This window comes from Carya illinoinensis, chromosome 14 (genome assembly GCF_018687715.1).
Source record: "Carya illinoinensis cultivar Pawnee chromosome 14, C.illinoinensisPawnee_v1, whole genome shotgun sequence".
Classification (NCBI taxonomy): Eukaryota; Viridiplantae; Streptophyta; class Magnoliopsida; order Fagales; family Juglandaceae; genus Carya; species Carya illinoinensis.
The window spans coordinates 30,257,428-30,329,516 of record NC_056765.1 but is presented as its reverse complement, the minus strand read 5'-3'; the positions used below and the strand labels follow the sequence as shown (position 1 = coordinate 30,329,516).

Genomic DNA, 72,089 nt, shown 5'->3' with positions numbered 1-72,089 from the left:
TAGTCAATTATGTTATTGATGGAGTGTAACACCCCAATGGAAGACCCAAAACATATGACATATACTTCAAAAGGACTTGTCAATGATACAATTGGAGCCCTATTGGAACCTTATAAAGGGTAAGAACTTCTCTTTCTCAAGTAATGTGGGATCTCATACACCACCTACTCTTCTTATCATATGGGCTATAACAATCTCTCCCTCTTAAATTCCCGACATCCTCGTCGGGCCAATCCATTGTAAGTTGCATGACTCAAGTCCCACATTTTTGGTTGGGATAGGCTCTGATATAATTTGTAACGCCCCAATGGAAGACCCAATCCACATGGTCTATACTCCAAATGGATTAGGCAATGATACAATTGGAGTCTCATTGGAACCTTATAAAGAGCAAGAGCTTCTCCTTCCCAAGCACTGTGGGATTCCGTACACCACCTACCATTATCCTTATCATATGGGATATCACATGGAGCCCTCAAAGAATCATTATATCTTATTTCTAGGTACCGTATAAAGTTTATTGTAATGTATCTTTGAATAGGTCTTCATACAAGTTCATCTAAGTTACCAGAAAAGCAACTACCATGTGGAAAGTTACTTTTTTGACAAACTAAAAGGCATACATCAGCCTGGAATCAGACCCCAACTATATTGTGATAGGGCGGCATTCCATGACTAGATCCCTAACTTTGATAATGCATCAAGCGCCATTTCATGTGTTGTGATGAAAATGGGGTTTTTTAGGTGATTAGTGGGATAGTTAAGGATAAAGATCCTGATCCAAATGGATTTTCAATAGCCTTTTTCCAAGCTTGCTAGGAGATTGTGAAAGATGATGTGATGTTTTTTAGGAGTTCTTTTCTTTTAAAAAGTTTGAAAAATCATTCAGTGCTACTTTCATTGCTGTCATTCCTAAGAAACCCGAGGCTTCAGAGTTGAGAATTTTTGACCTATTAGGCACCGTTTGGTTACACGAATGAGATGAAATGAGATGAGATGTTTTAAATAGTAATGAATAAAATATTGGTATAATATAATTTTGTAATATTAATTTTGTATTGGGATTTAAAAAAGTAAAATTGTTTATTATATTTTGTATAGAGATTTGAAAAAGTTGTAATGATGAGTTGAGATGAGATGAGATGAGTTTTTTGGTTTTGTGTAACCAATTCGGGCCTAAGTCTTGTGAGTGGGGTTTACAAGATAATTTCGAAGGTACTTGCAAATTGTATGAGCAAGGTGTTCGAGCAAATTATCTCTAAGCCACAAAATGCCTTTGTTCAGGGGGAGAAAAATCCTTGATTTGGTGCTTATTGGTAACGAATGTTTATATAGTCGTATGAGGGAGGGTGTTCCTAGTGTTTTTTGTAAGCTTGATACGGAAAAGGCATATGATCATATGAATTGGCATTTCCTTTTTTACATGCTTGGGAGATCCAGTTCTGGAGAAAGGTGGTGTTTGTGGATTATGCATTGTGTTTCTACTGTCTGGTTTTCAGTGTTGGTTAATGATAACCCTACTGGCTTTTTCCATATTTCTTGTGGTTTGAGATTGGGGGATCCCTTGTCCCATTTCGTTTTTGTCGTTATCATGGAGTCGGGTGGTGGAGGCTGCTATTGGCAGAGGAGAGAAGAGGGGGGGGGGGGGGGGGGGGATTTCTTTTCAGGCTTCTCGGTTGGTAATGCTAATAATGGGTCTATTTTACTTTCTCATTTTTTGGCATATGACACTATTATTTTTTGTGATGCAGACCATGATCAGGTTCAAGCCTTAAGGGCTGTGTTACTATGTTCTGAAGCTGTCTCAGGCCTTAAAGTGAATCTCAGGAAGTCGTAGATGGTTCTGTTGGGGGTGGTGTGCAATATTAATAGTTTGGAAAGTTTGTTGGGTTGTACAGTTGCTTCTTTACCTTTGAAATATTTAGGCCTTCCATTGGGTGGCGCCTTTTAAGGCTAATGCTATATGGGATGGGGCTGAGAAAGTTTAGAAGAGGTTGGCTGGTTGGAAGCAGATATATTTATCTAAAGGGGGCAGAACTACTTTAATTAAGAGTACCCTTTCCAATCTCTGCACTTACTTTCTATCATCGTTTCCAGTACTTGCAAGGGTGGCTAATCGGATCAAGAAGTTATTACGTGCTTTCTTGTTGGATGGAATGGGAGAGGAAACTAAATTCCATCTTTTTAGCTGGAATAAAGTTTTTTCTCCTATTTCAGTTGGAGGTTTGGGGGTTTGTAACTTGAGGATCTTTAACAAAGCTTTATTTGGGAAGTGATTATAGAAATATCAATCAGAAGTGGAGTTGCTTTGGAGGGAGGTTGTTTACCAGAAATATGGTAGTGCTTGGGGGGTTAGTGTTCTAATGAAGTACAAGGGGTTTATGGTGTAGGTCTTTGGAAGTTCATTAGAAAGGATTGGGAGAGTTTTGTTAGCCATGCTAGTTATGCTGTTGGAGAGGGATTTAGGATCCCTTTTTGGTTTGACATTTGTTGACTTTGCATAATAGTCCTCCTTTTCCTTGGATGTGTATTTGGAGGTCTCACGTGTGTTCCAAAGTGAGACCTCCTTTATATACATATTATATATATATATGGATGGCTTCTCTTGGGAAAATTTTGACATTGAACAATTTAAGGAAGTGTGGTATCATGGTTATGGTTTGGTGTTTCATGTGCAAGAAGCATGGGAATCCGTGTATCATTTACTTTCGCATTGTGTTATGGTTCGGGCTTTGTGGGATGCCAATTTTCATAGAATGGGGTTGGCTTGGGCGATGCCTTTGAGAGTGGTTAATCTTCTTGCATGTTGGAACAGGCTTCATGGTTGTTCTCAAGTGGATGTGGCTTGGAAGATGGTTCATTTGTGTCTTATGTGGTGCATTTGGATGGAAAGGAATAAGCGATGTTTTAATGATAAGGAGCGTATTTTGGAGCAACTCTGGAACTTTTTTGTGCACTCTTTATTTCTTTGGTTTTCTGTTTTAGAGATTAACAGAGCTTCGGCTCATGATTTTCTGTCGTCGCTTTCTGTTTTGTATACTTCTTGAGTATGTGGGCTTTGCTTGTACATTCGATTCTAATAAAATTACTTTTTACTTATTACAAAAACTGATATTGTGCACGCCATGTGCATATCAGGTAGCAGATGTAATTTTGTAGAGATATAATGATCTGCCAATGAAATTGTGTTTGATGATAATTTTCTGGGTGAAGTATCCCGACATGGTTATTACAACTTTAGATACAACGCTTACAAATAAATGATTTGGTACCATTCATACAATATATGCTCTAGGATGTGTTAAGCAAAACTTAATGTATTTTTATCTATTGCTTATTTTAAATGTAAACAAAAATCATATGTTGGTCATATAATGACAAATCTGTTCCCTACAATTTGCAGGCATAAGCTTGCATAATTTTCCTGAAGGAATGGCAGTGTTCCTCGGGTCAATTAAGGTATTGCAAGCATGTTTTTTTTGTGGGGTGTTGAGCTAAATTTTATGGTATAATTACTGGTTTATTTAGCCTAGTGTAAATTACTTGTGTGACAAAAAATTATCTCTCACTTTTCATTATACTTTTGATACTGATCTACCTTCTTGAGGCAGTCCAATGCTTTTAACGTCAACTCTTCCTGCCGGTTTTGCCCTGATCTACCTTCTCGAGGTAGTCCAATGCTTTTAACGTTGTCTCCGTCAGCCGATCATCATCGGGCCCAAACTCCCCTGCATCATGAGCTAAATTTTATGATATAATTTATGTCCATCATCATAAGCGTGCTCCTTTAACTGAACTAGATTTCTGGTTTATTTAGCCTAGTGTGAATTACTTATGTGACAAAAAATGATCTTTCACTTATCATTATACTTTTGAGATTCACGGTGGAGTATATGAATCCGATTTTCCCTTTGTCTTATTATTCATGCAGGGGGAAGAGGGAGATGGGGAGGGGGGAGTTGGGGAGAGAAAGAGAGAACTAGTTATCCTTTTGCAAAACTGATTATTAAGTCTATTATTATTGGTTAACATATGGTACAGCAGCTGTTTAAGGTTTTGTCATTCTAGGTTTTATTCTGCACGACCTGAATGGTCAGGTTGTTGTCTTAAGATCTACCATCTAGTTGGTTGTGATAATTCTTTGAGGTTGTCCTTGCATTACATTTATAGAAGTCAGGGCCTTTCTTTTAGACTTTAGGTCTCCAACTAAATTGAATCTATGAGCATTTTTTAGTTGATGAAAATCTGACTGCGGTGGCAATATTTCCATTCGTTCTTGATTCTCAGTCTTTTGATATTTCAGATTAGTTGACTTTTATAAAAACTAGGGTAATTTGTGGTTCTTAAAATAGGTTGAATTAATTGGATGCCGTACAACCTGTTTTGTGTGTAACCTGAGACTGCTAATGTGTGCTCATGAATTCATTGAGTTAAAATACTGTATCGTTTCACAAGAATTTGGTGTTTATGAACATAGTCATGCTTCTTTTACAGGGTCTTCGTGTTGGTGTCAATTTGGCCTTGGCCATTGCCCTGCACAACATTCCAGAGGTATGTGTTCTCGGATTCTCCAGTTCTTTAGTATATCTGTTTTGTGTGGAGTGCAATTGTTTCTTTTGGATGCTTGCACTCTGCCATGATAAAAGTAATTTATAACTTTCAGTTGCTAACAAATTCTGGATTACCATATTTACTTCTAATACCTTAACAGACCAGTCCTTTACTTCCCTTTTGATGAAATAGCATAAGATTGATCCTATATTCTGGTTTCATTGGTAGCTAAATTTGACCTGAAGATTGCCGTAGCTTAGCGTATGATTATGGACACACACATGCATTATGCTGGCAGTATTTAGATGTATTGAGTGTGTACTTGTTACCAATGATCATAATTGATTTCATGCGCTACTAGGCAACTTTGTTCACGTCTTTTGATGCATGTAATATAATAATTTCCAGGGATAAGATGTCGTGTGTCCCTGGTAATGGGTCACCACTCAAAATCTACAACACATTTGGTGTTTTTTAATAAATGTAGTAAATTCTTTTGAGTTTCAGAAGAAAGATTTACTATTTGAGTTGTTAGGTGCGTAGAATGACTTCAAGCTTTGTATTTCTTAGGCTAGATCTGGAGTTTTTTAAAATCAGGAATTCTGGAGAGTTTTGGCAAGGACAAATTTTGAACATGGATATGATTTTTAAAATTATCTCTGCCTTAATCAGTATTGCATGGTTTTTCATCTAGATATCCGAAGATGGGGAAGGCCATTAAGAATGAATATAGGGTAGCATAAACCTGGACTCCTGGAAAATGCTTCCTAGACTATAATGAAGAGCCTTTAGATGAAACTGTTACACAATCAAGCACGGAAAATTTTATTTCTACCTTGTTAGGTAAATTGGTTGGCCGTACAACTAATTGTATAAAGCTTTTACGTTTTCAAAGCAGCTTCAAATGAAACTTTGATCCATGTAAGGAATTACCACTTTCTTAAGGTTTTTTTGCTCTTTTCTTTTTCCCATATTTCTAATTACTATTCTCACAGAAGACCTCCATAAAAACCATGTTATTATTTGTGTATGTTCTGTTGGTGCTATATTAGAAAAAATTGAACTGAAATTAGATAGGTCCATGAAATTAAGATTGTAAGTTTGCTCTGGTACCTTCTTTTCAGCTTGTTTTTTTAAATGGTTTTGAAAGCTTGGGGGAGCATCCTAATTTTACTCATAAGATTCAATCCATTGGTCATTGTTGTAATTTCTTCCTATCTTTACTAATTCAAAGCTTAATTGAATGATTAGTAGTAATAGTAATACGATGATAACAATAATTTATTAACACTTATGTGGCACTGAGCTAAAATACATTGAATATCTTGTTCCTTTATCTTTACAAACTCAAGCACTCTTCTATTTGATAAAGGACCATTTATATGGTGAGGCATTTCATTTTTCCCTTTCTTTTTCACAGGGTGTTGCTGTTGCACTTCCTGTTTATTTTGCAACACAGAGGTGAGAATCCTTAGAAGGCACCAATTAGTTCAGCTTTCTGAAATTATATATAACTATTCGAAATGCATAAACTGAAAGCATTTTGCTTCTTTTTCAAATATTTATTTATTTTCATTTTGTTACAATCGTAAGCTGACTATAGCTGGTCAGTTTATGCAAGTATTGCCGGAATCGTGTGTGAAAAATTGTTAGGTTGGTTATGGAGAGAGCAGTTGTAAAGGGGTGATCATATTGTTGGCTGTTATGGTGGTGTCCGGTAGTTCTAATGTGATGAAGGTAGTGCTGCTTGTGTTGGAGGAGATGATCTCTATGGTTGTGTACCTTTCAGCAAGCAAAGCCTTGGAGTTTCCAACAGTAATTTTCAGGTAGTAATGGTATTTACAAGCAGTAACCCTTCAAAGGCCAGAGGTTGCTTCTCTTTTCCCCATTACTGAAAAATGTGGATCTGAAGTTTTAGTCCCCTTCTGAACATGAGTTCTTTGTTTTGTCCCCTTCCCAAATAGAAAGGTTTGGATTGAGAGAGCCATATTAAAAAATAATATTCTAACAATATTTTATTCAACTTTCATCCCAACTCATCTCATTTTAACTTACTATCCAAACCTCCCTCGCTTCAGGCCACCTTAAGTATGCTAATATATCCAAGAGTTCCATCTGCCCCCAATGGGATTGTATTTAGTGCAGAATTTGACTTTGTAATGCGATATAGGAATTCGCCCTTGAGCATATTATGCTGAAAATTAGCTGCCATGGGACGGTATACACTATAGTGATTGATGTAATATGTATTGGTAGGATATTTTATGAAGCTACAATGAAAAAAATATAAATCACCTATGTGGTTTAATTGTAAAATAGTTGATTCTTCTACAAATCACAGCAAATGGCAGGCATTCAAATTGGCTACACTTTCTGGTTTTGCTGAGCCCCTGGGTGTTGTAATTGTAGGTATGTCAACTGCTTTTTCTACTGCATAAATTCCAAATCAGCTGTGTTTTTCTTATAGAATAGAACAATTAAATTTGAGAGAGAGCCTTTGATGTTTATGAGGTTCCTTGGAGAAATGAATTATTTGACATCTTATTTTCAGCTTATCTATTCCCAAGCAGCTTGAGTCCTGAAATTCTTGAGGGCCTACTTGCATCTGGTTAGCATTATGATCATTTCTTCATCATTCCAGTTGATCACAGAATGATAATGGGTTCTTGTAGTAATTCGTTCTTTGTTTTCAGTTGGTGGAGTGATGGCTTTTCTCACCCTGCATGAAATGCTGCCACTGGCGTTTGATTATGCTGGGCAGAAGCTGGCTGTCAAGGCCGTGTTCTTTGGAATGGCTTCCATGTCTGCAAGGTAATTGTTAGTCTTGACTAAATCCTGAAATCCACGCCTTCCAATTGGTGATTTAACATGGAATTGGAGCAATGATCTTGATTTCGATTCCTAACTTTGAACTATACCTCTCATTTCAATTTAATATACGACTAAATTCATCTGTGCTCATGTTTAAGTTTTTTGGATCAATTGATGATTTACTATTAATTCCAGATCAAAGGCCAATGGAAAGCCTCTGGTTTTTTTTATTCAAATGGAAATTGTAAAAATAGTATACTCTTTGAGAAAAACTACAAAAGAAAAGGAGAAATCTAGTGGCAGATCTACAGTTGGGAATGCTGCTTTCCTTCTGTGAAATTATGCCATTTATACCTGTCAAATAAAAGAAATCATGCCATTTATAAGACCTCACGCCCATCCTTTGTAAATATCAAGTGGAAAGTGTTAACTGTTGGATCCAACATTTTAATGTGACTGCCGCGACCACTGCATAAAATTTTATATGCAGGTTTGATAGGACATACTTTTTCATGGAAAATTGTAATTGCTTGCCTGAGAGTGGGAAAATATATATATATGTTAACAGCTGGAAGATGTCATGGCTTTGTTGATCAGATCACATTCACTTGCTTATTATTTCCGGTATAAAATTCTACCTCATCGGCAAAATAAGGGATCAAGAGAAGAGATGCAAAATATCAATATGCCACCTTAGATTGTCTTTGGCATGTATGCTACCCTTAGCAAGAGCAAGGAATTTTCAAGGGTAGAAGAAAATGCAAGTACCTAGAGTAAAAACAAAAATACAAATAGAAAAATGTAGCTTTTTCTTAAGTTGTTTGCTTACAGTTCTGTACAAGGCAACTCTTGAACTGGTAGAGCATCAAAATTACATGTCAAGCTAAGAAGTTAATATCAAGGAGTTTCTATAAGTTTGCATCCAGCTTCTTTCTCCTCATTTTAATTATTTCTGAGGCGCATCTCTTTGATTTTTTGCAGCCTATATTTTCTTGAAATCAGCTTACCCGAGGAGATGAGCTTGTAGTCATGTATCGGCCTTTTGGTGTTCCACTGCTGTACTGCCACGACGGGGTTTTCAAATAATGCCTGCTTTTGTCTACTGGCATTGAAGACCTGTACTAATGGCTGGCTTCATTTGAGCTCTGACAGAGATGGTAGAAAAGTTATCCCTGTTCTTGTACTTCTTGCTGTTCGTATCACTAAATCACAGATATGTACTTCACAGTTAGTGCTTTATTGGAGAGAGAAAAAAATGAAAAGGAAATTCAAGACTCCATGGAAGTTTTCTTTATTATGCATCTTGTTCTTGTTTGCATATGTATACAAAATGTCAGGTCACTCGTAGGCTTTTTTGATGCCTTGCATCTTTTTCCCCCCTATTGAAGATTAACTTATTTGCCACCTGTAGATTACTATTGACTGTTAGCTATAGGTAGCTAGCTCTAGTAGGATACTTAAAAAACAAAAAAAAAAAATGGAGCCTTGGGTGTAACACCCTGCACCCCACGGTTAAGAACGACGTCAATATTAGAATTTCTTAATAGCTGGAGTGCTATTACTAACTTTGACTTAAAAAAAATATATTTTTCTTTTATTCTAATGGAAACGTTTGGTACAAAGATGCATTAGAAAACAATCATTCAATATTAAAAATACTAAAATCATAAGGGAGAGTGAATAGAAATATTTATTAAAATTTTTTGTAGACTGTGATATAAAAGTCATAACTTAAAAATTTTTGTATATGATTTAGGTTACTGTCATGCCTCTCTGACTATCTCGTCTTGTAACTTTACTTTCGTAAATATTCTAATCCAGGGTGATTTAAAAATATAAAGCAAACTAAAATTAGTTGAAAACTCAATAAGAATTCATAATGTAAATATATTTAACATAAGGGTTTTTATAAAATATTTCATATTGGAAATTTAAAACCATGCATGATTGTTCATAAATATTCTAATGATATGCATGACTTATCTAAATTAACTGACTTGTATGGTTGATCTGAATTATTCAACTGTTCTAACTAGCCAACACACCTAAGTCTATGTGCAAGGTTATGCACCGGTCTCACATCTTGTGGCTATAAGAGAAATCATTGATCTGATTTTATAAAATACTATGGTAGACCACACTTGAGTTCGTGGCTTGCACATCTACCTTGATTGCATTGGTACCATGCGTCTAAATGATCACTGATTAATCTAATTTTTATCTTACACTTAATTTTTTGAAAGCTTATGTATCTTATGCAACATGAAATGCATAAGATGCATAATATATACATAACTATAATATGCAGAAGGAAACATGATCATGAATTATAATGAATGGCATGCTTGCATATAACATGACATGCGTGGTATATAAACATTGACTTCCAAAGAACTGGTTAAAGAATAATAATAATATAACTAGCTAACGTATGTTAATTTTAATTTATAATCAAGCTACTTACTTTTTTGTTTTGTTTATTTTGACACAAAATCGATCATGGTGCGATTGAGGGACAACAATGGTTGTGAGTAGGAGGGAGGAAGAGACGATGGTGGTCTTGCCGTGTTTCATGGTGAGGGAGATGAGGCTACGGCATGCTAAAGGTAAAAAGAGAGCTAAAAAAACCTTAAGCATGAAGAGGTAGGTGCACATATAGTGCATGAGACTGTTTATAGGTTTTATACTATGCAAGTGATGGTATGTGTTAAGTTTATGAATTTTAAGGTAAAGAAGATTCTAGAATTGTAATCCTAAACATACTCTAGTAGTTCAATTAATATAAGATTGGGAGTGATTGAGATTGTGTAAGAAACTTCAATTAGTGATAATTTTAAATTGAAATAAATTTCTAATAGCCGATCTTTAGATTCTAAAAAGAAGTCTTAACTCATTTAATAAAGAATAAATGAGATTTAACTTAGTTATTGAGTCTAATTAAAAATTCCTAATCAATCTCAAAACACTTATAACTCGTGAACTTATCCAATATGACCCATTAAATAAAATTTAAGCTCAATAACTATTCTAACCTTAGAATTATTGAGCTGAGTCGTTACATCAGAATTACAACATTACACCACTTCTATGAATTTGATGTTCAACTCCAACCTTACGGTAGATGGTTCCCTTTTGCTAGCTCTATAGCCTCTATTTATGTATCATTATTCAATGATTTAAAACCAACCCTATGCATAATATCAAAGAAATTTGTACTCCAAAAGCCTATAAATAGTATCATGACATTGTAATCTATCCAGAAGATCGGTTATTTCATTACCCGAACTCGTGACATTATCTTTTATCCCAAACTAATTGTCAAAGGATTGACCAATATTGATTCGTAAGAGCTAGAACTACTTGATGTTTATAGTTTAATTAAAATTTCAACGTTTAGGATCATAACAATAATGAGGATAAGCACTGCATGCCATGAGTTAATTCACCATAATTAATAACAATGGTTCTTGTTTTTAGACAAATTTCTACTTCCAGATACTGTGGTATGCACGATCAAATCTAGATATTCAATCCAATATCTGGTACCCAAACATGCTTAAAGGTCAAAAAAAAAAAAAATTATGAATCGCCATGGACAAAAAAGAGAGAGGAAGCATTAATGTTATTAAAAGTGGTGAAAATGAGAGAGAAAAAAAGGTGGGTCGGGGGGGGGGGGGGGGGGGGGGGATAATTCTACCACATGGATTTTATACAACATTTATAGGCACTCTTTTCTGGATCTCAGAGAAATTCATTGACCCGTCTATAAATTTTTTTAAATCTCAGATCGAAGTTATTAGAGGGACAAAAATCTTATCAAAGAGATTCATGACTCTAAAGCTGTCTAGTCCTAATATCTTTCCTTCAAACAGAAAAAGTGAGATTTTGATTGGATTCATGAAAGCTGAATGAGAGAGATCAATGGGATATATGGAGAGGAGAAAAGGAAAAAAGAAACTTGAACACTCAAAGCAAAAAAGAGATCAAGAAAGGTGTTTCATCAGCCAAAGACCAAAAAAGGAGGAAAAAGAAAGCCAAGTTTTCTCTTTTTCTCTTTTCTTTTTTAAAATTTTACCCTAATATATACTTTATTGGGAGAGGAGCAACTTCCTGTAAACCCACCCTAATCATAGTCATGATCATGGACGGATTACACATTCATTTTTTTCAACTTTTGAATGTACAAAAATATAGTTGTAGATCGGTGTGTTGATGCAATTTATTTTTTTCTCCTTTTCTTTTCTTAAATATCAACTACATATAGTTATGTCAGGCCGGCCAGTTCTTGGGATGGTGCTAATGTCATTGATCTCCAAGCAAACAAAATGGATCTTTTACCTAGGCAATTAGGAAGGACCCAAATGGTGGGTTGATTTCGATTTGATTGAAAATTGTCCCACCACACTTTGAACCACGACCCCTCTTCCTCAAACTTGTGGTTCATTTCAAATTGCCAGCTGAAAAAAATCTTAGATTCGCCACTAGTTACTGCATATAGTATGGTCTAAATTTCATGAGCCTTTCTACTCATTATCCTTATACCACATACCACATTTGATTTTTTTTTCATGCTAAACTAAATAAATTCTTTTACTCATGATTCATATATCACATATTTGGTAAAGGAAAAAAAAAAATCTTGTGTTGCTCACGTAGAGATGATGAGTAGAATTTTTCAAATTTCATATCAAGATTTTGTATAAAACTCTACAACTTAGAGGGGGAGAGAGAGACACACACACACAAAGAATAATCTTATGACATTTATAAAGCATTAGTATTATTCGAAAAACTCACACACTAGTAATAAATAATATTATAAAGTCATATTTCATATGTCTGTCTATCTTTTCTCTCATAATTAAGTCTTATATATATATATATCTTTTCTTATTATAAAAATATCAAAAAAAAAAAAAAACTACACACTTGACCAGTACTGATGATCATTCCATGAACAATTAATCATTTTAAAAAATAAAAAATAGTATATTGCAAACAATTAATATGTAGTATTACCATCATAACGTACCTAGCATTTCACTACCTCTATTTTATTATAGAAAATATTTTAATATCAAAGACTTGCTTTTTCCTTTTCGAAAGGTGATTTATTACGACATCTGTAATCATATAAATTCGTTTTTTTCCTTTTGATTTTTCTTTATGGGGTTCCGCCAAACCAAAGCTACTTTTATGCCAACAACGAGGTTTCAGTCCAACATGCACCAATTTTTAGGCCGAACACACATGAGGGACGGTTTACTCTTTATTTTTAGGCAAAACACAGAGAAAAAAGTTGGATTAATTTTTACCTAAGGGAGATCAGTATTACTTTGGATATATATTTATAAATAATTAGAAAAAAAAATATTTATATATACAACTCTTTTACATAAAATTGTGCCTACAATTAACTCATTGATCATATATATGATGTCATGTCATGTATGTGAATAAAGTTGGAATTTAGAGAAACAAAATCAACCACTCAATGATATCTATCTAATGTTGGCTTTGGTTTGATAAATATTAATATTATAACTATAGTAGTACATATACAATCGAAGTAATTAATTGCACACATTACAAAAAGAATGATCATTTGTGAATGATTATATACGATGAGAATAACTATTTGCAATCAAAACAGACTCATTTTAATAGAAAATAATCATTTAAAAAAAATAACTAGTCACGACTGATGAGTTTTTTTGTAGTGACATTTTATGTTAATTTGCATATACTACTCAAATTATGGCAGTTTATGATGAATCTATATATATATATATATATTTCATTACAAATTCATATGATTAATAGTTAATGGGTTTTCACTCAGAAAACGATTCCAGTAATGATACACTTGTAACTTTTGTACCACTATATTTTGAATTGTGAATAATGATGTAAAATTTAAATATTTTTAATGAAGTGCATTACACCTTAGTTAGCATAAGAAAAATGTTAATTACCGTACTGATCTTATTCATCAACCTCTCATCCTTCTCTTATATTATGTCGATTTAAAATATAAGTAAAAGTTGATAAATAGTTTTATAATTACTTAATATCGCATTAAGAAATCATATTAAAATGACAATCAATACTATTATTCTTGATAAAAAATAAGAATTATTAGAAGATAGAAGAACATTAATCCATTAGTTTTATAATCCATGTATATATAGTATTGTCTCTTGTATGTTTGGCGAAGACAATAGTAGCCTCATTAGAGCTCCATCATGGTTTTTTATGTACCATAGATTGATCATTTACTTCATTAGAGCTCCATCATCGCCTTTTATGTATCGTAGACTCATTTACTGCTCATTACAGGTTTGACAGAAGAGACGGCAAAGCAAGTAAAGATGGATAGAAAAGGCATAATCAATTCTCGTATTCCTCAACATGCAGAGATCATTTCACTCTTCTCTGTTAAATCTGTATACAGGCAATGATACTCCAATAACTGTCAAAGACTGCCATATGAGTTCCCTCATCAAAAAGTCAAAAGACACAGACAAAGAGAGAGGGAGAGATAGGCCGAGAAGCTCTGTAGTTGCATTGGTTGGGTTAAACTATACCCCTACTGAAGCGATCCCACTGTACATACCCTGACTACGTACTGTGTCATACTTGGAAATGACATTTCAAGTCATTAACCCCTTTGACTACTGCATCTGATCTATCTCTCAACCTCACAAAGCTGCCATCAAGATCCCATTCTATCCCTTCCTGCACATGCCTAAAAAATAAAATAACAAGAAATAAATATGGTCTTCTTTAAAGAATAACTTTAGAGTTTATATTTATAATAGTTTTTATATAATTAGCATTAAAAATAAATAAAATTTTCACTTTAATTTAAATATTTTTTAACAATCAATAGTTCAAAATGTTGAAAGATTATTTTTTCAATGATGATTTTTCTATAAGTTGTAACTCTATCATGATTTTTGTTCTTTAAAGCACACGGTACTCTCTCTCTCTCTCTCTCTCTCTCTCTCTCTCTCTCTCACTAATTTTATATTTATTGGTGGACTTGCATATAGTTGTTAGTGTATATAAAATATAGATTTCGTGAACATAAATAAATTAGCATGTAAAATCCTATTCATATAGAAAAAACTCGAACTATGATATAGAGATATGCATGGGCATATTTTACGTACGGAGGGAGGACATGATCATGAACAATGACTCAATCTTCCCTTTCCATGTCCTTAGTCTATAAGCTCATGATATGCTCGTGTCAAAAGCATTAATTTTTAAGAGAATTTTATCTGCAAACCTGTTTATTAATACCAACATACTACTGATATGAAATTCTGCTGCATCAACTAATATTAAAAATTATTGGTGTGTGGAAACTTTTTTAATAATTCGAATGGATCTCATACTACTTATGTAGTTGCAAGAGGTGATTAAAGGGATCGACTCTTTCACTCTATTGCTTGGATTCGTATCCTTTCTCTCCTTAGGGCCGGGATAAGTGGCTAGCGACTCAAGGCGGTCGCTCAGAATACTGTGTATCAACAATTGTAAAAATTTCTTAAAACTTAAGTTCGTGTACGTTTTATATCATTGCCACACTCATAATTGGTATATATAAAAAGGCAGCCGACTAAATTCAAATCTGTTAGGAGGTACGAGTTTAAGCCACACAGCATCTCCATTTACAGCACGGTCAAATGTTGCTACTCTCTACTTACTTTTAACTATCAATTTTTTTTTTGGATAGCTACTGGTGATCTTAAACTTGATTTGCAAAGACTAATAATTTCAGAAAGGGGAGAGAGAGTCAAAATGGTTAATGGAACTCGGCCTAACATCTTGTCTATATATAAGGAGTCTACAATAATGCCAAGCAAGTTCTAGGAATGAAAATAAGTTAAATAGAAAAGGACTATGATAAGAGATGATGGAATAAAGGAAGATCAAGACGGCTCTACATGTAAGCCAATTAAGTGGTGTTAATCAACAGCTCAAAAGGTTAAATCTTTTGGAAATCTATATAGCTTGAGATCCAGCCTTCGATCCCATCTGTCTCACTGGGAGGATTCATTATCTTGCTCAATTTCAGAAGCTACTTCATCTTCCAGCTCTTCGAAATGATCAATTCCATAAGCAGCATGGCCATGTCCAAATGCCTTGATATGATCTTTGAGTGACCTTTTGTGTTTGAAATCAGATCCACAAGTGCAATACCAAAGCTTCCCACAATTCTTCTCATGTGTTCGCCAATCACCTCTCACAGCAAAGGCCTTGCCGCATTTTCTACACATGAAAGGCTTGATCCCATGCTTTCTCTTGTAATGGGTTTGGAGGGTCCTGAAGTCTTTTAGTGGTTTTGATCTTGGGTGATCAATGTTATTCCTGCACCCTGGTGCACAACAATAGCATGGAAGCCTGAGCATGGCCGTTGGTTGTGTGCCCCTTAGAGACTCGGGGCCCTTTCTGTATTGAGATCCATGCCCCCACATATGCATCTGTACGATATAAGCAACATTCAAGTATAAGTGATTGAAGAAAAATGTCTAACTCAAGGTTTACGATAATGTCTATTAAGAGGATCTAATGTAATATTTCGAGTAGTAACGTAATGGATGGAGTGCTACTGGCTTATGTCCGAGAAAAAAAAAAATCCTGGGAAAAAAATCGGAATTTAAAAAAGAAAAAAGGAGTGGAAGCATCCCCTTGAATCGAGTAAGAATTATGCCACAAGATTCGGGTGCCTTCCCTCTGAGTCAAATTTTAAGGTCTCATCAAAAAAACTTTTGCATATTCTAGCTCTCAAGGTTTGTCAGGTTTTTTTTCTTTTATTTTTATTTTTTTATGGGGTGTATATATGGTGCTTCAATTCTCCAACGGAGTTTGAATCGCTATTTCCAACAGGTTCTTAATTTGCAAATTGTCTACAATAAAGTAAAAAGAATAAAAATGGAGCATGTTTAAAGGAGAAGATACTTTGTTTTTTTGTTTTATTGCTGATGAAGCAAATCTATGCTTGGGTTTCCATGTATTGATGGTGTATGCAGTTGTGGTTTAACTTGCTCTACGGGGATGAGTTTTAGATTGAGATTATTGTTTTGGGTGAAGATGATCATCTAAGCCCTTGAAAAGGTGGGATATCTTCAGTTTTACACACCTGCGCGCCAATGTGCAAAATACAAACTTCAAGGTGCAAAAAGCAGAAGGCTGTGTGCAATCACATAAAGGGCGATACTGATCTTATTCTCGGTTGGACCACGTAGATTTATGCTTATTTTTTAAATTCCAAAACGCAAATATCATGCAAAAGGATGAACAGAGGGTGATAGACAAAACCTTAGAAGAGAAGAATATCCAATCTTCAAACCAAGTGTGTACACACGTGTGTGCGCGCGCGTGTGTATATATATATATATATATTTATATATATAAAGCAGCAAGAAGGGAAAGAAAACCCTAAGGACCCATATACTATTTTCTGATCCCATCAGTCCGCTTAAAATAAAGGTAAGAGGTTGGAACCAATCGAGAAAAATATAAGTGTGCGAACAAAGATAGGAATGGATTCTCTTTTTCACGAGCAATGATCGAAAGGAAAATCAGAAAGAGATGGGAGAGGAAGGAAAAGGGAAAATGAGACATTTTTCCTCGTATTACTATTTTTATTTTTTCAAGTATTAGGTATTCATATCATGATTAGAATACTTGACAAACCTGCATGTTGTTGTATCTGTTGAAGGTCTTGAAGCAAAGGGGGCATGAGAACTGTGTTGGACCAATCAGAATCTGAGCAGGGGTGGGGATCCAGTACTGTCCCTTGTTGAGCCCGTTTGAAGGATACCCAGAAGCAACTGTGACTACATCATCTTTATCCGAGATCTCTGTGGAAGAGAGTTTGGAAATCAAATCAGAAGAAGTACTAGGGCTTGGCAGCCCTAAATTAAGAGCCAATGTCACAGTGTCATCATCATCAGCAGATGTGCAAGAGAATAAGCTTTCTTCTGATCTGTCCAGCTTGTTCTTGTCCACTTCCATGGCGCTACAGGAAGATTGATCTTTTTCTTCATATCTTCTGGGGCTTAAACTGAGGAGTGGAAGAGCTTCTTTTAGAGGAGGAGAGGGAGGAGAGGACTCAAAGTAAGTGAAAGAGGTTGTGCTATTATTGTTGTTTGAGCAGTAGTCATAAGATTGATAAATTGATGTATTGGAAGGTTTGGAGGAAGTGAAGTGGTGGAGAGAATTGAGGTTGAACCATCCAGGGAAGTAACTGGAGTAGGGATCAGTCATGATGAGAGGTGGAGATCGGAGCAGAGAAGACTTTGGGTGGAGGAGTAGATGGGCAGGTTATTAGGGAGAGATAGAGTGAGAGAAAGAAAGATAAAGAAGAGGAAAACTTTATCAGGTGTAGATTGATCAACAAAATCACCAAATTAAAACAACTGTGAGGATCGGATGAAAGGGGTTAAAAAAAAAGGAAAAAAAGGGGTATAAAATCAAGGTTGATAAAGTGAATCCAATTGAGTAAAAAAATGAGACAAGAAATCACTTGTGAGGAATGACTAAACGATAGACAAATTATGCTAAAGAAAAAGGGAGAGAGAGAGAGAGAGAGAGAGAGGTGTAAAGTGGAACAGTAGAACGGAAGGTAGAATAAGATAATCTTGGGACTTGAAAGAACAAGCTATTTTTATGGGAAAGCGTGAAATTAAAGACAAAAATTAAAAAGGAAAATGACCTCGGCAACCCAAGGATTAACACAACTGCATAGTTTATATACAGAAGGCTGATTAAAAAGCTAGGCCAATTAAAGACAAAGTTGTAAGTAGGGATGGAGGTTGTCCCCCAAAACCGTAATGGCATTCCATTCCATTCCACCATTTCCCATAGAAGACATGTACACTACTGAAAGAGAACATATATATATATATATATATAATATATATATGTACTTTGTACGCCGTGAACCATTTATATATACGTACGTACACAAGTCAGCATGCATGCATTAATGTACATTGGAAAATGATAGGGCTGTACAACTCTCCTATTATCTATTTATTACTTTTTTGTATTTGATTTATTTTTTATTTTTTATTTTACGAAATTAATTATTAATAAAATTATATATTTTTAATTTTTTTAATAATTAAAGATTTTAAAAAAATAAAAAATAAAAAATCCTTTACAAATAATAAATGGATTGTAACAGGGTATCACTACCATTAATCTTTTTCCTTTGTGATTTTCTCCTCCTTGGGAAACAAACAGTAGTTCTACCCCAACCCAACATTTGCATTGGTGGGGGCGCCCTGGTCGGCTATAACCTCCTTACTATCAGAGAGACTGTTACGACCCACCTACAGACTGTAATTTTAAGCTGATCTAACTGTTTGCTATATACATACTTCCATGATCTCATCTCTCTCTCTCTCTCTCTCTCTCGTGAGGATAATTGGCTGAATGCTTCATGTTTCCAACTACCGCTCGTCTGGCTTTAATTCATTTCTTCTGCAGATGTATCATGCATGCATATAAGGTCCAAAAGACATGTCTATACTTTAGCGAACACCCATAGCTAGCCATAGGTGACCTCTAAGCCTAAGCAGAGAAAACAAAATACTACCACAATCCTAGCTAGCTATATTTTAATACCAAAAGTTTTTAAGTTTTAACTTTAGGAACAAATACTGTCTTTAAATCTTTACATTTGGGTCAGTGTTTGATTCATAAGGAGAATGACTACTACATGTCAGCCTTCTTTCATCGTTATATAAAGGAAAAAGATCATAAATTAAAATGAACAGCAGAAATGAAGAAAAATCTTTTTTCCATGGTGCATTCTCAATTATATTAATGGCTTCTATAACTTGGAATTCTAATGCAGAAAATAAGAAATAATAAAATAATTAAGAAGAGATATTATTAATGTTAGATATGGTACCTACAGATAAAAGTGAGGCTTTCCCTGCTAAAAATTATCACCCTTTCTCTAGCTCTCTGGTTCTGCTGATCAAGCGTACCCATGTCCGAGAAGGAAGAGGAGGAGCTCCGATCTGATCTTCCTATCCTTTCAACCGACATCTACGAGACCGATCCTGTCAAGTTTGGCCGGTGGATTGTCATGTTTTTCATGCATTTATCATTTCTTTTTACTTTTGGTTTTCTAGGGAACTTGTGGCTTGAATTTTTGCGACTTTGTTAACAACCACATCAGTACCCGGCCGACCATGCCGGTTGTCGGGGAAATTCCGAAGTCCTGCTCTCCATAACATTGTCACCGGTGTGCGTACGTACGTAGCCTCCACGTGTTGTTGCTTCCCCCCTAGATCGTAGTCTTTTGCACTCCCTTTTACTCAAAACTTGATATTCATCGAAGAACATGAGAATGAAGTTCAAAGACAACTACCTTGATGGCCAATTATCCAATATATAATGCCCTGTAGAGCTATGTACTTCTGAATTTTTTAGATGGCGTCAAACTAAAAATGTTTTAGAAAAAAAAAAATTTATAAAAAAAAAATTTATAAATTGATATATTTTAATATAATACGTTAAATTATAAATTTATTTCTTTATAAAATAAATATAATATATCATATAAAATCATATGTCTTTTTGTAGATTTATTTTTATGATTAGAACACTTATGGTCAAGAAATATGCATCAACCCGGATAATAGATGCGGCCTTTTTCTAGTCTTATTTTCATGAGAAATGCTATACATCATCTCATACCACATACTTTATATATTAAAATATTATTTTTTTAATTTTTATTTCATTTTATTCTTATTAAACTAATTGAATTATTCTATTTATCATCCACACACTACATATTTATTATAGAAAAAATGAAAAAAAATTAAAATAAATGTAGTGTGTGAAGTGTGAGGATGACAAGAAGAATTTTCCTATTTTCATTTCCTTGAGTTATTGTAAATGAAATCGTGAATCACCATTTGCTTAAGAAAAACCCTAATTTATAAGGTACATGAAACCTAAATAACAGACAAGAACTATTGCATCCTTCCTAAATGTTTTGGACAATATGATATTTTTCCAATCAAAACATGTCATGTAATTAAAAATCTTATCTAAGAACAGTCTTGAGACCCTCAACCATGTTCAGGCGAAGAGATTACATATAAGACAAAGTGGATAGGCTGTGGATATTGACTTCGAAAGGGCATCGACAGGGGAGGGGATACGATTCAGAGGATCTGAGCACTTAAAAAGAGATCTTTATAATTAGTGAATTATTAGCAATTGGTAAAAATCAGACAAAAAGAGTAAAAATATTCAGGTCTATATATAGCTATATAAAAGTGAGACCAAACACCTGCGCATTGCATGAGTAGATAGACACATTCAATGAAATTTTATGGCAAATTTGTCTTTACAAAAAGTGGGCCACCTTTCTCTGCAAAACAGTAATAGCTGGAGCGATCAGTAATCCTAACTTCCTGTAGGCAACTCCCAGAGATCATTAATTATTGTCCATGAATGATATATATATCTGTATTGATTACTGTCCAATGATGTCAGTACTCCCATGTTTGTTTGAAAAACTTGAAATCACTGGAAAAAAATTCTAACATGGAAGGAGGACAGTTCCTAAGAACTACAATTCTTATACGACTGAATTATATTTATAAACCGATAATGAAGATATATCTTGATTGGCTTCGCTTTCGGCTTGTATATTAACTTTTACTCGAAAATTCATATATAATTGTAACAACGTATTTTGAAGAGAAATTTTAATACTCTATATGATAAAGATAATGATAGAAGATATATGAGATTTCATATTATTTGAAAATGATAAATTTTTATTTTATAAAATTTTAATGAGATTCTAATTATCTTATTGACTAGTTATTTTGAAGTATAGGCTACGTAATTTGAAACTTTTATTGGAGCGTTATAAATAATATTAGAGCCTCCCAACCAAAAATATGGGACTTGAGCCATGCTACTTACAACAGACAGACCCAACAAGGATGTGAAGAATTTAAGGATGGAAAATTGTGATTAGGGGTAACAATATGTTACATGATCTGTTAACCCAACACGAACACTACACGATAATAGTGAATTAGGATTTAGTTTTAACGAGTTCGAGTCAAAACGGGTTGATCCATTATGACACGTTATAACCAGTTATGACATGTTCAGAAAGTTAAAGTTATAATTATACCTTGATACTTAAAAGTAAAATTGTTAGAATTTCAATTTTGATATTTTTATTGTTTGAATTGTAATTTTAGACTTGTAGTTAACTTTATAATTTTCATAAATATTATGATTTTAAAATTTATATAAAATTATGATAAATTTAATTAGGTTAGACTGGTTAATTTCAGGCATATTCAACCCATTTACAAAACAATTTAAAACAGGTCGTACTGTATGGTGTTAACATATTTCATAATATTTGCTAATAGGTCAAAACGAGTTGACATGATACGACCCGTTATGTTAATGGATCGTGTTATGATTTGAGATTTTGACACTATAAGCTTAACAAGACGAGTTAAAGTTGAGCTATATAGTATAATATACATGATTTGATACGACACGAACACAACCCGTTAATACGATTTGACACTCCTAATTTGTGATACCTCATATGACAATGATAAGGGTATGTGGTGTATGAGATTTCGCATTGCTTGAAAAGTATAAGTTCTTACTCTTTATAAAGTTTCAATGAAACTCCAATTATATCATTAACGAGTCATTTTGGAGTATAGTTCATGTGGATTGAGCCTTATATTTGGGCATTACATAAATACTTTGGCTATAAAAGAATTTCATAAAAGTAAACTATAAACTCATGTGACTACCTTGATGTAGTATATCAGATTATAAAATTATTTTTATTGTAAATTAACTATAATATATCATATAAAGTCATGTCAATTTATAAATTTATTTTATTTATAATAATAGCACTTCTCAAATTTGAATAAGCGTCCGCAATACTTACTAGCATGTTTTTCTCACGTAGATTTAGGCCTGATTTGTATAGCAAAATCCTCTTAACTCATCCTATTTCGTCCTAATATTCAAATATCATAAATACAAATATTTTTTAATTTCAAATATTTAACTTTTTATCTAATTATTATAATTTTTATAAATTTATAAATTAATAAAAAACAAATAATTGAACTTTTTTAAATTTAAAATAATAAAAAATTATATTATAATAATATCTTAATTTTATAATATTTTTATTTAAATTTTTCTTTCTTATTTTTTAAAATTTTATAAAATATATTAACTTAAATAATTATACTATTATTTATAAATTATTTTACTATTATTTATAAATATTTTATTTCACCTCACTATTTAAATGAGTCGTCCAAAATCTGTAGATATTTTTGTTCTTTGTTGTTTGGACTCAAGTGAAATTAAGGTTAAGTTACTGACCAGCAGACGGTAAAAATATAAAATTGAAGGAGCAAGTCGAGAGGGGAGACAGATGAAATGGACTTGGTAGTAGTCCCATCCATCGATCATGTCGGACAGAGAAGACACAGGTCGTTTCGGAGAGCTCCCAGCTTTGAATATTATAACACCAAAATTTCAGGAAACACACGAGAATCGATACCCAACGACAAACAATTCTCGAATCGGGAGATAGGTTTCTGACGTCCTTTTTTACTATTGTCTCATCATCTTGGTGGACACGACAACGTATGTACCACCTTATTTTCCAATGATCCTCGGAATTAACAGAGTTTTGTTATATATAAATAAATTAAGGTATTAATATTAATTATTATATATTTAAAATTTAAATTAATATTATTTTTAATAAAATTTATTTTTTATCAATCATATTAAATTAGTTTATATATTAATATATAATTATATTTATAATTAGATTTGTTTACATATTAATAAGTAATTATAATTATAATTAAATTTTTACGATTAATAATTCATGTTTTGTTGTGCATATAATATTATATATAGTTAACCATCTTTTCAATTTATGAGCAGACAATATATTTGGATAATTCATTATTATATTTTAATTAGAATTATTTTATGATTAATGTAAAGTTTCAATTCTTATCATTTTTTTATAATCTTATAATATAATATTAGATAATTAAAAATTATTTATTATATTTTATTTATAAATTTATCGTTTAATGTCATATCATGTAATAGTAATAAAATAATAAAAAAATAGATAATGAATATATATATTTTTTATTATCAAGCAATTATTTATAATACATGGTCCACGTCACCTTTAATAAGATTTAATCAATAATTTTTAAATTTTATTTTTTAAATAAAATAAAATTATATCATGTAAATATTTTAAATAGTGTTATCCATATTGACTTATAAATAGTTTTTTTTTTTGCTAAATAAGTCAAATCTCAAATTTACATAATCTATTTAGTAAACACATAATCTAATATTAGACCTATTTTATATATAAATAGAATGATTTGATATATTTTCATATTTTTCAAACACAATTACTTGTGAAAATATATTTTATGAGCATAAGTTATATGGAGTTATACCCAATCATATTATTTATATTATCATAAAATAAATTTGACAACCAATATCTCCATAATTAATAAGCATAATCCAAATTTTTAGTATATTCAAACGAGTTTTGCTACATACAAGTAAAGTCGCGTACTAATCTGCGTATCAATACTGATTACTTCATATTAAAAATTTAAATTAGTACTGTTTTCAATAAAATTTACTTTTTGACCAATCACATTAGATTGGTGTACATATTAGTGTACAATTATTTTTGCAACTAGATTTTTTCTATTCACATATAGGAAAATTTTCCATATTGGTTAGTTCGTCTTAACTTACAATTGACTGATATATTGATCATTTCTATTTGGATCGACTCGTTTTGATCATAACTCAATAAAATTAAGGACTAGTTAGGTTGTTGGACTGCACTGAAATCAACTTAGTTCAGTTTAATTTTAAACTGAATCTAACATCCAAACATACAACGTACTCTCAAATTACTAAATTCATCTAAATTCAAAACCTCTTTATACGGGGGATTCATAATTTTTTTAACTTTCCATAAATAGCACTAAACTCATCTTAACACCCAAACATATTTAAACTTATCTTAGATGGGCCCTATAGAACTCACTCCACCACCTCAACTTATTACTATTTATAAAAAATTCAACCCAGCTTAACATTTAAAGGCAACTTAAACTCTTATTATTTAATTTCATATGGTTTCATATAAGATTCATGATTCATGTTAAACACTGCTAACCCCGGCCTAGTACTACCTTAGCGGTCTGTTTTGCAAGAAAATTAGTGAAAATGCTTTTTTTTAAACTAACTAATCCACTATGAAAAAATGAATCAAAGTATTAAATTCACTTAGTTTAAAATAAGCTATCTAGAAATTATAATGAAAATATAAAATAAATTCAAGCTAGTTATTTGAAATTACATAGACTTTGCTGATCTACATGGGGTCATGGATGAGAAAACTGAGAGACAGCATTAATGATGGGTAAAGTTGATTCAAAATCTAGGACCTTTGGAAGATGGCATTGAGAAGAGAGATGTAGGGTTTAGCGGGAATTAATGACATTGTTTGTGTCATTGAGTGGGTCCTTGGAACAGGTGGATCTTATCAGCTAGATCTCGTAGTTGTATCTCTTTTCATTTATTTTCTTAATGCTCGTGGTACCTTCTCCCCACCATTACTCTTATTCTTTGACAACCATGTGAACAGAAGTAGAACGGAAGGAAGTTCTCATAAAGAGTCACACACCGACACGACTAACTTGAGTAGCGGCAAATTGAAGACTGGATTTATGAGTAGACTACCCTCTCTCTAGAAAACTCATATATATATATATATATATAGACGATGTATTAAGCATAGTCACATACAAAATTTGATTTGATTGATTTTTCTTGTATTAGTGAGAAGAGAGATGTAGAGTTTTAAAATCTAGATTCATCCAAATACCTACCCAGGTCATAATTCAAGTTAATTAGGCCTAATGATAAAGCTGGGTCAGGGTCGGATATATATATATATATATATATACTCGGTTATCCGAACCCAGATCCAAATGAACAATGTTAATAAAAGTAAGGAACTTCAGTACATTATAGGTGCATGAAAATTGTATTCCTTTATTTGTTAATCTTCTCTATATGAATATAAGAAAATTAAGATCAGACTTCAAGGTACTGTTCGACAATATGTACCAAAAAGTCTAATTGAGATTAAAATAAACTCATGTTTAGGTGCTTATTCCAAGAGGGCACGAGTGTGTCTTCTGTGAGATCTTCGAGCCCATGGCCTCCCTGTCCATGGATGTTTTGTCTTGACATTTCCAAGCATTTACCTCTATGTCCGTAAACTAGCGCCGTCTGTCACGACAAGTTATTTCTTATATATCTTCCATTTTAAATGTTTTGGGATTGGTAACTGTCGATCATAAGCTTATGTACTGGACCTATGGCAATCGATCGATCAGTTGTTCTAAAACTTTTATTATGGGTAAAGCCACTTGACCCACATTTTACAACCTTAAAAAAAAAATATATATATATATATCGTTAGACCATCAACTCTTAGCAGTAAAGAGATAGACTTTGATGACTATTTATGTGCTGTTAATCTCGATTTTGTTAGCATATAAAGCATAGATTCGTATTTAGAAAGAAAAAAAAATTATATTGAGATGAGATAAAATAAATATTTTAATAATTATGAAAATCGATAATTCTAAATTAAAACAATTTTATAATTATCAAAATCAAATTACGATAGGATTGTTCTATCAAAGATGAGTTAATATTTTAAAACCAGCATAGAAAGATTGCAGATCATAGCAAGTCTCTTTAGGGAGACAATGATTAATTGTAGCCTGCAGAAGGATAAAGAAACAAAGAGAGGAAAAGCAGCCAAAAAATACCCAAAACCGAGAGAAAGATCAGATCAAAAGCAGGGGAAAAGGTTAAAAACTTCAAAAGAAACAAATACACTTACATGCATGCATGCATGAGCTAGCATACACTACAAACAGTACAGAGGATAAGTTATACGTACATTGGGGTGACACGTGGGGAGCTATGAGTTCGACACGTCAAGTATTGTTGGAACGAGTGGGGAGAACAAGCAATGGCAGGAGTGAGAGCTCAGAGTCAGTGCAACGATCAAAGTTAGAGCCACTGTTCTGATAAAGACATGACGTCAACAATTAAAAACTTTCCTGGTTCTCTCTCTGTATTTCACACGTACGTATGTACAGAAGTTGTCATTCTCTGTGCTGTTGCTTCTTCTTCAGAAGGTGATCTGGACTCTGAAAGGGATCTAAATAGATAGATAGCTAGATATAAATATTACAGGTTGCAGATATATAGGTTTATTATTTATTATTTTGAAGCAACTGACAAAGACAGGACACAGAGGTTTTAAATCTTTTATGGATGTTTAAAAAAATGGGTTAATTATAAAATTAATATTGGAATTTTCTTCTTTTTATGTAATTCTAGTCTTCAATTTTTAATTTTGATAAAAATGATATTTAAATTTTACGGAACTTGCAATTTAATACTTTCCTTAATTTTACTATTTGAATAGTAATGCTGTGAATGACCGTGGCATTTGTACTTCATATGTCAGTCTTTGATTAATCGAAGGAAATATTTATAGAAAAATCTAGTTATAAATGATTTTATGTATCAATATGTATATTTATTTAATGTGATTAATTAAAAAATATATTTTATTAAAAATAATATCAATTTAAATTTTAAATATGAAGTTATAAGTATTTATATACAGATTAGTATACAAATTTACTTATATATAATAAAATTCTTTATTTATATAGTTCCTCCTTCGTAATAGTTGGGTTGAATTTGTGTGTTTTATAACCCCAATCAAGATAAGATATATATAAGAGATTTTATATAAGAGATAATATTTCATCACATCTTATTAAATCTTCTGGAAAGAATGTGGAGAACTTAAGACTTCAACTTGTTAATAACCAAATTGCCGCCGCATGAAATCAGACCACAATAGCACAACACCAATCTAGGTCCGTCGCTGCCACAGCCGGACAACGTCGGTGCGCCCCGCGGTTCGTTGAAGCTTTTTCTCCAAATTTCAAAAAATCTAGGCTACTTTTCACCAATCGATCGAGATAAAGGGCATTGATATGTCAATTAAATTTCTGCATGCCCTGGAAGGTTAGAGCCCGGCCTTCAGGCATCCTTAGATGAAAACTCTCATGCTAACGAAAGGGCGATTATAAAGATGTCCACCTAACAAGAAGCTAGGGGTTTTCTTTTTTTCTTCTCAATTTTGTTTTTTGTTAATTTAGTGCATACCCAATATAAAGATCAATGTCATATATTTTTTGTTAATTTTGTTTTTTGTTAATTTATTGCAGACCCAATATAAATTTCATCAGTATTATTTTGAACCCTTCAAATAATATAGAGTAATATTACATATAATTATTTTTACGTATTTTTTGTACACTTTACTGATTTAATAAACTATATTAATTTTTTTAATACACAATTAATTATATCATTAGAGTATGTGAAAGAATACGTAAAAATAACTACATATAAAATTTTATGATCAATTGGTTCTAGTGAGCAGATCGGCAATTTTCGGTGTATTTGAAACCCAAATGCAAAAACATAAAAATCTAAGTAATAATTTTGCAATCAAATAAAAAAAAAGTTAACTATATTATATAGTACTCCTTGTTTTTCCCATGGAATCAGGGGTAGAATTCCTACTTTAATTTCATCCATACATTTTCCCTCAGTATGCTTCGAAATAATTACATTTGCAAATTTCATCTTAATTAAATTATGAGATTAGTAAAAAAAAAGAGCTAGGTAGTACAGAATCAGGACAACTCTTGGATGCTGCATCCAGCACCAATAGTACCTACGTCAGTTACATGATGAGATAAGATATTTTGTTAAAAATTGAATAAAATAGTATTATAATATAATTTTTTAATATTAATTTTATTTTAAAATTTAAAAAAATTGAATTGTTTATTATATTTTGTATAGAAATTTTAAAATATTATAATAACGAGATGGAATGAAATTAGATGAAATAGTTTTTTTTTTTTTTTTTTTGAAAGTTAGATGAAATAGTTTAAATTTAGATAAACAAACGGCAAAATCTGATTTTTTTTTTTTTTTCTTTCTTTCTTTCTTAAGCAAATTGAACATCATGGGTTATTTAGCCATTCTCATCCTGCGCCGTTAATGGGCGTCACACTGCAAGAGATTGGATCTTTGCAACGAGTAACTTTTTGTTGTTTTCTATTTAAGTGATTATTATTTTTTATTAAAATGAATTTATTCTCATTATAAATAGTTATTTTCATAGTAAATAACTCGTCATAAATATTCATTTTTCTTATAGCGATATATATTATTTCTAATGGTAAGAATTATTTTATTGAAAATAATTGTATTTGCAATAAGAATTTTGCAACACTGTGAAATGTTTTCCACAACTTCTTCTTCTAAGATCTTTTGTTTTGTCACAAGCCAATCGATCTTTTGTTTTGTCAAAGGCCTGCATGTGCCTGGTTGGCATTATCCCCAGTTTCCAAAATAGAGGTTAGGAGGTCGAAACCCAAAATGTATAAAAAAAAAAGAAAAAAAACTTTTGCTTTATTCTTGAAACAATTTCTTTGATTATGATTTTATGAAAACTAGAAATAAAATAAAATTGCACTTAAGATTATATTTCCAAAAATACAAAAAAAATAAAATTACCTTTTCTCAAGCCAATTTCTAGCTATTATATCTTTATACAAAATACGCAAAAGTAACTAGATATAAAATTTTTGATAAAATAAACTACAAGCCAGTGATCTAAAAATATTTTTTTGACTAATTTTTAAAAGTAAAAAATAAAAAATAAAACCCCACCTTAAATTAATCTAAAAATCAAAAAGGAAATAAAACTACATGAGATATAAAGTTTTAAGGTGATTGACAATAATAATCAGTGCAAAAAGGTCCCGTTTGGTTACACAGATGAGATGGGCCGGATGAGATGAGATGTTTTAAATAATAATAAATAAAATATTATTATAATATAATTTTTGAATATTAATTTTGTATTGGAATTTGAAAAAGTTATATTGTTTATTATATTTTATATTAAAATTTAAAAAAATTATAATGATGAATTAAGATGAAATGAAATGAAATTTTTAATTTTGATTAACCAAACAAAACGGGAGGATTTCCCCGCCGTAAATTTTTGTTATCATATTCTGTATCACCTGGGCCGGACGCAGAAGTCACGTTTCAAAAAATCTTTAGCGACGAAACTTAAAAGATGTTGTAAATAGCTTGAAAATTAATTACTTAATCTTGTCTGTGCAGAATTAATTCTGCATAATGAAATGACGATGATGCATGGGAAGCTTCCATTATGATATTATCGGCCGTAAAGCTTCACAAAATGGGAAGCCACATTATATATTCTTCAAGTACAGTGATGAGACCCATCTTAAACCTAAATTGGATTTACAACGAAAATGAATGGGCCGAGTACTGGGCTTACTCAAACATATGTAAAAGTGAGACAGTACCACTAAGACCAAGATTTGAATTAAAAAAACATTTGTACCAGTCACAACAGTTTCTCTGATTACCAATATTAATATGAAAAATTCTAAACATAATTTCACACACTATACATTATACTTTTATTTATTTATTTATTTTTATTTTTTTATCAAATATTTAGTATATAGATAAGAAAAATTCTAAGCATAAGCCCACACACCACATTTTTTTTTAATATTTATCAATAGTTTGGTATATAGATAATGAGTACAAAAATTCAATTAGTTTAAAAAGAATAAACTCAAAAAAATTTAAAAATGAAAAAATGCTTGGTGTGTGAGTTTATGTGTAACAAAGCTTGACAGATAATGAGTAAAAGAATTCTATTAATTTAAGAAGAATAAACTCAAAAAAGAATTTAAAAAAATAAAAATAAAATAAAATAAGTGTGGTGTGTGATGTATGGTTTATAATGTGTGGACTTATGAGTAACAAAGCTCTATCAATATATGTAGAAGTAACCAATGATAGATCTACATGTCGTCCCTTCAACATGAAAACTTAAGGTGTGCAAAATTTGCATGGTACTTTTTAAGTAAAGTTAGGTCTACGACCACGAAAAACGTAGATGTTTTTCAATGACTAACACTATATATAATTTTTGGACATGCAAAATTTGTACAATTATTTGGAAATGAAAAGAAAAAGGATAAATACAAGTAGCATGTGTAACCGCGACATAAGCAGTGGAAAAAGAAACAGTCGTTTTGAATTTTTAAATAAAGGAAAATGATAAACTTACTTCTAATTAATAACTTGTATACAACTATGTAATAAAATAATATTATTTTAAATTTTACTTTGACTTTTCTTTTGACTTGATGTGTTTAAATATAATAAAAAAATATGATTATATTTAAAGTTGTGTATAAATTGTGAATGAGTTGTTGGTATATCATTACCCTTAAATAAAACAGATCGCTTTGGTTCAGATCAAGGAGATTTCCCATTCTCTCTCCCTTGTCTTACACATTCTCCCTCCCTCTGAATCATTCCCTCCCCCACCTCCCTTTGAAGAACCTGTTCCTTCCCTTCGAATCCTTCCCTCTCCCACCTCCCTACAAAGACCAGCTCAGAAGGAGAAGATGAAGGGAAATTTACAAGTGGGAATCCAGTGCTGATAATGGAAGATGACCTTAGAAAAATGGGTAAGAAGGCGGCTTGGAGTGTCAGCTCTGGCAAGCCCGACAATGGTGTCTCTTCTCTCTGTGACAACAACCTCGAGACCTATTGCAATGATTAAATTACACCCACACCCCCCAAAACCAATCTCTCCCATTGCTTCCTCTTTTTATATTTGAAAACCTAACCATTGTGTTTATTATTACATTTTTGGGTTTCAGATTAGATGGCGCACAATCTCATTTGGTTAATATTCAATTCCAAAAGAAGGTTAAGCTTCAAGTATGTGATATGCAGATTTTGTACTCCCTTAGAATATTTTTAAGAGATAAAAATAAGGGAACTTGTCAAGCCAACTGGCTAGGTTTATATATTCTTGTTTGGAAATGATCCTAGGTAAGTGACTGAAGCCATTTTTACGTGTTCTATTTTTGCTGTTCTTCTCTCAATCGCTCCGATTCGCTCGTATATTAATTATCTTTCATTCTTGGTAACGATCCAATGTAGCCTTGCATTTGAGAACTTCATAAATTCCTATAAAGAAGCTGTAGCTATTGGTTATTATTGATATAAGCCATGTTAGAGCTAGAAGAGGCCAAGCTATTGCTAGTAACAACTTATAGCAGGAAGGATTAGAAGGGGACAGACTTGAATGCTTGCGAAACATTGTCCTTGGATGCTATAAGATTTGTGACCCATGAAAATACTTGCACAGATCCACTTCAAGACTTGAAGATCTCGGTGCCGAAGATGAGCTCAAGTAGAAGACGACACCATTAAATCGAACACAAGCTTGAAAAGAAGACGACGCCACGAAGCTTTTGTGAGCACGAAGACCACGTTGCATACCAACAAGAAGCAGAGATACATCGAAAGCTCAGTTTTGTTTTTGATTTCTTATTTTTGATTTTTTATATTAAAATAAAAGTTGAGGTGTCAGCTGACTCCACGGAGATTGCACAGGATGATTGTGCGTAGCAAAATTGTTTAAAAAAAATAAGTGGAGTATGCAATGAAAAAGTAGGTTATTTTATATAAGTCTTAGTATGCTTTACTCTTTTTTTCAAAGGACAATCCAAAACTTGCATATTTTAAAATTATAAAATTTTTTCATATCTTAAATGGATCCCAAGTATGACCTCACGTTATTTTAAATTTACATATTCTAAAACTATATCTAACGTTAGTAAGATTTTCAAGTGCATGTAGTCATATTGATGGTTCCTATGTTTTGCTTTTGAATGAAAAATTTCGTTTGTTTATACAACTATTCTTATTTCATCTCATCTAATTATTACAACTTTTTTAAATTCTCATATAAAATATAATAAACAATTCAACCTCTTCAAATTTCAAAACAAAAATAATATTAAAAGAATATATTCTAAAAATATTTTATTAAATTTTTAATTTTAATTTTATCTCATCTCATTTCATCTACGAAAACAATGAACGATAATTTCCCCTAATGATAAATATACTTAAACTATTTTATTAATTTAATTGCTATTTAGATAATTTGAAATACTCTCAATATCCAATAAGAACATCATCAATGGATTAGCTAAAAGCTAAATCCATCAAGTATTTAGTTATTAGAAAACAAAATATGATCACAATGGATTGGCTAAATTTCAAATAATTAGACTTTAGCTATAGTGACTTTCAAAATAATTTTCAAATTTAAAGGTTATTATAGATAGACTAAATACATATTTTATCAATTATTTCTCTTTCCTCTTACTCATCAACCGCTTGAACTTCTTTCCTCTTTCTCTTTCCTAGTTAAAATTATACTGTCATTTAATCTCCTTTAATATGTTACAAAATTTTATTTGCGTCATATGAAATAGCATTAATTTAACTAGAATATAATTACTAATTCACATATAATAGGTAGAATGGTAAAATTAAAACAACATTAATAATTAAAAAATTAAATATTTTTTAAAATAATATTTAATCCAATGTAAAAATTTCATGTGAATATAATGGCTAAATTTAAATTCATTTCATATTATTTTATTATTATAGAATAAAAAAATAACTATTCTCACATTGACTAAAGTATCCTTTAGCAGCTAGCAGCTTATGCATAGAGATTGCTTTTAGAGCATCCACATTGATCTATGTGTATGTATATGCAAAGTCATATTTGCATAATATGAGCTTAAATCCATCTACATTAGATTATACATATTCAAATATTTACATAACTATGAACAACACATTTACATGTTTAAAGATCTACTATTCACTCTCCAAAACATATTTTACTCATTCTTTCTCTCTCTTTCCACATATTTTACTTTTACATATTTTACTACATATTTTACTCATTAATTCTCAAAAAATATTTTACATATTTAAATATCAAACCCGTGCACCTCTCTCTCATAGGTTTTGAATACATGTATCGGGTGCTAATAGAATTTTTTTAGGTGCTAATTACATGTATTGACCGAAGACATAAAAATTGTAAACTCTTAAAAAAAAAGTAAAAAAAATAATAAAATGATAATATTTTATTATTATTTTATCTCAAATTTGCATAAGTCAATATGGAAATTTTACTTATATAATAAATTGGATTTTCAAAAATTATAATTTTGTATATGTACGTGTATAAACCAATGTGATGATCTTATAGCCTTAAATTCTTCTCTCAATTATTTCGGCTCGATCAACGTCATAAACTTTTTTCCCGCCGCACAAAAACACAAATGCATGCACTCAAACCCTGATGATCCTCATTCACCCTGTAAATGCTAACCCCGCCCTGCTCAGATCTCTGCGTTGGTTCCTGAACCCGCTCTCATGCTGTCTTCTCTCTACTTCTCTTCTCCACTCTCGCTCCCTTTCACCCCTCAAAGAAAGACCAACCAACTGGAACACAACCCACACTCTTGTTCGAACGAACCCGCTCCTCTCCCTCTTAGAGCAATGCCAATCCTTGTCCCAGTTGAAGCAAATCCAATCCCAAATGATCCTCACTGGCTTATTTTCGGATGGGTTCGCCCTTAGCCGGCTCATCGCCTTTTGCGCGATCTCCGAGCAGCGAAATCTTGAATATTGCACCAAGATTTTGTACAATGCGCGAGACCCAAATGTTTTTTCGTGGAACGTTGCTATTAGAGGGTATTCGGAAAGCGAAAGCCCTGAAGAAGCGGTTGTGCTGTACAAGGGAATGTTGCGCAAGGAAGGGTCGAGACCGGATAATTATACTTACCCTTTGTTGCTTAAAGTTTGTGCTAGTTTATCCTTGCAATTGATGGGAAGTCAGATTATCAGTCATGTATTAAAGTTGGGTTTTACTATGGATATATACGTGCACAATTCGGTGATTCATATGTTAGTTTCATGTGGAGAATTGGGTACAGCACGTAAGGTGTTTGATGAAGGTTTTGTTAGAGATTTGGTTTCTTGGAACTCTTTGATTAATGGCTATGTTAGAAGTGGGTTTGCAGGTGAGGCATTAAGTCTCTATCGAGAAATGGAAGTTGAAAGAGTAAAGCCAGATGAGGTTACGATGATTGGGGTGGTTTCTTCATGTTCCCAGCTAGCAGATCTGAATTATGGGAGAGAATTTCATCGGTATATTGAAAAAAATGGGTTGAATTTTACACTTCAACTTTCTAATGCGCTCATGGATATGTATATGAAATGTGGGAGTCTTGAGGAGGCACAAGCAATATTTGATAGCATGACGAGGAGAACAATTGTCTCTTGGACTACTATGATCGTGGGCTATGCCAAAACTGGGTTTCTGGATATTGCGCGGAAGCTTTTCTATGAGATGCCGGAAAAGGATGTTATTCCGTGGAACGCAATAATTGGTGGTTATGTTCAGGCCAAGCGCAGCAAGGAAGCTTTGACTTTGTTTCATGAAATGCAGGCTAGTAATATCAAGCCTGATGAGGTGACCATGGTTAACTGTTTATCTGCATGCTCACAACTTGGAGCGCTTGATGTTGGAATCTGGATCCACCATTACATAGAAAAACACAATCTCTTTTTGAATGTTGCCTTGGGAACTGCGCTAGTTGACATGTATGCCAAGTGTGGGAACATCAAAAAGGCTCTCGGGGTTTTCCAGGAGATGCCACAGAGAAACTCACTGACTTGGACAGCCATTATCTGTGGCTTAGCTCTTCATGGGAGTGCACATGTTGCTCTCTCTTACTTTGTGGAAATGATTGACATTGGGCTGCTTCCCGATGAGATAACCTTTCTTGGGGTCTTATGTGCTTGTTGTCATGGAGGTTTGGTTGAAGAGGGTCGGATGTATTTTGCTCAAATGAGCTCCATATTCAACGTTATTCCCAAGCTCAAACACTATTCCTGCATGGTGGACCTTCTAGGTCGGGCCGGTTTTCTAGAAGAGGCAGAACAGCTTATTAAATGCATGCCAATGGAGGCAGATGCAGTTGTATGGGGTGCATTGTTCTTTGCTTGTCGCATGCATGGAAATGTTACGATGGGAGAACGGGCAGCTTCGAAGCTTCTTGAGTTGGATCCTGGTGACAGTGGAATTTATGTTTTGCTTGCAAATATGTATGGAGAAGCAAATAAGTTTGAAGAGGCTAGGAAGGTGAGGAAGATGATGATAAGGAGAGGAGTGGAGAAGACTCCAGGTTGTAGCTCGATTGAGGTGAATGGCATTGCCTACGAATTTATTGTTCGGGATAAATCACACCCTCAATCTGAACAGATTTATGAATGTTTAGTTCACTTAACAAGACAATCGGAGCTAGTTGGATGCATATTGTGAAACAGTATTTCCTCTATAGTGCCGAAGTTGGCAAGCAAATCTGAAGAAGCAGGTCAGTTCATATTTAAAGTTTGGATTTTTATGATTCATTAAGTTCTCATTTAAAGTGAGATAAATACATGTCTGCTGCATCTTCCTGTTTTCAGTTTTGCTGGATCTTAATTTTTCTTTTCTATTTTTTTGTCTTCCACTTTTTCTGTGTGGTGGGTGGAGGGGAAGGGGGTGCTGAGACTTCTCTGACATTGCAGCTCTTATGTGACCAATTAAATGATCAGCAGATGAGTAGTTGCTAGTAAAGGCTGTTTATGGATGCATGACTCATCATAATTTTGTCGGACCTAGCCTGGATTGTTGGGATTTAGAGAGAGTTTGGTGTTCAGAGGCAGCATGCTTGCATTATTCAGTGATTTTGTGGCATAGATTAAACACCATCCTTTTCCCTCCAATATATTCATCCAAAAATGGTATCTATATTCTATAAGCTCTGGTTGGGTTGGTGTCACAACAGGATAAAAATGTTGGGAAGGTTGTGGAAGGGGATGAGATATGGAAAAGGTATGGCCTTGGCTACTTGAATGAAGAACTACCCCTTTTAACCTAAGGGTCATTTCTATTGAATGATTGGCATTCGCTAATCTTTGAGCTTAATTGTAGTGACTTTATGAGCACGATTCAATTGTTAATTAGCCCTTGCACCCAAGTTTGCACTATGTCGATGGTGAGCTCCATCTCAGTTACATTCTTTTCCCAAGTGTTAAACTCACCGGGAGGCTTTGCGAGGCCTACTTTTTAGTCAGATGCCTTTTATATTTGGAAAGTGTTGTGTTGCATGATTGCAGCTGTTTATGAACCTCGTATGCAAAGTTACCACATTTCCTATTTTAACTGATATAAGAGTAATTGTACAAGACTTTTCAGAGAAAGCCTTGTGGTTTTTTGTAACAGCAATGCTGCATCCTAAACAGCTCCTGCTCTGATTTTTTGGCTCAAAGGTTGTGATAAAAAACCTGGAAGCTTGTTGCTTTTCTGCCCCTAAAAGGGACAAGATATATCCCAGGTGTTATTTGTCAAACTCCAACACAGGTTCTCCATATCCTCTATCGTTTCTTTCCTTTTTTATTTCTTTATGAGCCATATCTTTTATCGTTCAAGTTCATTTTTTTCCCTCCTTTTTGTCCATGTGAATGGGGCTCATTGTAGTCTCTGCATGCATTAACCGCAGGTCTTAAACATGGAATGTCAGATATAATTTTTAAGAAGCTGGAATTTCACAAAAGATCAGGATCTAAACAAAATTAAATCATGTGTTGTGGCTTTTGAATGGAAGGCCAGGTTCGTCATTTAAGTTGTACTGAAGATCCAAAGAAATTGGACGTCTATTGAAAAATGGTTTGCCGATGTTATAGCACCTGGTAAACTGCCTAGTAGACGGTAGCCGACAAAAAGTTGCAGTTTGGGATGGTGAGCAATCCAACGTATGGTTTGATTCATATCTGCCACTGGGTGAGGTTCAAATCAGTTGGCGTCGCAGGTCTTTTACCAGGCGGTCTTCAGGGTTTTCTCTTCTGGAAATGTGCATTCTCTCTTTATGCCAATGATCCAGTCCTGAATATTGCAGGTTGGTATTAAGTAGTATTTATTGAAAGATGCATTTTGGTATTCTGCTGTCTTTTTTGTTTCGTATTTATTTGTAGATCGATTATAAACTTGAGTTAATGTTAAATTTCCATGTTTCTCACGAGGTGCACATAATAAGGTCCCCAGACCAAAATTGTATTTTCTCGGTTGAAATCATGATGATTTTCGTTATAAGTGGAATAAAACATTTCCGCGCTGTCTATTGGGACTTCAACAAAAGGTATTGAAATGCAGTCTAATTTAAGTTGTTGAGAACCATAAACTCAGTTTTATGACAAATATTTTCTTAGTCCATTGTAAACAACTTTTTCTCTTCCACCTGTGTCTTCAATTCATAGTGTAGAAGCTGTATCATTAATGTCAAAAGTGTGCAGGAGATTCAGCACTCACCAACCGTTGTATAGAACTTCTGACAGTATCACGAATCAATAATTGTTGAATGTTGAAGGTATTTTAGCACAGCACTTCAACAATGATGGAGCAGAGCAGTCCTTCATCATGTTGTACATACAATGCAGGCCATCCGGGAAGAAAGGAAAATGATTTTTTTTTTTCTTAGAAAAAGGAAAATGATTTTTTTTTTCTTAGAAAGTAGAACATTTATAGATAAATTGACGAAAACAAGATACAAGTTTGATAGGGTGGGAGTCTCCAATAGTCTTTCCAAAGTCAACACACATTATAACACAAAAAGAAAAAACAAAGGAGGTGATCAGAACTAAACAAATGGCTCCCACCCAATTCCCACAAAGGGAAAACCGCTTGGTGACGGTCTTTACATAGTCTGATGAATAGACTATAAAACTGTAGCTAGAAGCCGCAGTACAAAGGGTTGTGCTGCAACGTGTTGGTTTGGACTGGTTAGAAGGAACTATCACATCCACTTTTACTCAATCATTGGTTAGGGAAAGTAAAAACATAGTGTAGCATCCGAAAACTATGTTGAATCTTCGACGAGCGGGTGTTACTGGCTGTGGTGGCGCGCGCAGGCCATGCGCCCCATCTGGAGAGAGGAGACTAGTCGGATTTGAAAGATCCAATGCTGCAGACCCTGAAATTGCCGCACGTAGTGGCAGAAAGCCCACCGAGGTGCGCCGGTGTGTGAGAATCACGCGCAATGTAAGCCGCGCATGAGACAAACGCGCCGCTTGAATGGGCAGATAACTTGACGATCGACACCTGGAGAAGCTGAAGAGGGGGCGCGTGTCCACCCTAGGTCGTCGAAAAGTAGTAGATTGGCAAAATTGAACAGAGCGACCAGAAATAAGCTAAAAGAGATGGCAAAAAACAAAGAAAAACAGAAATAAAGGCTGTGACCAGCGAGGAGGGGAGGTGGGTGGTGGAGCCTAAGCACCAACTCCCCTCCCTCGAGTGAATGAAAAATTTTTCTGGGTTAGGCGATTCGGACGCTGGAGAGGAAAATGATTTGCATACTCATAAAACGTGCAAGTTTCACATAATTTTTGTTTTTTTTTTTAAAATTTACATGATGCCCAGGTCCTTGATGGGTAGGAGAGTTATTTCTTGTAACTTAAAATCGTATTTCACAATATAGATAAAAGCTCCAATTTTCTCAATTACACATAGACCTCATTGTTTTAAATCAACTACTCCCAAAATAATTAACTAAGAACACCACCAAGCTTTAAAATAAATGTCAACCTTTCAAAATATCAAGTTAATATAGCCAAACAAGACTACTTAATAAAATTCTTCAATAGTCAAAATACGCTCTTTGTACTTAATCCTCTATACTCTCATAGCCTTATCCATGCTCCATAGTTTTGAACATCTGAAACATTCAAAACATCTGAAAATATTATACAAAGAGCGGGTGAGTTATTAACAACTCGATAAGTAGAAAATACATACTAGTATGTAAACATTAGCTTTTTTTAGAGAGTTCACAATGTAGAAACAAATCATTTTAGTTTCAGTATGTAGATCTCAAAAATATGTTATCAAAATATCAGAGCGATAGTTCAAAATGTTCATATTCAAAAATCAATTGTTCATATTCAAAAACCCTTTGGCATAACATGACTGAACATTTTTATCTTATCATATCGTATCGTATCGTATCGTATTATATCATATCACCAAATCATATCATATATCATGTTTAACTTATATGGTAGGGTTGTGCTATCCCTAGTGACCAAACCAAGTAGTATCAAAATGTGAATCATTCTCTTATTCATTCTTGCAGCCTTGAGTGTGCACACAAGAAAAAATATGCAGAAAAATCAATTTGTTTCTAAAATGGGTGCACTCTTATCAGAGATGTTGGTATCAACTATATAACATAATTAAAGCCATCATATTAGAACTAAAAATAGAATCAGATACAGAATTATAACATAATCAAAAAGTCATGCCTAAGATTTTTCAGATGCATATCATATCAAACAGAGAACTAAACATTTTTATATCATTTTAACATAATAAAAACAGATTCAGAGCATCTTCATATAACATGTACGAAATTGACATATTTCATATTCACTCTTTTGCACATTTCAGAAATGACATGTCAAAATATTGCTCATGTCTACTCCATTCATGCCAGAAAATAGTTTTTCTTTTATATAAATTTCATGAGTAATGCAGAAGTCGTACTTGAAGTTGTTTTCACATTTCCTTTCAGAACATATCATGCATCATTTTCATAAATCAACCTTAATTCATTTATTTTTATGCAAAATCTAGCATAGAAACTACACTTACCTCGACTTCTTAATTTTTCTCCATTTTTCCACTGTTGTATCGAACAAATATCAATTGTCCCCTATGCAAAGTACTAAATATCACTAAATTTATAAAAAGACGTGCTAACATTCTCCATTTAATTAGAACATACTGTGGAAATAACTTTAATAAGTATTTAATTTAAATATGTATTAAGTAACAGTGGCAACGTATTTCATAAAATAGACTTATTCAATTTAAAGCATTCAAAATAAATTTAAACTCTTTATTATATATTGCTGAAATCTAACTAATTTGTTTTAATAATTAATAACACAGATAACTTCCTAATATTTTATTTTGTAAATCATAGGTTTTTGGGCTAACATAATTATTCAAACAACATCGGCTCAATTTAACTATTACACTAGTCCAATTTCAAAATATTAGAACAGTTTCTTATTTTTTTTTTCTCAAAAAAAAAAAAAAAAAGATAACTCAAGCAATAACCACATACAAAGGATAAAATTTTTAAGTCCAAAACGCTATTGCCATGATTTAGTGGATATGGTGGTAATTAAACTTTTAGGTCTACCCTTTGTATGCATTAGGCTACCCCTCATTTGAAAGCAACACGCAGAGATAAAGTTTTGGGCAGCAGAGTTTACAAGACGAAGAATTCGTATGACAGAGAGAGGAAAAGGACGTGCTATGGTGGTGGGGTCTGGACAAGGACGGGGAGTTGATGGCGGAGCACGACATGGGAACCGAAAGGGGTGGAGACGTGATGCGATGGTGGCTCATGGCAGCATAAGTTTGGGTATGGTTGTTCTGGGTGGTGCAAATGCACCGTGGTTGTGATGGGCGTATGCCATATGATGTAGGTGAAATGCTGCATTGATCAACATTATATGTGGTACCCCATGCATTTTCGACATACAATGGTGATCAGTTGACCGTTTTGAGTGGTTGTTCAGCTTGCTAGCTTCTCGGTTGGCGATGATGGTAGATTGCTATGCTTTGGAGTAGAAAAATAGGGTGTGTTTTACTTGATTGTGGCATGGAGTAACAGCGTGTGGTGTAGGCCTGCTGTGAAACGTGCGGAAATTACTGATGAATTATACGAAATGATCAAAAGATGAAAAAATAGAAATCGAAGCAGAGATTTAACGTGGTTCGGCGATGTGCCTACATCAACAAGGAGCGAGTGGCGCGAAATTCACTATTAGTCAATTAGGGTTACATAATGTGTATTTATATTAGCCCTAGACGTATGGACATATTTAAAATTATAAAAATACCCCCAACCTAATTTGCGTCCCAAATAATGTATCAATCCTAAAAGGCAGATGCCATCGCTCTGGTACACTACGCTCCAGCATCTGTTTAGTTTCAATATATGAGCCATATATTTCAACAATTTCCACCTTAGTGAATATCCACCCCTTAGGAGAAAACAAAGCATATCCTGGAACTCTAGCTGGGACAATAGGTTGGGATGTCTCCCATCTAGCACTTGGAGACATTAATCAAGTTCAAGAAATGCTTGAACTTATCTGTGGTAACAGGTTTTGTCAACACGTTTGTTGCATTTTTAGAAATGTGAACTTTCTCAAGCAAAAGTTCACCAGAAGAAACCAATTCTCTGATCCTGTGAAACCTCACATTTATGCACTTTGTTCTTGCATGATACACCTGGTTCTTTGCCAAATAAATGACACTTTGACTATCACAATACAACTGAACTCCACCTTGTTGAATACCCAGCTCCTTGACCAATCCTGTAAGCCACAAAGCTTCATTGGCAGCCTTAGCCACTGCCATATACTCTGACTCAGTAGTAGATAATGTAACTAGAGATTGAACCATGGATTTCCAACAAATAGGCCCACCCACAAGAGTGAATACATAACCTATGGTGGACCTCTTGTCATCCAAGTCCCCTGCATAGTCTGCATCCACATATCCCATAACTAAAGGGTCACCCTGTTGTCTGCCAAACATGATACCATAGTTTGTAGTACCCCTCAAGTATTTGAAAATCCACTTGACTGCATCCTAATGCTGTCATCCCGGATTTGATAGAAACTTGCTCACCACATTGACAGCTTGTGCCAAATCTGTTATTGTACAAACCATAGCATACATGAAGCACCTCATTGCATTGGCATATGGAACTTTTGACATGTCTTGAACTTCATCATCTGTCTTTAGACATTGAGTGGTAGACAATTTGAAATGATTCGCCAAATGTGTACCTACTGGTTTTGCATTACCCATGCTGAACTTGTCCAACATCTTCTCAACATAGCTATGCTGAGATAGCCATAATTTCCAGGAAACTCTGTCCCTGCAAATCTCCATCCCGAGAATCTTCTTGGTCGCACCCAAATTCTTTTTTAAGTCAAATTTTTTACTCAACAAAGTCTTCAACTTGTTGACCTCACTTATACTATTCGCAGCAATTACCACATCATCCACATAAAGTAATAGAAAAATCGATGAATCATCATCAAGGCTCTTCACATAAACACAACAATCATAGTCACATCGCCTATAGCCAATCTGGATCATGTAGGATTCAAATTGCTTGTACCACTGCCTCAGAAACTGTTTAAGCCCATAAAGTGATTTCCTCAATTTACAGACCAAGTGTTCCTATTCAGGTTGACTGAACTCTTCTGACTGTACTATGTAAATCTGCTCCTCTAAATCACCATGAAGAAAAGATGTCTTTACATTCATCTACTTTAACTACATACCAAAATGTGCTACCAAACCGAACACTGCCCTAATAGAAGTGTGTTTGACCATAGGAGAGAAGATCTCATCATAGTCAACCTTTTTCCTCTGCAAGTAACTCTTTGCTACTGGATGAGTCTTGAACTTTTTCCCCTCTTTTCCTGATACTGTTTCTTTTTTTCTTATACACACATTTGCACCCTATTACTCTCTTCCCCTTTGGAAGTTCCACCAACTCCCATGTCTGATTTTTATGCAGAGACGCAATCTCCTACACCATAGCTCTCATCCATCTACTTTTCTCTTGGCTGTGTACTACCTACTGAAAAGTAGTAGGATCCCCGCTACTAGTAATGAGTGCATAAGAAACCATATTCTCAAAACAATACCTAGAAGCTGGCCTGATAGTACGTCTAGGCCTGTCTATGGCTATACTGTGATGCTGTTGATCTCCGAGCTAGAATTCTCTGCATTCTGAACATTGTTTTTTTTTTGCCATGGTTTTCTAGCTCCACTTGCACCACATGTTTATTGGTGCTGCAATTTTTTGGCACTTGCTTCTCTTCTTCCCGAGTACGTTGTAACATTGTTTTTTCATAAAAAATCACATCTCTATTGATCATCACATTGTTTGCCTTCAGATCCCAAAGCTTGAAGTCTTTCACCCATTTCTGATATCCTAGAAAGATACATTGTCTAGACTTCACATCAAACTTGGATCTTTCCTCACTAGAAACATGCACATAGGTTGGACATCCAAACACTCTCAAACCAAAGTAGTCTACCGCACTGCCTGTCTGTATCTCCTTTGCTACTTTCCCATCTAGTGCTGCCCTCGGTGATTTGTTAATCAAGAAACATGCCATATTCATTGCTTCTGTCCAGAAGTTCTTTGCAAGCCCTACATTCAACCTGAGACACCAAGCTCTCTTAGCTATTGTTCTGTTCATCATTTCCACCACATCGTTTTGCTGTGGTGTATTGCGTACTATGAAGTGTCTCTTAATCCCATGCTGCTCACACAACTCCATGAACTTTGAATCTGTATACTCAGTGCCATTGTCGGACCTGAGGCATTTGTTCTTTCTCACTGTCTGGTTTTCTACTTCAACTTTCCACAACTTAAATTTGGCAAACGTTTCTAACTTGTGTTGCATGAAGTACACCCAAACTTTTCGTAAGTAATCATCAATAAAACTCACAAAATACATATGTCCTCCCCGTGATGCTACCCTTACTGGCCCCTAAGCATATGTATCAACATAGTCAAGAATCCCCTTTATCTTGTGTGTGCCTGTCTTGAATTGCACTCTATTATGTTTCCCAAGAACACAATACTTGCATAAATCAAGCTTGCATGTTTCGACACCCTTCAATATATTTCTCTTATGAAGCTCCATCATCCCACGCTCACCCATATGGCCTAATTGCATATGCCACAAGACTGTATAGTCTGACTCAAACTTTTTAGTTGCAGCTCCACCAACAACTGTAGTACCTTGCAGTGTATAAATGTTTTCAGATAATTTTTGCTCCTTCATCATCGTTAAGACACCTTTACTCACATTCGTGACTCCACTTGCAAATTTGTAACTATACCCATTACAATCTAAAGTGCCCAGTGAAATCATATTCATCCTTAAATCTGCTATGTGTCTAACATCAAACAACGTTCCAATAACACCATCAAACATTTTAATTTTGATATTTCCTATTTCAACAACTTTGCATGAAGCATCGTTGTCCATCAAAACAGAACCAGAATTTACCAACCTGTAGGTGTCATGTGATAAGAACATGCTGAATCTAGAATCCAAGAATCTGCAAGATGATTTGAATTGGATGAAACAGAAAGTATATCCCTATCACCTCTCTCTGAGTCTTCTTCTTCCACTACATTCCCAGAATTTGATGGACCATCTTTATTCTCTGTATTCACCTTCTTTTTCTCTAGATAGTCCCGTTTTATGCGCCAATTTGTCCCGCACTTAAAACACGTTATGTCCTTCCTCTTCATGGATTTAGACTGAGCTTTATTTTTACTCAATTTGCTCCGGGACTTATTTCCCTCACGTTCTTGGTTACCCTTCACCACAAGCCTTTCACCTTGTGGATTCTCATCACTGGCTTTCTTCCTCTGATGAAAACCTAATAGAGCACTTGTGATCTCCTCCAATTCGAAAGTTTCTTTTCCCCACATCAAAGTTTTAACCGAATTTTCGTATATACGAGAATTCGGTAGGGAATTCAGTAACATCAACGCCTTCTCTTCGTCTTCAAACTTCACATCAACCTGCCTCAAATCATTGATGATCTGGTTGAACACGTTGATATGTTGGCTCAAATCCGAGCCCTCTGACATCTTAAGACCATACAATTTCTGCTCAAGATAGAGCTTGTTCGTCAAAGACTTGGACATATACCGACTTTCCAATTTCAACCAAACTTCTGCCCGTGAATCCTTATCCATGACGTAATACATCACATCATCAGCCAAACAAAACCCAGTAGTCACCATAGCCTTTGCTTCCAATTCCTTCCAATCCATGTCGTCCATGCTGTGACGCCCCCAAATTCCGTTTGGGATCGGACGGACATTTGAAGCGTCGAGACATGCAACACAAGGTTATCTGCCCCCGTTCTTGACATATAAGATGCAATATTCCTAACATGCATCTAACAATATGCAATGTTCGCAGCGGATAAATTTTTTCTTTAGCAATACTATGCACCAAATTGAAAATATCCCAAATGCTTAAAACATATTTTCTACATAAAAATCTATTGAACAACTAAGATCACAACACTAGTTCAAAATGGTTATGATCCAAAAAGTACTAGAGATGCAACTCAATCGTACAAGTAGTAATTTACGTTAATTACTATATTAACATTTATGTCGCACCGTCGCTTAGTCAACTGTGTCTAGTTGATCAGCTCCCGATTCTCCTTCAGGTCCTGTAACAAGATCTACCATTCGGGGGGAATGGTAGTTGGGACTACCAAAGTGAGATTTGATTACAAATCTCAGTAAGTTAACAAAAAACTTCCACACAAGCTAATAATGTATGGATAACAGTAAAAGCATAAATACATAATCAAATTCATAAGTAATTAAAGTATAACTTGGCGTACAACAAAACATAATTGACATAACTTAAAATGAAACATGAAATGAACTTGAGTTGACATGAACTTGATCTGAAACTTGACTTAGCATGAACTTGCTTTGAAACTTGAATTAACATGAAAAATACATACTCCACAGTTGTTGTGGCCCCATGTATTCTACGTGTAAATATATACTCCACAGTTGTTGTGGCCCCATGTATTCTATACAAACTTGACTTAACATGAAAAATACATACTCCACAGTTGTTGTGGCCCCATGTATTCTACGTGTAAATACATACTCCACAGTTGTTGTGGCCCCATGTATTCTACGAAAACTTATTCTTTAACTGCTTAAATACATACTCCACAGTTGTTGTGGCTCCATGTATTCTACGTGTCACAATTGCTGTGTCTCACGTAGTGTATGTGCCACAATTGTTGTGACCCCATACATAAGTAATCAAGATGAAACGTGACTGGAATACGAAATGACTAAAGCCCTGACGTAACATAACGTGACTTGAACATAAATTGAAATACATGACCAAATTGAGATAGAAACATTTCGTAACATGACATAACATATAATAGACAACATATTTAACATGACATACTTGCAACAATGAATATTACATGACTTGACATACATGTAATAGATGACATACTTAGCATGACGTACTTGTAAGGTACAGTAATATATGATAGAATATATTATGTAACAGATAAAAAATTGATGACAGAATAAATTCTGTATAATAGACAATTACGTGATAATTTGGCATGGCATGACATATATGATAACACACATACATACACTGTAGTTCCTTTACTTAGCACACATACACAGTAGACTGCTAGTAAGTTAAAAGCTAACTTACCTCGATCTCTACGTTTCTTATAAAACTTCAAGTGCGATCACGAGGAACTGTAATTAGTGTTTCTAAAAGTTAGAACTAAATCACTAATAATTTGAAATATGGAAAATACGAACTTAAAGAGTAAAATTTTCATTTTACTCTCTACATGTGGGAAAATGACCGTTTTACCCATAACTTAAGGATTTTGCATATTAACTCCAAAAGTTTCCAAAATTTACATTCCTCATGTAAATTTTGTCATAAACTTAAATATCAACTCAGAAAAATTTAAAACAAAACACAACTATGAAGAACACACTATGGCCGAAACATCCATAAGCCATTTCCCTTGATTTTTGTTACAATTCCTTCCAACTTCAAAACTCATGCTTAAACCTAAATTTTGCAACAAACATCTTCCAATTCTAAGTTCAAAACCATACTTAAAACATCCATTTAGAAAAAGTTAATAATTAACACCAAACTTTTTTGTAAAAAGATCCAAGCATTTGAATCACAAGTTTTGACCTTAAATCAAAACATCTCCAAGAATTTCAAAAATCAAATCTTCCTTCTAACATATTCATAATATCATCCTAACATCAACCATGCTTTAAATCATCAAACTAAAGTCACCAAAATCACAAAATAACATTTGGAGTTTTTGGTTTTACACTTAGTCCAAAAACAGAAACTTTTTCCTTAACTAGTTTTGATAAATCTCTTGATCTATGACTTATAAATATATGATCTTCAAACCAAACCATCACATGGTTTAAAAAGATGTCCTAAAACATATATAAGCTTCTAATTCAAGATCACATGGTTAGAAATTAACAAAAACATAAATTTAGCCAAGAATATCCACACTTTGGCTTATCTGAATATCTCTTTGCATAAAATTTCATATCTTTGAAACTAACATCAAATATCTTCAAAATAATAATATAACATGTATATAAGATAATTAGGATCCTCCAATAAAATTATTAAAGTCATTAGAATAGGTTTAGACCACCAAAGAGTTAAACTTTCTCAAAATAGAAACTGTTTTTCTTCTTCCAGTTTCTAAGTTTCTAAATTTAAGAAAATCTTTCATCAAAACCTTTAATCATGCAAAAATCCTCAACCAATAATCACATATACATGTTAACAATGGTCCATAAAAATTTCGGACCAATATCTATTCATTAGCTTGGTCAAAAACTCCAAACTATAACATATTCTCCAGTTTATCTCCCAGAATGACCTTTTTATAGTTTATATAATATTGGACTGACCAAATGATCTTCAAATGGGACAAATAATATATCCATGTAAACTAGACTAAAAAAGGAACAACTTATATGAAGGAGACTTTATGATAAAATACTTACAAAAGCTTCGAAATGGGCGTGCAAAAGAACTCCTAAAAGCTGTCCGAGAGAAAGTATTTGATATTCTTTTAAAGGAACGTGTAAATGAAGATAAGTTTGTAGGTGATGGCTAGAGTTACTTATGGACGAGATAAGAAAGATGATAAGGCTGGAGTTGAGAGTTGAGTGTAGTTTTCTCCTACCCAAAATATCTATAAAAGATTATCTCATAATATTCTATCCAATAATATTTACAAAAAATCAACTTAAGATATTTTTATCTAATAATATCTATAAAAATCAACTCAAAATATTTTTACCCAATAATATTCACGAAAATTATCTCAAGATATTTCTTTTTATCCAATAATATCTACAGTTTTGAACAGACGTTTTGTCCGAAAATATGAAAAAATGTTATTGCGCCATAAGACTTTAAATAACCTTCCGAGTCTAATGACACAAATCATAATACATTTTGACACTTCTAACTATCTCCAATAATCAAAAACACACTTCTGATACTATAGTAAATAATAATACTAATTATGTAGTTAGACAAAAACCTATACGATTAATGGATTCGTGAAAACTTATGAGGTTTTCATGAGGTTTCTAAAGTTAATAGAAATTTCACAATTGAATTTCTAGCGGGCTGTTACACATGCCTACCGGTTGCTTTCTGTATAACGCCTTTACCATGCCCTGCTGCACTAACAAATCTTTCATCCTTCTCTGCCATTATCTGAAATTTTCAGATCTGCCAAACTTGACCATGTCAAACTTTGTAGAAGAGATCCCAGACATCGTGACATGAACTCTTGATACCAGTTGTTGTGAAACATGCGGTAATTGCTGATGAATTGTACAGAATGATCAAAAGAGGAAAAAATAAAAATCGACATAGAGATTTAACATGGTTCGGCAATGTGCCTACATTTATAGGGAGTGAGTGGCACGAAATTCACTATCAGTCAAGTAGGGTTACATAATGTGTATTTATACTAACCCTAGATGTACGAACATATTTAAGAAAATTACAAAAATACCCCCAACCTAATCAGCGTCCCAAACAATGTATCAATCCTAAAAGGAACAAGGCCCTAGGCGGTGCTTGGTGTAGGGTTACAACAGTGTGGAGGAGCTTTGGCAGTGGGTGATCTTGGTTTGGTTCTCCTTCAACTGAGGTTGGCGTGTGCGTGGGGTTGGTTTCCATTGAGGACATAGAGGGGTTGGGCCGTGGGGGCTATCCCATGGTGCTACAACTAAGCACGGCTGGTGGCTTCCATTGTGTGTTTTGCATGGTCTGGAGGTGGAAGGTGGTTCGCAACAATGGCTAGTTTGCTCTTGGAGCATGGATTTTGGTTGTTGGTTCGTGCTGGGGCAGTGCTGTTGGCATGGTGGGAAAAAGAAACTACTGGTCTGTAGCGGATAGGAGAGACTGGTTGGGTTTGGGTGTTGAGAATTGTTGAGGTATGTTGTGAATAGTAATAAAAAAGTAATAATAAAATATTAAATAGTAATAAAAAGAGAGTCCATGAGAGAGTGGGAGAAATGGTGAGAAGAAAGAGTGTCGGGGAAGTGGAAGAAATGGTAAGAGATAAAAACAGATGAGGACGAGATAAATTGAGGAAAAAAAAGAAGAAATTTATTTATCAAAACGAAGTCAAGTTGGGCTTCTCCGTGGTTTGGGTGTTACACTCACATTATCTGAGAGAAGGGAATGCACAGACTAGTTTACAACTCTATTGCACGTGCCCAAGTTTTAAAGTCATACATTGAAGTTTGTTTTTTAGTATAATCTTTCTAGATATTGCATTAGAGAAATACTGCTCTTACATATGGGAGATGTCGACGGGATCTTTTTGTTGAAGAGAACAATTCAACTTTATTCAACTTGATAAACCAAATGGATGAATACACGAGGGAATGTCCCCCAATGTTATGCTCTCCTCAGAGAGTTTAATAGCATCCTTGGCTAAAACATGAGCCACATTATTACAGACTCTAGAAACATGTACTACAGACTACCTTTCAAAAGAACCTAACAAAACTTTAGCATCAGACATAATCATCCCAGTTGAGGACTCAACCTGGTTTAGATTGTTGAGAGTTAAGACAACTTGCTTTGCATTTCCCTCAAAGATCACTTGAGTTAGTTCCAACTGTTTGCAAAGAAGAATAGCTTTCAGAACACCATAAGATTCTGCTAAATGAGGATTAGGAAAATAGTCTTTTGGTGATCTTAAGGATGCCACCACTCTGCCCTCCCAGTTTCTGATCATGACACCAACACCAATTTTGCACTTACCTTTATCAACTGCAACATCCCAATTGGCTTTGAAGACATTTAAAGGTGGTGCACTCCAATTAGGAACACTTAGACTTGGTCGATCCTGAACCCCAGCAACCTTTTCATTAGCCTCACTGTAATCAGAAACAACCTGAGTTGCAACCTCGACTATCTTCCTTGACTCCTAGAATTTGTTTTCAAAAATGAAATTGTTCATTCTCTTCCAAATTTGGTATACTGTGGCTGCAAATTCATCTAGCTCCTTGCTATCCAGTCAAAAATCATATGGCTCCACATCTCCTTAAAATCATTATCTCTAACCACACCTTTCTGCAGCTTCTGTGAGCACAAGCTCCACACAACTTGGACTGAAACACATGACCAAAGTACATGCATAACTGATTCCTGCTCCAATTGACATATTGGACATAAGGGTGACTCCACTATCCTTTTCTTGTATAAATTGAGCTTTGTAGGCAGAGAATCATGACAGGCCCTCCAGATCAGCATCTTGTTTGCATTAGGAACACCCAAACTCCAAATCATAGTCCAGCTCTTATTCTGTGGAATTGCAGAAGAAGACTGCCCCTGGTCATGAGCCTCCATCACACGTAACAAGTAATAGGCACTCTTTACTGAGAAGGAACCATCCTTTGTACACCTCCATGTCAGTTTGTCATTTGTATTTGTAATATTGATTGGAATCCTACTAATCATCTCTGACTCCTTAGGATTGAAAACTTCTTGTATCAAGGCTTCTTTCCACTCACCTCTCTACTGGTCAATTAGACTGCATACTTTCAAATTCTCATCCAACACTCTTACAAGAGGTTGAACTTTAAATGAGGTAGGCCTGGGAATCCATTTTTCCTTCTATATCCTAACAGAATGACCATTGCCAATACACCAAAACATCCCTTCACTTAAGACCTCCCTTCCTGCAGTGAAACTCCTCTATAGAAAAGAAGGATTACTTCCCAGTTTAGCCTGCATGAAATATGATTTGTGAAAGTACTTTGCTTTGAGAATTCTTGCTGCTAATGAATCAGGTTGTTTGAGAAGTCTCCAACCTTGCTTGGCTAAGAGAGCAACATTAAAGTTCTCAAAATCTCTATAACCAAGACCTCCCTCTTCCTTAGATGATCCTAGAGTCTTCCAAGAGAGCCATCTAACCTTTGATCTATCTCCTTTCATTCCCCACCAAAATTTCTGCATTAAAGAATTTATGGCATTCAATATGGCTTTTGGAAGTTTGAAAATACTCATGCAATAAGTAGGAATGACCTATATGACAGATTTAAGCAATACCTCATTTTCTGCCTGAGATAAGAACTTAAAAGACCAACTTTGCATTCGTGCCCTTATGCTGTCCAAGACAGGTTTGAAGGCATTTAACTTATGTTTCCCTACATAAGCTGGCAACCCCAAGTACTTCTCATAGGATTTGGCCTCCTCCAGACCTGCTGCTGCTAGAATAACCTCACCTCAACTCTTGTGTTGTAGCTAAAACAAACTACTATTTTTTCCATATTTAGCCTCTGACCAGAAGCATTTTCATACATTTAAAGGATGCCAAAGAGCCTACTCCACTCCAAAGCATTGGCCTTGCAGAATAGCAGACTATCATCTGCAAAAAAGAGGTGGTTAACCAATAAACTCCCTCTAGCAAAAGGAAAACCTGTTATGTGGCCCTTTTTTTCAGCTTGATCCAACAATAGACCAAGTACCTCCCAGCATAAGATGAAGAGATAAGGGGATAGTGGATCCCCTTATCTCAAACCTCTCTTAGGACAAATCTTTTGCTGTGGACTGCCATTAATCAAAATGGAGTAATTAATTGTACTCATGCATGTCATAACCAGCTCAGTCCACTCCTTGCTAAATCCCATCTTGATCAAGACAACTTTCAAGAAAGACCATTCAATTCTATCATATGCCTTACTCATATCCAACTTCAAAGCCATGTACCCTTCCTTCTTGCTTCTCATTCTATGTTTCATGGAATGCATTGTTTCATAAGCCATTATAATGTTATTAGAAATCAATCTCCCAGGAACAAAGGTACTTTGAGAATGAGAGATAATGGAAGGTAGAAAAAGTTTCAATCTATTGGCAAGGACCTTTGAAACCACCTTATAAATGACATTACATAAACTAATGGGTCTGTATTTTGAGACTAGAGTTGGAAGTTTCTTCTTAGGAATCAAAGCAATATAAGTCTCATTAATCTCAGCTACCCCTCTCCTATTTTCCAGAATTTCCTGCACTGCAGTTGACACTTCCTCACCAACAATCTGCCAATTATCCTGATAGAATCCTGCAGAAAAATCATCTGGGTCAGGAGACCCAAATGGATTCATGTCAAAAACTGCAGCCCTCACTTCCTCTACTGAACATCTCTTCATCAACTACTGATTCATATCATGAGTTATCAACTTATTCACTACCTACAAGGCTTCCTCACACCCAGTAGGATTAGAAGATGAAAACAGGTTTTCATAGTAAGACTGAAAGGCTTTACCAACATCTGCTAGGTTAGTGGCCCAATTCCCCCCTGTCATCAGTAATTCTTTCAATCAAATTAACTTTTCTTCTTTGAGATGCACATTTATGAAAAAATTTTGAATTTCTATCTCCACCCTTAAGCCACTGCTGTTTAGCTATCTGTCCCTACTTCAATTCCTCATCTTCCATAATGGCATCCACTTCCTCTGGAAGAGCTTTAATTTGACCATTGAACTCACCTGTATTATGTTTTTGCATATGTTGGATCAATTTTGCCTTCTCTTTGATTCTATACCTTTAATTACCTCTAGTCCTTTTTGCCCATGCTTGCAGCTGAACCATAGAACTTTCAAGTGCATGTTGGACATTCTTCAAGCTATTGTTTCTGCCCTTTAAGGAATACCAGGTCCTCTTAATAATTTCCTTGCATTCCTATTTCTTTGACCAGAAAGCTTCATATCTACAAACGTTTTTGTGAACTAGCTGTTCCTCCTGAGAGTTAAAACAATGAACTAATAGTGGTGCATGATCTGATGTTAAGACAGGTAACACATGGACAGAGGAGGTATCAAACATATTAGACCAACTTGAGTTCCCAAAAGCCCTATCTAGTCTTTCCTTGATAAAAAGCCCTTCCCTCTCTTTTTTTACTCCACGTGAACCTTAAGCTGATAAAACCCAAGTCACTGAGCTCACATTCACCCAATGCCTCTCTGAACCTTTCTATTTGAAAAAAAGGTTTATCAGCTGCCCCATACTTTTCCTCGTTGGACAACAGCTCATTAAAATCACCCATGCACAACCAAGGACAGTTACTATCTGGTCTCAGCAATCTAAGCAAATCCCAACAAGCTCTCATTTTCTCCACTACAGAATCCCCAAAAAAATGAGTAACATGACACTTACTTCCTCCCTCCTTAGTAGATAGCTCTAAAGAAATATGATGCCTCGAATACGAAAACAAAGAGACATAAGTTTTCTCACACCACATCATTGCCAGACCCCCACTCTTCCTCCTACTTTCCACTACAAAACTGTGAGCTAACCCCAATCTGTTTCTGATCTTCTCTACTCTCTCTCGGTTGCATTTAGTCTCAAAAATAAACACAACCTGTGGGACCTTTTCTTTCACCAGAAGGTGAAGCTCTCGAACTGTATGAGGGTTCCTAAGCCCTCTACAGTTCCAAACTAAGAGTTTCATGGCTGTTGGCAGAGGCTGCTTTGCATTGTCTTCCTCCAACAGCACCACTCCTGACTGTTTAGCTTTCTTGACAGTTGCATCTTCATCACCTGGAACTAGTTTCCTTTTATGGACCTTTGTGAATTGCAGGCCAAAATCCTCCTCTAAAGGTTGAGGCCCAGGGCAAGATGGGCCTATTCGGGCTCTTTTTTTCCAGGTTTTCAACTGCCTCACCCCTTTACCTCCCAACTTTTCTAACTTGTTGCTACTTACTTCTCCACGTAGATCCTGAATATTATTTTTAGAAAGAAAAACTGTAGGGCCAGTGTCAACAGCCGTTATCTTGGAAAGTATTTCCTTCGAGGGAGAAGCAGCCACCCCATTTAACTCTTCTGCATGGATTGCTCCTGGTGTATCAATTCTACGTGAGTCAACTTTCCAAAATCTAGATACCCCATCATCTTTTCTAAGGCAATCATCCGAAATTTTCTCACCATCCTTTAACAAATTAAGATCCTTATCTCCTACCATGATTTCTACCTCGATGGAAGCCTTGCCATTATTAGCTGATTGACATTGAGACCCACCAGAATCTGCATGTCGAATATTCTCCGATGACCCACTAGGAGATGACAGACCACTAACATTAACTGGAATGGTTATTGAATTCCTAGTGCTTGCCCTCAGTCAAGCACCATACTGCTGATCGAAACCTGCACTAGAAACTTTTCCATGATCCAAATTATCACAATGCCCTTCTGAATGATTAATCCTACCATAATGATAACAAAAGTTTGGAAGCCTTTCATATTTGAAAGAAATCCAATGCTTTTTGTCACCTATCATAAGGAATCTACCTCTCGCCAGAGGTTTAGTTATGTCTACCATTACTTTTATCCTTAAAAACTGGCCCCAGCAGATCCCACTGCTGTCTATATCCACATGAAGAACCTCCCCCACAGATGAACCAATGTTTGAACCAGTGATTTGATTCATGCCTGCAAAAGGAAAATCATAACACTGAATCCAAAAAGGTTCCTTTATAAACATTATCTCCTTTCTGAAAGTGAAACTTTCACAGTCTTGCTTGCAAACAAGATTCTTGTCAAAAGACCACAGACGCCCTTTTAGAATCCTCTTCTTGTCTGCACATTCTTGCACACAAGTAAAAACTTGTTCTGCCCCACATCCTTAATGATTGCCTTTCCTTCCACTTGCCACACTCATATCATTGTACTCTTGATAGCACCTCTGTTAGCCTCTCTATCCGACATCACACAGAACATAATGCAATGCTTACTTTTGTTGACAGAAGACAACACCTCCTCATTGCTGACCACCACCTCTTGTTGCTCATCTTCTATCAACTTCAGACCTTCACACAAAGAGGACAACTCACTCTCCATCCCCAGACCTCCATAGACCGAATCCAAGAGGAGAGAACACTTAAGTTTACTAGGAAACTTAAAGAGAAAAACCCTCACCTTCACTCGAGAAGGAAGGGATGTTGGTGTCGACGGGATCTTGATAATTTATTTTTTACTTAATGATTAAAAAAATATTTTTAAATAATATTATAAATTCTTTTATAAAAATTTATTTAAAAATATTTAAAAAATATACCGACAGAATCCCCCGTCGAGATCCCCGTGTGGGGGCTGTAAAGCCACTCATTGCATTAATACAGAATTTCACGTTTCTTCATCCAAATGAAAACCTTTAGTACTTAAAAGTTAAAACCCATGGCCAGCAATGCAATGATTTTGGAGCTCTTGTCCTGTTTGGGCTAACCATTCAAGCTCATAATTACAAATCAGTCCAATCTCCGAAAGCATATGCACGAAGCTACATAAAAGATTAAAATATGCTAAGTACTTGAGAAATTATAGTTTGTTTTTTAAAACTAATGGAAAAAAATGTAAAATTTATTATTTAATTTATATTTTAATTCTCTTCATGAATGAGTAGATTTTTTTAATAAATGAGTTTAACACATAAAATATTTAATTAAATTGGTAAAATATAGAATAAGGATTCAAATACCTCTATTATAAAAAATTATCATTTATCTTAAAAATTTAAATCAATAAAAAGAATAAAATTTATTATTTATTTTATAACTTTTCTAAACAAGAAAAACCATGCAAGAAAGTGAAAATGGTTAGAATTTACGTACGCTTCCAATGTATATCGACTGCTTCGATCCCCAGGCCATATCAGTTTAACGTACGCTTCGAAAATTTTGCATGCATTATCCTCTTTACAATTGTCACAAGATCAACAAGAATCACGTACGATGGGGCCGAACCAGATGACGGATTTTCTCGATCTTCCGGTAGTAACGATGCATTCTTCTGAGGAACTCGACAGAAGATTGAGAGACGTCGAAGAGTCCATTTCCCAGAATCCGGGCTGCGTTCTTTCCCACACCACCCGAAGCCGTATTCACTCCGAATTCGCTTCCCGATTCAAGGACCACCATAATTCCTATCAACCCAAACTCCAACACCTGGACAGAGCTTCCAATTCCGCCTCCATAGCCGCATTGCTTGCCCCGATGTCACCCTGCCTCGCCCTCTTATACGCCACCGCGCTCTTCCAAATTGCCGAGCATACAGCATCAGCTTTAGAGTACAAAGCCGTCATCAAGGAATGCTTGCGCGGGTTAATGATAAGCATACCCAGGGAACCAGTTGAAGATAAAAAAGCCATGGAAATTGATATTGCGAGACTGCAGCTCGAATCTCTCGTCGAGGCATCCGCGGACAAGATCCTTTCTCTTGGGGATATGAACTGGCCGGGAAAAAGGAGCGAGTTGGAAGTTCTGGAACGGAAAAAGCAGGAGATCTTGGAGGGGTTCTCGGTAAAACGACAGCCCCGCGGGGCTCTCAAGAATGTGATCCCAACCGACGTAGAAATGATGGCTCGAGTTAGGACTTACTGGGAAAACACCACGAGTCATGAAAAAAGAATGGAATTCTTTAATATAGGAATCCAAGAACTCGAAGCTCATTTGGACAAGAATAACTTGAAAACTGCGAAGCAAGTCTTGAAGGAAGCCATAGAACTCGCTAAGGAGACGAAGAAATGGAAGTTTTGGCTGTGTTGTTGCTGCGGAGCGAGGTCTTCGGAAGATAAATCGAACCTGGAGCACATTACCAATGTACATTTAGGAGGTCTGTCCGAGTATGAACGAGACCTTTTGCCGCAAGGACTTCCTAGAGAGTTCGTTCAAATGGTAGAATCCGGGGATTGGGGACCCGTGGATTCTCGTGCAGCCAGCAAGATTGTGAGAAATCTGTCGTCTACTTCACATATAGGCAATCGAGTATTGTGTAAAGATAATAAGCGCATTGAAATCCTTAACAAAATTCGTTCTTGCCTGCAATTGTTTATGGCAATTGATTGTTTCGCCCCTCATCATCTCACAATGTTGCAAACTCTTACAACAAAAATGCTGCAAAAACGCTTTAGGACATTGATACCTAAGGAACATGTGCTGTACCAGACGCTCCAGTCGATATTACTTCTGGACGCCTCAGAGCTTCAAGAGGTTTTCCGATGGTTAACAAATCTGGGTAGTGCTTGCGCATTGCGTTGTCTTTCTGAGAATTCTTGGAAAATAGTTAGCGCGCAAGAGAGGACTGATTTCTGCTCTAGTCTCCTTTTGGAGCGATTCTTGGGAAGAGTTATTGATGTGACGGCTGGTGATATAACTGAAAGGAGTACTTCTGCAGAAGAGGTTGATGCTGGTGCTTTTGTACGTTGGTTATGCAAGGAAGGTCCTGCAATTGAGGATCATTTAAAGGCATGGACTAATCTGAAAGAAACTGCAAAAAGTTCAGGAATGGAACTCTTCCAGATCCTTCGGACCGAACTCAAGCGTATACAGAGGCTGTGCCGGGAAAAAAGCGCCATGTTGCTGATAGACGAAGCAATTAAGAATGTTCAGAGAATCTGTGGTGAAGAAATTGAGAAAAGGGAAAGAAATCCAGGGTACGTCTCACAGAACTTAGACGACCTCTTGTTTTGTCGGAAAACTGAAATTTTGGGTCAGGAGAGTGATTCTGCAAGCGATGGAAATAGGGCAGAAACTAGTACCATATGTAGCATTCTGGCGGAAGCAGATACGGACGAAGCGATAACAGTGGTAATCAATAAGCAGAGAGTTAATATGGCTTTAAAGGTGGGTATGCCCATTTAAGATGGTATATTATTTTATTGATATTAGGTGTTATTGTAGCCTTCTGGTCTCTCACTCTGTTAAGTGTGGCAGTTTTGCAAACATGATGCTTTGATCCTGGCGACTAATGCCGCCATGAGGAACACGGAGCAAAAACTTGGGATCGTATCTGCCTTTGACTACGGGTCGATTCTGGTTATCCTATTGAAGTCATTCTTGCAGGTTTGCATTGGCTTCTCTGGATGTTCTCTCGAATTTTCTTACCTTCTTGTTGGCCTGCATGTTTATTTATGTTTTCTGCCAAATCTCTCTTTATAGGCACGCATACTGGAACAGGTTGATACAGATGCTGCGGAGAGGTATAAATATGCTGCAATTCTAGTATTGTTTTAGTATCATGCCTGCATTATCATGAAGCTTTCGGCTAATGAGCTTTCACCTATGTGGTGCTTCAGTTCCTGTCCTAATGTCAACACTGGTGGAAATGCTCCTAATCCTTGAGAATGGTGTTCCCGTAAACAATGCTGAATTGGAGCAAAGAAGTCAATAAGAGGAATTTTGAACAACCCGGAAGAGAGGATGTGTCCCAAGCTGTCCAGACAGTTCACTTGTGACATCCTCCAAACCTCATGAAAATGCTGGTTCAACTGAGCAGCAGCCGCTACTTCTCATAGGCAAATACATGATAGAATTTTTATGATGCATAAGAAAGAAGAAAGGGGCCGGGGCGCATGGATTCAATGACAAACAAATGCTGTATAGTTGGTGAAATTGGTAATTGGAATGCAAGGGAAAATTTGTTCTGGTTTTGGAAATTCTCTAGTTCCAATTGACTTCTTTACCAGATCAACACACACATCCGAACAGAATGATTATTTTTCAGTCTCCATGTTTACCATATATATTCATTCCTACCGATCGATCTGATATATAGGATAAGTTGCTGCACTGCTCTGAGAACTCCGTATCATATTCCGTTGATTGTACTCTTGGTGAGGCTGTTGAGGGGAGGGGCACCTGGGGGTCCTCGCTCGGCCTCTCATCTTCGAGGGCTTTCCACTCTCCTCTGCCTAATCAGAACAAAAGCTTCTGTTTCAAAGTTAATTACATATACTAATTGTACTTAGGGATGAGCAAGGTTAGGTCCCGTGGGGTGATGGATCGAAATTTTTGATCTATCATTTTTCCCAACCGGACATCCCTAGAGACCGGTCCGGTCATGTCTAGTCCATTTTATACAACCTTTCTTTTTAAAAAAATTGATTAATAAAAATAATTTATTTAAAATACTAAATTAAAATTAAGTGACTTTTTTTTTTTGAAAAGAAATCACTTTGTATTCATATTCAACTTGTATTAGTATCAGTATACATTTTGTCTATGAATATCTGGTTAGAAACCGATTATGGTCCCTCCTCTATCCAATACACATCATCATCCCCAAACATAGCCATTTTAGCCAATTGATGAGCTACCTCATTACCCTCCCTGTGAACAAAACCCACTTCCCACCTGTTATACATTTTCAGTTTCTGCTGCAGACCTTCCACCAAGTGACCAAACTTTGAATCATCCATCACATGTCTCTTTACCGCATCTATTACACACTTAGCATCCCCTTCAAACACCATACCCCTTAATCCCAAATCCTCACATAGCACCATAGCTTCCCAAAGAGCAGTACATTCTACAACAAAAGCATGGCAACTGTATGGCCTTTTAGCACATTTAGCAGCAAAAACATCTCCATTACAGTCCCTTATGACAACCCCAACACCCATACACCGAGAGGCCACACTAATAACTGTATCAAAGTTAGCTTTGAGTTGCAAACCCCCTGGTTTCTTCCATCCCCTCCCTTTCCCACTCCCAGCCTTAACTATTTTTTGCTCAGCCTCACCCTCCAGCCTTCTTCGTGCTAGCTTGAAATTTTCATATCCTACCAATGACATCTACATCACAGTAGCTGGACCCAACACCTGCTTATCAAAAATGGCTTTATTTCTCCGGTGCCATATATTTCTCAGCATCATCACCATTTTCTCAACATTCTCAGTTGTAAGTTTACAAAACATCTCATTCCAAAGCTGAAAAACGTCATTCACCCCAACCCTCCATTTCTGAATAGGACTCTCCTCCTCTGCCCACACATCAGAGGCTGCTGGGCACCACCAAAGAGCATGCATTACAGTTTCTTCATCTTGCTTACAAATAGGGCACATTGCTTCCTCAACTATCATTCTCTTTCTTAAGTTCACCCTTGTAGGAAGAATGTTGTTGATTAGTTTCCATAGGAAATGTTTAACTCACCCTGGAACATCAAGATGCCATATTTGTTTTCATGTTTTTTCCTCATTCCGAGCTCTCGATACCTCACCCTCATTCTGCCTTCTTATCTCTTGCTCTATATGGTAAGCACTCCTAACATAATACTTTCCATCTTTAGTATGCTCCCATGTCAGTCCATCCTTAGCTCCCGTTGGCCAAATTGGTAATGATAATATCGAATCTGCTTCCCCCTCATTGAAAATTTGTCTCATAAGCTCCACCTTCCATCCTTTTGTATTTTCATCAATCAATTCAGATACATTGGCCCCTGCTTGTAACACTTTTACTTGAGATTGTACACATCCTGTTACAGGTTTAGGCTACCATTTTTGTCCCCATATTTTTATATTCTTTCCATTTCCCACTCTCCATATCATGTCTCTCCTTACTACCCCCAAAGCTGACCAAATACTCCTCCAAATAAAAGAGGGAGACTTTCCCAGTTGAGCTTCAAGCAATTGAGAATTTCTGAAATATTTTTCTTTAAAAACTCTTGCCACCAAAGAACTCGGATCCTTTAATATTCTACATCTCCACTTAGCAAGCATAGCCATATTGAAATCTTCAAGTTGTCTGAATCCCAACCCTCCACTTGATTTACTCAGCCCCATGCAACTCCACTTCCTTCAATGAATCCCCTTTTCTCTTTTATATTGAGCCCACTAGAATTGAGCAAATAACTGTTCAATTTCCTTACATAACCTTTGAGGCAACTTAAACACACTCATTGTATAAGTTGGAATAGATTGTAGTACAGCCTTGATCAAAACTTCCTTCCCAGCTTTTGATAGAAATCCATTTTTTCAATTTTGTATCCTACTCCATACCTATCCTTAAGTCCCCTTAGGGCATTATATTTTGATCTCCTAACAACAGTAGGCAATCCAAGATATTTCTCATATCTGTCACAAACAAAAGACTCGGCCTCCATGAACATTCCTTTCCTCACACTTTCCTTTGTATTTGAACTAAAGAAAATCGAAGTCTTTTGCTTATTTAATTTCTGCCCTGATGCCTTTTCATAGCATTCAAGTATATTATAAATGCTTCTCCATTCCTCATTAGTCACCTTGCCAAATATCACACAATCATCTGCAAACAGCAGATGATTAACCCTTAAACCCATCCTCACTGTGCCACTCCTTTTAGAGTCCCTTCCCTCTCAGCTTTCAAGAAGAGTTGACTTAATCCCTTTGCACAAATCAAGAACAGATAGGGAGAGAGAGAATCACCCTGCCTTAATCCCCTAGATGGTATTATTTTCTTCCCTGGCCTACCATTCACCACCACTGAGTAGCTGACAGTTTGCACACACTCCATGAGAAGCCTTGTAATTGTTTCCCCAAATCCCAATTTGAGAAGCATAGCTTTCAGAAAAGGCCACTCTACTCTATCATAAGCCTTAGACATATCAATTTTCATAGCCATGTTCCCAAATTTCCCTTTGAGCTTTGACTGCATCGAGTGTAATAACTCAAATGCCACCAAAATGTTGTCAGTGATAAGCCTATCTGAGATGAAAGCACTCTAATTTTGGAAAATTGCCACATTCAGCACCTTTTTAACTCTATTAGCAAGAACTTTTGAAATTAGCTTGTACAATACATTGCACAAGCTAATTGGTCTAAAATCCATCACATTCTTCGGCCCCTTCACCTTTGGCACCAAAGCAATAAGGGTATGATTTAAATCTTCACTTATAGAACCCCCATTGAGGAATTCCAAGACTGCACCACTCACTTCCTTGCCTACCACACCCCAATGCTTTTGATAAAATCCTGCCCCAAACCCATTTGCCCCTGGGGCCTTCCATGGGGACATTTGTTTTAGGGCCCTTTCTCCCTCGCCCATCCTGAAAGTCTCTTCAAAATCCTTCCTCATCTCCCTATTTATCTTTAGGTCTATCTCAGCAACACAGCTTTCAATATCACCAATGGAAGGCTCACTTGAAGTATAGACTTCCAAAAAATAATCTCTAAAAGCCCCTTCAATTTTTGGTGGTTTCCTTAGATTACACCCTTGTGAATTTACAATTTCACAAATCAAGTTCTTCCTCTTCTTCTGGCTTGCACAAGCATGGAAGAATTTTGAATTACGATCTCCATTCTGCAGCCAATGAGCCTTAGCTCTTTGTTTCCACCATATATTCTCTTGTTCCAACAATTTTTCTAACTCCCCACTGACCATTTTAATGTCAGATGCATAACCAGGCCCTTCCACTTCTTTAAGAATTTTGAGTCTCTCAGAAAGTTTCTTAATATTGTCACCTCTCTTAGCATCCATTTCTTTTGACCACAAGCATAGAGCCTGTCTACAAGAATTAAGACACTTTTGAACATTGCACAACTTTCCTTCCACCCTGTTATTTCCTTTCCATACTCCACACACAGTTTCCTTACACTCCCCATCTAAATCCCAACTCATTTCATATCAAAATATTTTTTTCCTTATCTCAATATAGGACCCCTCTCTAAAGCAAGTAAGCAGAAGAGGGAGATGATCAGAACCCCAAGCAATCACAATATCCACAATTACCCTTGTAAAATCCCTTCTCCACACTTGATTAGCAACTGCTCTGTCTAGCCTTTCTTTCACGAAAGAGTCATCTTCATGGCCATTACACCATGTATATTTCAGACCCTTCCAACCAAGATCACTCAACCCCCCATTCGTTAGAGCAATTCTAAAATCTTCCATTTGACCCTGCCTTCTTTCTTCCCCCCCCCCCCCCCCAAATTTCTCCCATTGAGACACAATTTCATTAAAATCCCCTATTACACACCATCCAACCTCAATTGAAGGCTTAATGGCTTGTAATAGATCCCAAGAAACCCCCTTCTTAGCAGTTTCTGGATTCCCATAAAATCCAGTCAGGAGCCACTTAGGACCCCCCCTCTTCTATCCTTCACCCGTAGACTAATATGCCATTGAGAATATGACCCTAGTTCAAAACATTTTCACATCCTTCCACAACATTACCAACCCTTCACTCAACCCTCTCGGATCCACCACCAAACAACCCTCAATGCCCAACTTCTTTTGCACAAATTCCAATTTATTTGATCTAACTTTTGTTTCTATAATGAAAACAACATCTGGTCTCCTCTCCTTTGCAAGTTTGCAAAGGACTTGAACTGTCCGAGGGTTGCCAAGCCCTCAGCTGTTCCAGCTTAGGGCCTTCATTGGTCCTGGCAGGGCTGCTTCACAGCACCTGCCATTAACAATGGAACATCACCCCCCTTTCTTTGCTTTTTTGTAACCTCTTCCACATCACCACTCTCTTCCTCTATTTTTCCAACCTTTCTCTTTTTTCTTTCAACCAACATCCCTTCCCCATCTAATTTTCCAGCTCCCCTTGCTCTCCTCTTCCATGTCTTCCTTTGCTCTTGATTATTTTCACTCTCTACCCCTTCAAGGCTCAGATTTTGTGTCAAGACTAAGTCCTCCCTTTCCATCAATTTTTTTTTTTTTTTTTTTTTTTTTATCTTCTTTTCCACTTTTCTCCACCCTCTCTTCTTCCCCTTCACTGTCTAAACATACCTCCCCTATCAACCCTTTTATTTTTTCCCCTACACTTTCCCCCACCTCTATTACCTTCAGCACTATATTATTGTCCCCTCCCCCCTTCATTTCCCCACCCCCTCCCTCAGAAACTTCTTCACCATTGTTCTTACTCCTCTCTTCTCTCACGATTTCATCCTCTCATTTCTCATCCATTTTTTCAATTCTCCACCCACCTCCCATAGAATAATCACTCTCCTCTCCCTTTTTATCACCATCACTACTCTCTTTTCTTCCCCCATTCCTTCTCTATCCCAGCACTCCTATAACCTTTCTTTTTTGGTCCCCCTTCAGCCCTCAGCCACGATCCATACTGCTCCATCACATTCTTACCACTACCATTCCCCTTAGTACCATTTACACAACCTTCCTCACCATGAATCAACCATCCGCAATGAAAACATAGTCTAGGCATTTTCTCATACTTAAGATTTACCCATACATTTTGGCCCTTCACTTTAATCCATTTCCCTCTCACGACAGCCTTCTTCAGAGCAATTTCCACTCTAAATCTCAAGTATTTTCGCCATCCTATCCCATCTACTGGCACATCCACCTCCCTCACCCTGCCAAGAGTCTCACCAATCAATCTCCCTTTCTCCTTAGTCATACACGCCATTGGTAAATTATGAATTTGAATCCAAAATGGCTCACTCTCAAACTTCCACTCATTTGGCTGTGTAAAAACATCAAACTCTTGGAGTGCAAATAGTTGGTTGTCAAACAACCAAGGTCTACCATCCATCACCCTCATTTTATCACTAAGAGTTCGAAAAATAATAACAAACTTATTATCTCCTACCTCTCTGAATTCTGCAGGTTTGCTGATGTGCCAAATTTTCCCCATGGTAGAGGAAATGATCTCACTGCCAACTGATCTCTCCATACAGATCTTCCCGATGGCGCTCCTCTTTCCCTGCTCCCGTACCTCCTCTTCTGCCTCCTCGCCTACATCTACAACCACATTCTCCTCCTCCGATAACCTCAGTTTCTTCCACTGAGCTTCCAATCCCTTCATTCCTCCGATCGAGTTCACATTCATGGCTACCTCACACACTCACACTCATGCAGTTAGTTATAACTGCCTTTTCACCACCTCTATTCCTTAGAGAGAATAGAGAGGAGACTCTCAAGCCTTGATTAATTATTAACGTGGAAAATTAAATGACTTATTAAATGAAAATTACGTAATAAAGTATAAAATTATTAATATATACTAGTACTATATATTATAGTTATACGTTAAAGAATATAAAATACATTGATTTAAATATATATAGTTATAGAGTTAATACCAATACTATAACTATGCTAGTAGTATTACTAATATACTATATGTTAGTGATAAATTGATAATACTATATTAAATAATACTCTATGTAGTTATAGTAATTTAATACTAACATATTAATATTAGTATGCAAATACATACTAATATTAATATAAATTTATACATATACTATAATTTATACTATAACTCTTATTAAGTTCCAGATTGGTGTAGGTCCAAGCAAAGCTAGGCTAGGCTATGATATTCATTGATAATTCCCTCATGTTGTGTTTATTTTTCTTCAAAAATTCGTCTTTTTCTTTTTTTTTGGTAATTGGCTGCTTCATTGGCCATGATCATTGGAGTAGTCTTCGAAACTCATATTATTGAGTTCAAGCCGAGGTTTTAGAAAAACATTTTAGTTAGGAAAATTTTATACACTATACTACTATCCTACTTATATCCCACTAAGTAAGATGTGACACATTTACTATTATTAAATGATCATTTATTACATGTTTCTTTTTTATCAAATAGTGATAAATGATCATTTATTACATGTTTCTTTTTTTATCAAATGGTGATAAATGTGCCATATTATATATAATGAGATGCAAGTGAGAAGGTAGTGTGGTGTATAGTATTATTCAGTTAGTTAAGTTAGCTCATGCCACCTTTGTATCTTTTACAGGCCAGGAACTCTATTTTCAAGGCAAAGAACATTTATAACGAATTATTTGAGATAAAAATAAACTCATTTTGATAACAAATAGTCATTATTGTAAGAAATAACGGATTCGTAAAAGAAGAATATTTTTGGTAGTCAATGTAGGAATAGTTTCAATTATAAAAAGTAAAAGAAAAGAAAAAATTGTTTGTGACCTTTGATTGCAGCCAATTTTCTTTGCAGAATCTATCACATTTCGCACGAAGAAAATTTGTGTTTGTTTGTAGTGATATAAAAAAAATAAAAAAGTCTTAATTGTAAAATCAGCCTTTGTCCTTTCACCAATTTATAAAAAAGAAATGAAATTTACAAACATAAACTATGCAAGCGCCACATAGTACTTATTTTAAAGAAAAAACGAGTAAATATGATATTCAAATGAAAAAAAAATTAATTTTTTAATAATGAAACATATTTGTTTTTTATTAAAAAAAAAATGCCATACTTGCACAACCTTTGGTCCTTTATATAGTACAATCATTCACAAGAAGAATTACCACGTCAAACACGAGGTCATGTAGTACTAGTTATTGACTAGGGGTGTTCAACCAGGTTTCAGACCGGGTATCCGGGTATACCCGGGCCGGAATCCGGATTCAAAATCCGGACCAGGTTCCGGCCCGGATATAGCCGGGTTATGACCCGGTCCGAAACCCGGATTGATCCGGGTTTTTATAACCCGGAAATCTGGGTTCCGGATAAAACCCGGGTTTTTTTTTTTTTTTTTTTTTTTTTTTTTTTTTTTTTTAAATTCAAATCATTCTGTTATTAATTTTTTATGTTGAAAAAATGTTTATAAAAATATCCAATATTTTATTGCAACTTTTTCAAGAAATATTGTTGAATGCATTTTGTTTTTTTTGCTATATAAAAGCTTATATTTTATATCATTTTGTCCATGATGATAAAAATATCAACTAATTATAGTTAACACATACATATAAGCTAACAGTTTAAACAACTAATTAACCTAAAAAGAAAAAAAAAATCCACTAAATATTACATTGTTTGAACTGATTTGCTTAAAATATTACAAAACACATATATTGTTTTAATTAAACTCCAATACACAACAACAGACAGGAACTAATTTGATAAGAACATTCCTTGCACTTGTCTCTTTATGCATTGCCACCAAAAGTGAAGAAAACAAAAGCCATGGGAAAAGAAAAACATCAAGCCAGCAATTAAACAATGGAAAAATGGACGTAAAGGGATCCATCCAACCCTCACTGAAGCTCCTCGAGTGTTCTGAAGAACGATCTGGTCAATTCCATTCTTGTCCTTTGTAACTTCAACTGCTGCTCTCTGATTACTTTCTGCCCCAGAATGATTCATTTCATAAACACAATAAGGACATCAATGGGAAGAAACAAGAAGACAGAACTCTCTCCAAAACAAAACCTGAAAGTAGAGCTTTCCCCCTTAATGCTTTCTTGGGACTCACCAATTTTCTTGTGAATTGAAACCAAAAACCCAACAACCAATTTAACTACCTTAATCTCTATTCACCGCTCAAAACCCACCGACGAATTATAAAGACCAAGAATATCTATGACCCTCAATACCCAATTTCAAACCAAACCAAATTCCATAAAGAAACGGAAAAACAACACAGGAGACAAAAACCCAATTCCTGAAACAGTGACCCAGACGACCAAAAAATTAGTAGTGCTTGTAATGCAGCAGAGCAACAATAGAGTCGATAACCTATAGAAATTACTCAATATTTAATATATATCCCTAAATTGATAAATATATTCATAATTAATTGTATATTGACATATATCATGTATATAGCAAAATATGCATTATGAAAAAATATTAAAAAAATATGAACTATTGTTATACCTCTTCAGTCCCTCTCACGATGAATTTCTAGATCACCCATTGAACTCAAAATTAACTTTATACCTCTGTCTCTAAGTTCCAAAAGACTCTAAATAAAATAAACGTTTATACTAACAAAATAAACGTTGAAGTATAATCTATTAGATTTAATTAAATATTTTATGCATTGAAATATTTATTGAAGAGGAGCTGTCCCACACATAAAAGAGAAGTATTAAGATATAAAATAAATTACAAGCTGATCACATCATAATCTGCATCACTTCCTTCAGATTTTCCTTAAAACATAGCCATCATAAACAATAAGCATACTACAATGCAAAAATGCAGAGAGTAGGCTATCCCAGTAAAGAATAACGATGAAGCAACCAGAAACAACCACCACCAAACAAACAGGTTCATGCTCATTGCAACCACCACCAAAGGGTGGAAGCAGAAAGTTGAAAAAATGTTTTACGTTTGTAGCATGCCTTATAATCTTCAATCCTATGCTACTCTGCAGATCTAACCAACCAATTACAACTAACAAAATAATAACAACAAAGAATCTAAACTAAACAAAACTCTAACAAATAAAACCCAAAAATAAAAGAGCCGATCTAGCCAACCAAAACACTACTCACGCACTACCACAACATAACAGGTTATAGATCTGGGCCAAAAAATAAAACCCAAAAAGAAAATAGCAGATCTAGCCAAACGGCAGCCTCTGCTAGTCACCGGCGACGATGGCTAGGGTTTCGGCTTCCCCAAAACACTCTTGATACGAAAGAACCTCCCCCCATGGAGAAGAGATCTAAATGCTCAAAAAACAGAGAGAGAGAGAGAGAGAGAGAGAGAGAGAGAGAGAGAGAGAGAGAGAGAGAGAGAGAGAGAGAGAGAGAGAGAGAGAGAGAGAGAGAGAGAGAGAGAGAGAGAGAGAGAGAGAGAGAGAGGAAAGTACCGAGAGTTGCGAAAACTCTTCTATGGAGTCGTGGACGTTGGCCTCAGATAACACCGGCGGCGATGGTTGTGGTTTCGGCGCTCGATCGAGAGAGAGAGAGAGAGAGAGAAGGCGAGAAATGACATAGAGAACAGAGAGATCCAGGCGAGAGAGAGAGAGAGAGGGGTCTGAATTTTGTCACCGGGGGGGGGGGGGTGCGGGCCGTGCGGCTAGGTTTTTTTTTTTTTTTTTTCATTTATATACCCGGGTACCGGGTTTTAAACCCGGGTCCAGATTTAAAATTCGGTACCCGGACCGGATTAATCCGGTTTTTCAAATCCGGATACCGACCCGGGCCGAAAACCTGAACCGGAATCCGGTTATTCCGGTCCGGGCCGGATAAAATCCGGCCCGGATGAACAGCCCTATTATTGACCGTGTTTGTATTCCTTATATATATTAGATGTAAATCATCCATGAATGGCATAAATTTGGTAGTTATAAGGTTTTTACATACCTTGGCCGGCTGGGTATAATTCCTGGTCAACATATATATTGATTGTAATCATAATTTTCTCGACCACAAGTGAGAATTTTAAATAATATTATATATAATTTTGCTGAAAACAATATAATTTTCCAGTGTTTATACATATAGCTTTCCTTCACAGCAAAAATCTAGACATGGAGAAGCTACTGTAGCACTCACAGCCATACAAGAAGCCGAAACAAGGAAATTGCAAAAGATCCTCATTTGAGGTGACTCAAAGCAAGTGTTAATGGCAATATCAAAAGCAAAAAGTCTACAGACTGGATAATACATTCCATTATTCATGATATACACCAGCTGTTAAGCAGTTTCGACAAATGGAAGGTAAAAAACTTATATCGATCTTAAAATCGATACACGCATAACATTGCACAATGAGTAGCCTCCAACAACTTGTATGGAAGCATACCCCTTCTCAGGATTCCACAATGTTTATTAGACTTCCATAGTGGAAAGGATCCCCTCATAAGTTAGGTCCTTTTGTAATTAGCCGGAGGTTTGTATTTTGTAATATGACTTTTATTTCCTGTTTAATGAAACTTGCTTAGAAAAAAAATAATAATAATGTGATGAAATCATGAATTGGTGAGTGCATAAATTAAATAAATTCTATAATATTTATTATTGGGACTGTAGATTATTCAAGACGAGTAGTGTTAAATGTTTAATAAATATTGTAGGGCTTATTTTTAAATAAAGAGAAATGCTTTACAATATCACATATTAAATCACATCAATTTATAAATTTATTTTTATAAAAAATCTACGTGCAGTCAACTTTGCATACTTCTTATGCACTTCATTAATGTGATTGACTGTGTCATTTTTTTTAATGTAAAATAATTATTTTATACATCAATAGGGTATTAGAGTGCATAAAAGGTAAGTAAAAATAATTGTATATAATAAAATTCATATTTTTATAAAATCCTTTTATAATTATAACAATTATGACAATCGTATGCCACAGAAAAATTATAAATATTGCACCGACGCTTGGAAGAAGGAAAACTCAATTATATATTCACGTACATACAAAAAATAATGCTACCTAACACGCGCATATATACACGTTGATCGAGTTTAATGAACTGCCAAATGTTTGACTTTTGTGCCTTTTTTCCCTCATGGTCATAGAGTTTTATGAGTTTTGGATATATAGAACGTGCTTCTATATAAGTTCTAAATTATATATATTAATTACCAAAAAAAAAAGGCATTTTTTCCAGCCATATATACAACACCTTACCTACTGATCTTCTATTGACTTAGTTCATAACAAGTTTATGAGATCTTCACACGCAAGATCGATCATGTCATATAGACACAACTATATAAATTAAGATACATCAATTTTGAATCGTTGAAGTTTTCCAATTATTGTGAGATTTGAGATATTAATATTTAAAGCATAAATACAGCCTGTTTTGGGGAGTAAACAAATCTATTGTTTTCGAGAATGATTGTAGAGCTTACTATATAAAGGGATTAGCATGCATTCTTTGGTACAATGCAAGCTGTCTCCGGACACATCTTTCAGCATTAGAGGTGATCACTTACTAGTGCAATGGGTACCTCAAGCCACCACCCGGGGCTTTGGCCTCGATTGCTTTCTGCTTTGGTTTTTTGCATCATAGCCTCTATTGTGGCTGCCACACATGAGCCTTACGTTTATGCTTCTCCACCGCCACCGCATCATAAACACTTACCACCATTGCCACCAAAGTATGGAGGCAACCCTCCGTATTACTACAAGTTGCCTCCTCCCCCACCATCTTCTCCATCATTGCCTCCTCCCTATGTTTATAAATCACCCCCACCACTGTCTTCATCACCCCCTCCTCCGTATGTTTACAAGTCTCCACCTCCTCCATCTCTCTCTCCTCCACCCCCGTATGTCTATAAATCACCACCACCACCACCTCCATCTCCATTACCCCCACCACCTTATGTCTATAAGTTACCTCCACCTTCTTCACCATCTCCTCCACCACCGTACATTTACAAATCACCTCCCCCACCATCGCCATCGCCATCGCCACCTCCTCCTTATGCTTACAAATCACCACCACCACCTTCTCCATCAACCCCTCCTCCTTACATTTACAAATCCCCTCCTCCACCATCTCCAGCACCTCTTCCATATGTTTATAAGTCACCTCCACCTTCCTCACCATCACTTCCTCCACCCTATGTCTATAAATCGCCACCCCCTCCATCACCATCACCTCCACCTCCATATGTATATACATCTCCACCACCTACTTACATTTACAAATCACCACCACCACCATCTCCACCACCTCCTCCACCATATGTCTACAAGTCGCCACCACCACCACCACCATCACCTCCTCCTCCATATGTCTATAAATCTCCACCACCACCCT

General features: G+C 35.3%; 7 protein-coding genes across 8 annotated transcripts in view; 4 read left to right on the top strand and 3 right to left on the bottom strand.

The window, feature by feature from the left end:
- The window catches only part of LOC122294447 (zinc transporter ZTP29), a 13,736-nt gene extending 5,097 nt beyond the window's left edge, over positions 1 to 8,639 (top strand). For both annotated transcript variants that reach the window (XM_043103178.1, XM_043103177.1), the window contains exons 7-13: positions 3,404 to 3,459; positions 4,495 to 4,551; positions 5,972 to 6,012; positions 6,893 to 6,960; positions 7,103 to 7,159; positions 7,245 to 7,362; positions 8,344 to 8,639. In XM_043103178.1, the coding sequence (XP_042959112.1) occupies positions 3,404 to 3,459; positions 4,495 to 4,551; positions 5,972 to 6,012; positions 6,893 to 6,960; positions 7,103 to 7,159; positions 7,245 to 7,362; positions 8,344 to 8,389 (443 nt within the window). In that variant the 3' untranslated portion in view covers positions 8,390 to 8,639. The remainder of the gene's footprint in view (positions 1 to 3,403; positions 3,460 to 4,494; positions 4,552 to 5,971; positions 6,013 to 6,892; positions 6,961 to 7,102; positions 7,160 to 7,244; positions 7,363 to 8,343) is intronic.
- A 6,533-nt stretch (positions 8,640 to 15,172) lies between these two features.
- LOC122293367 (zinc finger protein WIP2-like) lies at positions 15,173 to 18,220 on the bottom strand. Its single transcript, XM_043101925.1, has 2 exons — positions 17,071 to 18,220; positions 15,173 to 15,854 (listed from the first exon to the last, which is right to left on the bottom strand). The coding sequence occupies exons 1-2, from the start codon at positions 17,641 to 17,643 to the stop codon at positions 15,414 to 15,416; spliced, it is 1,014 nt and encodes a 337-aa protein (XP_042957859.1). The 5' UTR covers positions 17,644 to 18,220; the 3' UTR covers positions 15,173 to 15,413.
- A 15,606-nt stretch (positions 18,221 to 33,826) lies between these two features.
- On the top strand, positions 33,827 to 37,676 carry LOC122295152 (pentatricopeptide repeat-containing protein At2g22410, mitochondrial-like). Its single transcript, XM_043104218.1, is given in 4 exon segments — positions 33,827 to 35,885; positions 35,888 to 35,987; positions 36,928 to 37,018; positions 37,158 to 37,676. Coding segments are annotated over 2 exon segments (2,070 nt in total). The 5' UTR covers positions 33,827 to 33,907; the 3' UTR covers positions 35,980 to 35,987; positions 36,928 to 37,018; positions 37,158 to 37,676.
- A 12,680-nt stretch (positions 37,677 to 50,356) lies between these two features.
- Positions 50,357 to 51,339, bottom strand: LOC122293808. The gene is made up of 2 exons (XM_043102269.1): positions 50,944 to 51,339; positions 50,357 to 50,806 (listed from the first exon to the last, which is right to left on the bottom strand). The coding sequence occupies exons 1-2, from the start codon at positions 51,337 to 51,339 to the stop codon at positions 50,357 to 50,359; spliced, it is 846 nt and encodes a 281-aa protein (XP_042958203.1).
- A 5,093-nt stretch (positions 51,340 to 56,432) lies between these two features.
- LOC122294890 lies at positions 56,433 to 59,275 on the top strand. Its single transcript, XM_043103874.1, has 4 exons — positions 56,433 to 58,493; positions 58,584 to 58,712; positions 58,809 to 58,849; positions 58,946 to 59,275. The coding sequence occupies exons 1-4, from the start codon at positions 56,604 to 56,606 to the stop codon at positions 58,989 to 58,991; spliced, it is 2,106 nt and encodes a 701-aa protein (XP_042959808.1). The 5' UTR covers positions 56,433 to 56,603; the 3' UTR covers positions 58,992 to 59,275.
- Positions 59,276 to 59,893: 618 nt separating this feature from the next.
- On the bottom strand, positions 59,894 to 60,442 carry LOC122293807. Its single transcript, XM_043102268.1, has one exon. It carries the CDS (start codon positions 60,440 to 60,442, stop codon positions 59,894 to 59,896), a length of 549 nt encoding a protein of 182 aa, XP_042958202.1.
- A 10,787-nt stretch (positions 60,443 to 71,229) lies between these two features.
- The window catches only part of LOC122295122 (extensin-2-like), a 1,551-nt gene continuing 691 nt past the window's right edge, over positions 71,230 to 72,089 (top strand). The window contains exon 1 of the mRNA XM_043104180.1: positions 71,230 to 72,089. This exon is cut by the window's right edge and continues 691 nt beyond it. Within this exon, the coding sequence (XP_042960114.1) occupies positions 71,267 to 72,089 (823 nt within the window). The 5' untranslated portion in view covers positions 71,230 to 71,266.

Excerpts from the sequence above, each read along its gene's own strand:
- LOC122293367 (XM_043101925.1), bottom strand. The coding sequence starts at position 17,643 with ATGACTGATCCCTACTCCAGTTACTTCCCTGGATGGTTCAACCTCAAT. Across the intron at positions 15,855-17,070 it reads ACAGATACAACAACATGCAG|ATGCATATGTGGGGGCATGG; the intron begins GTTTGTCAAGTA and ends TATATCGTACAG.
- LOC122293808 (XM_043102269.1), bottom strand. The coding sequence starts at position 51,339 with ATGATTAGTAGGATTCCAATCAATATTACAAATACAAATGACAAACTG. Across the intron at positions 50,807-50,943 it reads AGAAGCTGCAGAAAGGTGTG|GAGTCAAGGAAGATAGTCGA; the intron begins GTTAGAGATAAT and ends AACAAATTCTAG.
- LOC122294890 (XM_043103874.1), top strand. The coding sequence starts at position 56,604 with ATGGGGCCGAACCAGATGACGGATTTTCTCGATCTTCCGGTAGTAACG. Across the intron at positions 58,494-58,583 it reads GAGTTAATATGGCTTTAAAG|TTTTGCAAACATGATGCTTT; the intron begins GTGGGTATGCCC and ends TAAGTGTGGCAG. Across the intron at positions 58,850-58,945 it reads GATACAGATGCTGCGGAGAG|TTCCTGTCCTAATGTCAACA; the intron begins GTATAAATATGC and ends GTGGTGCTTCAG.
- LOC122293807 (XM_043102268.1), bottom strand. The coding sequence starts at position 60,442 with ATGTCATTGGTAGGATATGAAAATTTCAAGCTAGCACGAAGAAGGCTG.